The sequence below is a fragment of the Lampetra fluviatilis genome, chromosome 34 (assembly GCF_964198595.1).
Source record: "Lampetra fluviatilis chromosome 34, kcLamFluv1.1, whole genome shotgun sequence".
Lineage (NCBI taxonomy): Eukaryota > Metazoa > Chordata > Hyperoartia > Petromyzontiformes > Petromyzontidae > Lampetra > Lampetra fluviatilis.
The window spans coordinates 11,531,404-11,603,492 of NC_136308.1; the positions used below are offsets into that span (position 1 = coordinate 11,531,404).

Here is a 72,089-nt window from a genome sequence, read left to right on the forward strand (position 1 = left end):
ACTCGCCTTTTGCCCGTCCAGGGACGCGTGTGTTTCAGTAAATCTGAAACTTGCAAGCGAAAAGCAAATGTGATGCCACAGCACGGAGCGGCCTGACCGACGCTGCTCTTCCCTCACCACCACCCACACGGACACACGCGTCACCCACCCCCACGTCGAGCCTCGCGAGGGGAAGTCGCCTGGCCCACAGGTTTTCACCCAGGAGCCCTCCTCGTGGGGGGACCTTCTCCACGGCTTTCCCTGAGGCCAGGGAATTGGCGGGGCTTCCCCCAGGCTGAATTGACTTACACGGTCACGACGAGGCTACTCAGCCCCCGCGGTTAAGACAACACAGAGGGGTTAGCAGGCAGGTAGGGGGGCAGGAAACCAGGGCAGGCACTCTGATTGGTTAGGAGCTTAGCGGCAGTCCCTTTTATATGGAAATCGGGATGCGGACGGGCTAAGAGATCTGAAGCTGCGGGGCGGACGAGCAATCTGATTGGCCGGGAAGGCCATCGGATCAGCGACGACTTTTCTTTGATGTAAAGCACAATAAAAGGCGAGGGAAGGTAGAGATAGAGTCAGTTCGTGTCCGGCACAAGTCAGCGATCGGCCGACTCTCCAGCCACTCGAACGTCCGTGTGACGAGTCGCAGTGCCGCGAGGACTGGCCCGCAGGAGCTCCGTACGAATCGAACTGCGAATACGAGAGAGAGGTAGAGAACGGCGCGGTAATTCCGCGGGAAAAATTGGGTTAAGACCATCGTGAAGCGGTTAGTAACCCCACTGATTATGGCTTCGGGCTCCGGGATAGGTAGTATCAGGCACGCCGGGAATAAATCGTTAGTGACCTACAACAGTGTCGTGTGGTTTCTGCGAGTGTGGGGAGAGCGTGTAGTGCACGTTCGTCAGGACGCGGGGATTGGCGCGTGCCTAACGATATCGGGGCGACCATCGTGCACGAGTCTGACTCGCGCACTCGGTCGAGTACCGCGACCCGTGTAGCCGAGTTTGCGCGCGAATCCTGTCGCCAGCCTTCATCATTGCGTGGAAGAGCCAGGGGACGAGTAAACCATTTATTAGATTCCCCAGGGAGCCGTAATACTCGTGCTAAAACCAACCCCGAACACCCGCCCCACAGCCCTTTAAACAATCTCCATTACCCACCCTCGGCGGCAACGCGTGTGCGAGTGACGTCATTGCCCTTTGACCCCTGACCCCCGCGTTCCGCGCGTGTGATTGGTGCGCGTGGTTGTGAGAGCGGAGACGTCGCGTCTGAGTGGCTGCGCGTGCACGAGGTGTGGGCCGTGGCGTGCAGGGAGTCTCCTCCTAACGTTGGGAGGGGTGTGAGTGAGGAGCGAAGGATTATTTCCAGGCAGCCGAGCGCCAGCCCCGAGCCATGCCCCACAGACAGGACCCGCGGGCTCGAGGGGCCGCGGCGCGAGGAGTCGGAGAGCGGCAGCCCCCCGCCCCCCGCGAGCGAGGAGTTGAGCAGCAGCAGCGGCTCTCGCACGAGTGAGGAGTGAGGAGTCAGGAGGCAGCAGCCCCCCCGAGGTCAACCCCCCGCCGGGGGAGGACCCGGGGGTCAGCAGCCTCAACACAGACTGCGACGTGATAGACATCGCGTCCATCATTCGTGTGCAATTTGTAAGGGCGCGGTGACACAGACCTATTTCATTTATCGGTTATAATCCCTTGTTCATCACGACGTCCTTTTTACTTTGATGTCTCAACAGCGTCACGGAGATCGCGTGACGTGAGGGTTCTGCCTTTGTAGTGAGGGTTGTGAGTTGACGCAGAGGAGGGGGGAGGAGGCGCCTCGCCCCCCAGTGTGGAGTGACGTCACTAATTAATATTAATGGAGGGGGGGGGGTGTCCATTTGGAAGACGTCACCTCTTCATGATTATTAATGAGGGGGGCTGTTTGATGTGGAGTGACGTCGCCTGCTCATGATTATTAATGAGGGAGGGGTGGTCCATGTGGAGGACGTCACTTGCTCATGATTATATGATTATTAATGAGGGGGGCTGGCCGACGTGGAGTGACGCCACGTGTGGGACACAGACATTTTTGGCTCATTATAGTCGTAAATTATAGCGGCCACAAATTAATGATGCAAATGCCCCTTATCAAGGTGCGGGTCTTATGGAGGGCGCAACGGGACCTGGGGAACGGGCAAAGGCGTCTAGTAGAGGCGGCACTGGCGATCTCTGCCTCATTGCCGTCCGCGAGTCGCAGAGCAAAGAGAGATGTCGCGAACAACGCGGCCACCCTCCCCGTGCCCCCCGGGCGACAGCTCCTCCACTCGGGCGGGGCTCTGGGCGGGGCTCTGGGACGCCGAGGGGGTGTTGCGGCGTTCCGAGGAAGGGGTTACGCGCGCGAGACGGGATAAAGCGAAGCGCTTGATGTATCGCACCAATTACATTATCCAAACAGCCTGGCACGGCCTTGCCACGCAAGCTGTCGCGATGCACAGGGCTCGTCCCCACGGGATTGGGGGGGTGCGAGGAGGAGGAGGGTGCAGAGGGAAAGTGCCTGCAATTGACGGATCAATGCCTTTTGGAAATTGAGAGATTTTGAGCGCGGCCTGCGGGTTAAGAGGAGGTGGAGGTGGTGGTTGTGATATCGCGTGCCCGTGCGTGGATGTGTCTGTGTGTGTGTTCGCGTGCCTGTGTGTGGATGTGTCTGTGTGTGTGTTCACACGTGTGTGCGTGTGTGGTTGTTGTAAACGTTCACTTTTTCACTCCATATTTTCCGGAACGCTGCTAGGTCTCGGCTTGGAGGAGGCGTTTATCGGCGTAAGGCACTACCACTAATACCCGAGACCAGGTTTGTTTATAATTTTAAGTGAATGAAAACAATCGCTGGTCAAGCCGAGTTCGATGCGGCTATACCAGGGGTCGGCAACCTACGGCTCCGGAGCCGCATGCGGCTCTTTGCGGGCTGCTTCTTGACGATATGTACGTATGTACAGTATGTACTCAGATGCATTGCGGCTCTTGAAATACTGAATTTTGTACCGAATTTGAAAGAAATGGCTCTTCTTGTTATTTTGGTTGCCGACCCCTGGGCTATACCAATGATTCCCAGAATAGCGTCTCGGACTGTCTCGCCTGCAATGGAGCACTGCAATTACGTGTTTATATGTGCCAATACACGTGTGTGTGTGTAGTAACACGTGTGTCTAGTAACACGTGTGTGTGTGGTAACATGTGTGTGTGTAGTAACACTATGTGTGTGTAGTGACACGTGTGTGTGTAGTAACACGTGTGTGTGTAGTGACACGTGTGTGTGTGTAGTAACACGTGTGTGTGTGGTAACACGTGTGTGTAGTAACACTATGTGTGTGTAGTGACACGTGTGTGTAGTAACATGTGTGTGTGTAGTAACACGTGTGTGTAGTAACACTATGTGTGTGTGTAGTAACTTGTGTGTGTAGTAACATGTGTGTGTGTAGTAACACGTGTGTGTAGTAACACTATGTGTGTGTGTAGTAACTTGTGTGTGTGTAGTGACACGTGTGTATAGTAACACGTGTGTGTGTGTGTAGTAACACTATGTGTGTGTAGTGACACGTGTGTGTAGTAACATGTGTGTGTGTAGTAACACGTGTGTGTAGTAACACTATGTGTGTGTAGTAACACGTGTGTGTGTGTAGTAACACTATGTGTGTAGTAACTTGTGTGTGTAGTGACACGTGTGTGTGTGTAGTGACACGTGTGTGTGTGTAGTAACACTATGTGTGTGTAGTGACACGTGTGTGTAGTAACACTATGTGTGCGTAGTGACACATGTGGGTGTAGTGACACGTGTGTGTGTGTAGTGACACGTGTGTGTAGTGACACGTGTGTGTGTAGTGACACGTGTGTGTAGTGACACGTGTGTGTGTAGTAACACGTGTGTGTAGTGTCACGTGTGTGTAGTGACACGTGTGTGTGTGTAGTAACACGTGTGTGTAGTAACACGTGTGTGTGTGTTTAGAGCTCTCTCCGTGGGGAGTGGTGGCGCAGTGGTTAGCGCGCCGCGCTACGAACTCCAGCCACGAAATTCAAAAACATCAGCAGCAGCTCCGATCCAAAACCTTCAATCGTGGGTATCCACTAGGTCGACTCAACCTCAACATTAGTAACGCGGCGCCGTGTGTAGAACAACAACAACACCACCAATCAGCGCTGGGGAGAGACAAAGGCGACCGGCGGCGCGGTTTTTTTAAAACAAATTAGGGGGACACGCCACTCCCGCTCGTGCCCCTTGGCTTTCCCTTAATAGGTGCTCGCTAACAGCGCTGACGAGCGCTCGCCTCCAGGCTGCGCGAGGCGAGTCCGTGTCTGGGGGGGTGGGGGTGGAGCGCGGCTCTGCGTGAGAAAGCTCGACATCTGTTCGCAACGCAACCTCCTCCACTTATCGGATGACAACCTCGGCCCGAGCGCTCACCTCGCTCGCTCGCGCGCGCGCACACACAAAGGCAAAGGCGCCCGGTGGAGCAGAGGCAAAGAACTCCCTCCTGCCCGTGTAGCCTTCGCAGACTGTTGGGGCAAGTGCTGTCAGCGAGCAGCACCGACGTACCAGTGACGTGCGGTGAGGTCAATGGCTGTGGAGGCACTGGCTCGTGTCAGAGCGAGTCACACACTGAGGGGGGCGTGTCCTCACTGAGGGGGGCGTGTTAGACACGTCCCCCTCAGTGAGGCAGATGTGATGGCTGCCTCCCCTGGTGCTTTTTCATTGCAGTTTTATGACGAGACCAGCGAGCCTAAATATCTTAATACACATACGTGAAATAAGTTACCTGGAGTATGGAAGGCGAGGACATTAAATGAAGGAGTCTACAAACATTACATTGGTGACATACTGAGATCGTAACAGGCACACACTTATTGCCCGTGCTCAATCCAGTTACTGAGGGGTTGCGCAATCAGAGGGGAGGCTGAGCTCGTCGCTGCCTCACCTCTCGTCTCTTCCTGTATTTGCAGCGGAGCTCCGCAAATTTGGTGATTGTGACTATAAAAATGATTGGAATCGTACAGAAATTACATTTATAACAGATCAGTGGGAAAATCTTAATATTTATTTTATTTGATTATTCTTTTTTTAGTAACAGCTGTTGTCATTGGAGTGTAATAAAATACTTCGTCAGGCACTGCTGGTCTCCGTTGGTCTTTTATTTAGTTTCCTCGCACCCCGCTGGTCCTGACCGCGGACCAGCGTCTCCTCGCACGCGCCCCCGCGCACTCCTCCAATAGCTCCTCCACTCCCTCACTCCGCACACCGCTGGCCGACGGCGTGCCGAAGGTCCTTCAGCCACGTGGCCGATGGTGCGGATCCCCTCCGGCCACCCAACGTGGCCCAGCCTCTTAACTACAGCAACTGACCCCGATCCCTTCCGGGCTCCCACCTATATCTTTACCACGTGATCCTGACTCCTCCCCTTTCGGATCGTCAGATCCGGCGTTCCCATACTGCCCTGCTGGCTCCACCCCCGTTCACTTCGCCTCCAATTGGACCCGAGGTGAACGGCGGCCCCTCCCACACGCCCCCATACTGGGCTCCGCCCCCCAATACCCCGGGCCGTGTGATTGGGCCAGAGCCCAGCAGAAAACCCCGTTTACGCACGTCCCCGCACTACCCCCACCACTACCACCCCCCACTACACCCCCCACTACCACCCCCCACTACACCCCCACTAACCCTTCATTACCACCCCCCACTACCACCCCCCACAACCCGCACAACCCCCCACTACCTCCACTACCCCACAGCCAATCCACGTGTGACAGCGGCCACCACCACCACTACCACCACTACTACTACCACCACTACTACTACCACCACCACTACCACTACTAACACTACTACCACCACTACTACCACCACTACTACCACCACTACCACTACTAACACTACTAACACCACCACTTCTAACACAACAACTACTACCACCACTACTACTAACACCACGACTGCTACTAACACCACTACTACCACCACTACCACCACTACCACCACTACTACCACTACTACCACTACTAACACTACTAACGCCACCACTACTACTACCACCACTACTACCACCACTACTACTACTACCACTACTACCACCACTACCACTACTAACTACTAACACCACCACTACTACCACCACTAATACCACCAGTACTACTACTACCACCACCACTACCACCACTACTACCACCACTACTACTACCACCACTACTACTACCACCACTATACCACCACTACTATCACCACCACTACCAGCACTACTACTAATACCACTATTACCACCACCACTACCGCCACTTCCCTTACTATCACCACGACCACAACTACCACCACTTCTACCATTACCACCACCATCACCCCTACCATCACCCCTACCACCACCCCTACCACCACAACCAAACTCCTTCGAGGTGAGAGGTGTCGTTGAGACGGTGGCGAGGGTGGCAGGGGGGGTCCAAGTTGCTGTTCGCGAGTCGCATCGACGAAGGGCGGCACGGCGCACGAGCGGCTGCGTGCTCAGCGCCGCGCCCGGCCGCCTTTGTCTCCCTCGTGGTCATGTTTACTGCACACCGCACCAGGTACTCGATTAAGGCTGAGTCGACCTAGGGGAGGCGCAGGACCGGTGGTGGTGGGGATGGTGGTGGAGGTGGTGGGGGTGATGGCGAGGGTGGTGCTGGTGGTGGTGCTGGTGGGCGGGGCTTCGCGAGGGACCGTCTGGGTGACAGGGGCCCCGGCAGAGGGGAGTGTCCGAGGGGGTTCTGATTGACAGCTCCCCCCTCCCCCACCCCCCGGCGGAGATAGCGGCAGGGGTAAGAGATCGAGATGTGAGCGCAAATTATTGCATCTGCCACTCATGCCACGTGGCTGCATCAAGCAGCAGCAGCAGCATCAGCAGCAGGCCACAGACATTCACAGTGACAAAAAGCCCCCGTGTAGCCTTTGACAGACTGCTGGGGCAAGTGCTGTTAGCGAGTAGCAGCAGCGCCGACGAAGGCACTTGAAAGGTGGAATGATGCTGATGCTGCTACTGATGATGATTGAGAGGCGTATGTCGGTAGGAATGTTGATTTGACGCTTCTGCTGTTAATGCTGCTGCTGCTGCTGTTGATGCTGTTGCTGCTGTTGATGCTGCTTCTCCTGATGTCTGCGGGGGTTCCGAATGTTGCGTAGTTAAACCAAAAGCCACGTGCTGCAGAGCCAGACCCGGCGGGGACCCGGCGGGGTCGCATCACGAGCCAAGCGACAAACAAAAACCGTGACCCGCTCTGCAGATCAGACCACGTGCGCGCGCGCGAGATAATTAGCGGTAATTAGCGAATGCAAATCAGCTAATCAGACAACATTAAATTACTTTGAGGAATAACACAACCAGACGTGAGCACGTCTGGTCCAGGATCCTAACTTTGATTGAGACGTCAGCGCGATGCGCACGCTAACGAGACGACACGACGCTCGCCAAAGTGATCGGCGCCGCGTGGGCAGGAGGGGGGGGGGGCGGCTCGGGGTGGGGGGCCTGGGATTGGGGGGGGCTGGGGGGTTGGTGGCCCGGTCGAGGTTGTCGGGGCCGCACAGACGGGGTCGGCCACGGCACTCTCCCCGCCACGCGGCGTCGCCTGAGCGACATCGCGCCGCGTGCTGGGAATCTGAGCGCTTCTCTGCGTGCTCCGCCAACCCCCTCCGCTCCCCCCCTCCCCCCTTGCACTCCAAAACTCCGGATCACGGCTGCGTGCGTGAGAGACGAAGTAAAAAAAGTGGATATCAAATCATCATCATCAGGAGCCAAGGTATATCCGCTGCTGGATGAAGGTCTCCATCACTCTGCACGGTGTCTCTCAGCGTCTTGCGATGGAACAATGCACTCGACACGCGAGCTGCATGGATCGCTCCATCCCCATGGTGGTGGTAGGCCTCTCGCTGCCTCTCTCTCTCTCTGGCGAGCCCTCTCTCTGTGTGGCGTGCTCTCTCTCTCTCTCCTGTAGTTTCTTGTTATTTTCATTTCTTTTTTTTGTTCATCTTTTCTGTTTTTTTATTCTATTTTTCTTTTCTTTTCTCTCTTTTTTCTTGCTTATTTAAAAAAAAAATTCTATTTACTGTTTTACTTATTTATATTTAATGTTTTTGTTTCATTTTTTCTTCTTCTTTTTGTATGTTTTTTTCTTTTCTTTTTTAAAATCTATTTGATCTATTTCTGTTTTTTCCGTTCTTTTTTCTTTTCTATTTATTTTATTTTTTATTATTTTTACTCTCCCCTTTTTTTTTCTCTGTGTGCAGTGCTCTCTCTCCCTCTCTCTGGCGTGCTCTCTCTCCCTTTAGCTGCCACTCCGCTGTTAGGCTTGACCGCAGGCCCATCCATCAACCCGTCCAGCGACGCGTGCTGCCCGCGTCCACGTTACTTGAACAATCGATGCGACGTCTACGAGACGTGCGAGTCTCCTCCTCCTTCTGTCGCACGGTGTCATTCCAAGCAGCTGCTGCTGCTATCCGATCAGAGGAGTCTACGCGCGGATTGATTGAGATGGTGAGTGAATGAGAGAGTCGATGAATTGAGTGAGTGCATGAGTGAGTGAGAGGGAGAGTGATAGGGTGAGCGAGTGAGTGAGTGGGTGAGTGAGTGTGTGAGTGTGTGACATCATTACAACAGTCTGGACCACTGGACGGGTTCCGCAGGACTGGAAGGATGCCCTGGTGGTCCCCGTCTTTAAGAAGGGGGACCGCACAGACTGTAACAACTACAGGGGCATCTCACTCCTCAGTGTGCCGGGAAAGGTCCTGGCAAGGATTATTCAACATCGCCTTGCTAGGCACGCTGAGGAGAGGCTTGCGGAACCCGCAAGCCTCTTGCGGGTTCCGCAAGCCTCTGCACAGATGCCATATTTTCTGTCCGTCTGCTACAGCAGAGGTGTATGGAATTCCAACAAGACCGACATCTCTGCTTTATTGACCTCGTCAAGGCCTATGATACCATCAGTAGGCCTGGGCTCTGGGCTGTTCTTCGTGCTTTCGGAGTCCCTGACCCTCTGCTCACGATCATTTAGGACCTTCATGATGGTGAGCTGGCCCGGGTAAACTACGTGGCCGGGAGTCGGAGCCATTCCCTGTTCACCTTGGGGTGCGGCAGGGATGTCCTCTGGCTCCCACATTATTTAACATATATTTTGACCACGTAGTTCGTGAAGCCTTCAATAGCTGTACCGGGCGAATTTCCATTTGGTACAGCTATAATGGGAGGTTGATCGATGCCGGGGTGCGGTCAAGGAATGGTTCCCTATTGGTCAACCACGTTATGTATGCCGATGATTTGGCAATTGCTGCTCATTCAGAGGACGAGTTGGAGACGCTGCTGCTAAAACTGGTCCGTGCCACTAAGAGGTGGGGCCTTACCATCAGCCCCACCAAAACTAAGCACCTGCCTTGGTATTTTGTACCATCGGACACTCCACCCCCACAACTCCCAATCGGTTATGGGGCATTTGTGGAGAGAGTGGAGAGTGTCCTATACCTGGGTAGTGTGCTCATGACCGGCTCCGGTTTAACAGCAGAGGTTTCACTCCGAATCAGTCGAGCGGCAATGTATTTTCATCGGTTGCGTAACGTTGTGTGGAAGCTACCTGGTCTGTCACTCCGCACGAAAAGCTTCAGGTCTTCTCGGCCACGGCCATTCCCTCCCTTCTGTACGCTTGCGAAACGTGGACCCCCCTAATGGAACATCTTCGCCGGTTAGAAACATTTAGGCTGGCCTGCCTACGATCCATCCTGGGTTTAACCGGGCTGGATTGTGTGAGGAGCTCACAAATCCTTGAAAGATCTGGGCAAAGTCCAATCGGTGAGCTCCTCCGGCAGGCAAGGCTGCGTTGGCTGGGTCATGTAGCCCGCATGCCCAGCCACCGCATGCCTAAACAGCTATTGTTCGGCCGGATAGAGAGAGCTAAAAGGGCGCAGCACTGGCTAGAGAAGAGATGGAGTGATGTGGTACAGGAGGACGTGGAGCTGAGTGGACTTGCCGATGACTGGTACCAGCGGTGTCAAAATCGGCCTCTGTGGAAGAGGCTAGTGAAGGACTCTACTGGGCAGTTGGAGGCAGTCGCCCTCCAACAACAACAGAGGGCGGAGGAGCGACGCTCACAACAACGAGCGGAGTACCGGGTGGCTAAAGCACAGCAAGTTGGCACATTAGGGGGCACAGGTGGTGCATTAGCCAAGCCAGTCATCTCCGTCATCTCAGTCAGTCGACCCGTGGCACCTGCTGGGTTTGCCCCGTGACCTCCTGCCAGCGGGCGTTCGACACTTCACGTGGCCTCAAGGTGCACATGGCCTGGCACAGGCGTCATGGTGACGTCACCATGACGCCTGTGTGTTGTTGTTGAGTGGGTGAGTGAGTGTGTGAGTGTGTGGGTGAGTGAGTGGGTAAGTGAGTGTGTGGGTGAGTGCGTGGGTCAGTGAGTGTATGGGTAAGTGAGTTGGTGAGTGAGTGTGTGGGTGAGTGAGTGTATGGGTGAGTGAGTGGGTGAGTAGGTGTATAGGTGAGTGAGTGGCTGAGTGAGTGTGTGAGTGAGTGAGTGTGTGAGTGTGTGGGGTGAGTGTGGGTGGTCAACGTACATCACAGTATTGGCAATACTCTGTGCGCTCCCGTGAAAGTCGCAAGCGATCAAGTTGATGTCGTGTCACCAGCTGGTAGCTCAATAGGCACAAGGGTGGAGTGTCGTTTGTAAGAGCCACATGGGTCACCAACATTACAAAAGCACCATAATTAGCACGTGAGTGCGTGCGTGTGAGAGAGAGTGGAATATTGAGTGAGCAAAGGATGAGTGAGTGAGTGGGATAGAGAGAGTCGGTGAGTGTGCGAGCGAGTGAACGGATGAGGACGCAAGTGAGTGGGTGAGGCAGGGAAGGGAGGGACGGACGGATGGGGATGTTGGAGTGGGAGGGAGATGGCAGGCGGAGGGGAGTGGGTGGGGGGACGAGGAGGGGAGGGGGTGGGGGGGACGAGGAGGGGAGGGGGTGGGGGGACGAGGAGGGGAGGGGGTGGGGGGGCGAGGAGGGGAGGGGTGAGGGGGGACGAGGAGGGGAGGGGGTGAGGGGGGCGAGGAGGGGAGGGGGTGAGGGGGAGGTTAAACGCGTGAGTCTTGGAGGCCCCAGGCGGACCACATTTGATGTAAATTAAAAGGAAAAGGTGAAATCCGCGTGGAGCTCTGGGGAAATTAGGCGTGGTAAGTGCGCGCGGACAAAGATAAGTGCAAGGATCCCCAACGCATCGCCTTTGCCAGACCGCAGGGGCAAGTGCTGTTGGCGAGCACCTATTAAGGCCGCCAGGGGATCTCCGATACTTCTAAATCCTGCCGTGCCGGGAGATGGAATCGAACCGATGTCCTCACCGCTGTGCGTGTTGAGAGTGTGATGTGTGTGTTACTCGCTGTTGCGTTATGCATTTTATGAAGCGCACATAATACGATTAGGATTCATACCACGCTTAAACACAATTGCGTCTCGTCACACACTCACTCGATACACACACACACACACATATTTATATTTAACAGATACTCATAGTAACGTGGATATGAATCGTGGCTGGACCGGGGCGTGCTGTCTGTGGCGACCCCACGGGCCGATCGCGGAGGAAATTTTCGTAACAAACACAAAAAAAACTACGAAAGGCGCAAAGCGGCATGGCGAGAGGCTTGCTCGCAATGACACTGGCGGAGAGAGAGAGAGAGACACAGACAGAGACACAGACAGAGAGACACAGACACACAGAGACAGAGAGACACACAGAGACAGAGAGACACACACAGAGGCAGTGAGAGACAGACACAGACAGAGAGACACAGACACACAGAGACAGTGAGAGACAGACACACAGAGACAGAGAGACACAGACACACAGAGACAGAGAGACACAGACAGTGAGAGAGACACACAGACAGACACATAGAGACACAGACACACAAAGACAGAGAGACACAGACACACAGAGACAGTGAGAGACAGCAACAGTGAGAGAGACACAGAGACAGTGAGAGAGAGAGACAGAGACAGACACACAGAGACACAGACACACAGAGACAGTGGAGACGGTGGCGCACCAATACGTGGAGTGCAAGAGCCTGGACTTGTTGTTCAAGGTCCTGAGAAACATCCTCCTAAGGTTCAGCCTCCACTTCTCCCCGACGGTCCTCATCTTTGGATACCAAAAGGGCGACGGATCCCAACATCTTCAGGGGCTGGTCAACGTGCTCGCCGACTATGCCTTCCTCGCCATATACAGGGCGAGGAAGGTGGCCGTGGAGGGGAAACGTCCAGCCAGCAGCCTGGGCATCTTCCGCGCTCTGGTCGTAGCCAGGGTGTGGCTGGAGTTCCGCCATGCGCGGCTGACCCACGCCGTGCCGGCCTTCAAGGAGCAGTGGGCGCTGGAGGAGGCCGTGTGCTCGGTGGTAGATGACGTGGAGCTCTGCATGCTGATATGAGCTACCCGACGGAGGCCGTCGGACTGCGAGAAGGGCTGCGTGCAGAACGAGACTTTTTGACTTTGAAAGAACTTTTATTTCCGCCAGCAGCAAAAAGCACTGGAGGCGATTTCAATATGAAATACACAAAGTCACCAGCAACCAATGGAAATAAACGCTACAAATCGACGCGCTGTGGCACCAAATGCATCGTGCACAATAGAGAAAAGTGACGTGGTTGTGGTGTCATCGCGCACGCCACGGTGACGAGCGAGCGCTTCAGAAGGTGAACACGAGGGTGCCATCCACGCTGGTACAGAGAGGGGCTTGTCCGGCTCCCCAGCGTTTGAAGAAGACGCGCTGCACATCACCAATATGTGTGTGGTACATGGCGTGCTCCAGCCGGAGCCGCGCCTTAAGCAGGCCTCTGAACACTGGAAGCACAGAGCAGCCGTCAGTGTCACCCTCCAGCATCTTTTTTTCTCGTTCTGTACACCGCCATAACGAGAGAGAGCGAGAGAGTGAGCGAGAGGGGGGGGGGTACATAAAGCAAAGTAAAAAAAATACGAAATGATGAACGAAGCAAAGTGCCGACTACACCGAGCATCTTCTTGTTTCCACTGATCGTAAAAAAAGGAGAGAGAGTGAGAGACAGAGGGAGACACAGACACACAGAGACAGAGATACACACATACAGTGAGAGACAGAGACAGAGTGAGAGACAGAGAGAGACACAGACACACAGAGACAGTGAGCGACACAGAGACAGTGAGAGACAGAGAGAGACACAGAGAGGCAGAGAGAGAGACCGGTGGGCTGCAGGTGAAAGAGCGACATCGTCCGACGTGAGTGAGTGGGGGTCTTGGGCAGGACGCGCCAGAAGTTGGAGTGAGGAGGGCATTAGATCAGCTGGCACGCAGAGAGCTGCTTAGGGTTGGGTTCCGTCGCATCATCGCGAGATCGTGTAAAGTGGCGGCTTGCAGAGGAGGGTGGAGGAGGTGGAGGAGGTGGAGAAGGTGGTGGTGGAGGAGGTGGAGGAGGTGGAGGAGGTGGAGGAGGTGGTGGAGGTGGTGGAGGAGATGGTGGTGGTGGAGGTGGAGGATGTGGAGGAGGTGGAGGAGGTGGTGGAGGAGATGGTGGAGGTGGAGGATGTGGAGGAGGTGGAGGAGGTGGTGGAGTAGGTGGTGGTGGAGGAGGTGGAGGAGGTGGAGGCCTTAACCCAGCAGTGGGACCGATCGCGGCCGATCGGTGAAGATCGCGCGAGATCTGGACGTCTGATGGGGGGCGGGGGGGGGGGGTGGAAAAAAATGAAAAGATCTCCGTGGCTCATCGGATTCCTCCGGTGCGAATAAATATTCTGCTTCTGAGGTCTGGCTGCTCGCCGTGAATATTCACGAGCGGAGATGCAGGGGGCTCGGAGACTAAATCACCGGATGGGACGACACGCTCAGAGTTACGTCCCAATTACGCACCCTGCACCACCGCGCGTCGTGCGTTTAACATCGCACCGCGGGGGGGAGGGGAGGGGGGGCAGGGGAGGGGGCATTGCGGGGGAGGTGGAGGGATAGAAGAGATGGAGGGCAGCGAGGGTAGGGAGGTGAGGAGGTGAGCTGGCGGAGGAGGCGTTAATCACGGGCTCCTGTGCCGCCGCGTGTTATGGAGAGAGGCAGCGTGACGGCGCTCGGGGAGATGAGAGAGAGAGAGAGATAAAGAGATGGGTGGCGGGGGAGGGAGAGTGAGACGATAGGAGAGAGGGATTGGAGATGGGAGACGGGGGGAGGGATGGGACAGGGGAGATGGGAGAGAGCGAACGAGTGGATAGGTGAGAGGATGAATCGGAGAGGGTACGGGGAGGCTAAAGGAAGCGAGAGAGAGAGGGGGAGAGAGATCGCGCGCACACACAGGGAGAGAAGTATTATATTGAAAGACCCTGTCAGGAATTGTGCGCCGATTGAAATCGATGATGTGTATAATGGGGCTTATGAGCCGCCCCCAGCGAGACGTGAGACGCCACGACCATGGTGCCACTGAGTGATTAGGAGAAGAGGGAGGAGAGGGATAACAGCAGCAGCAGGGGGAGCAGCAGCAGGAGCAGCAGCAGCAGCAGGGGTAGCAGCAGCAGGGATAACAGCAGCAGCAGCAGGGATAGCAACAGCAGGGGCAGCAGCAGCAGGAGCAGCAGCAGCAGGGATAGCAGCGGCAGCAGCAGCAGGATCAGCAGCAGCAGGGATAGCGGCAGCAGCAGGAGGAGGGGGAGTCGGAGGGAGCGGCTTGGAGCAAGGGGGGGGGCACAGGAGCCGCGGCTTTTTGCGGAGCAGATGGGGGAAGGGGAGGGGGGTAATCGGACGCGGCAGAGCGGCGCCGTGGAGGACGTCGAGCGGCGAGATGAACTCTCACGGCCGTAAACTTCCATGGGACTCAGGAATGGCGTGGGCGACCGGGGGGGGGGGGGGGGGGTCGCGGCTGGAGGGGCGCCGCGCTCGGGGTATTTTAGGGGGCGGAGAGACCCCTGCGAGACGTCGCCTGACCCCTGCGAGATTAATCTCGCAGGGGTCAGGCGACGTCGGAGTTGGTGTTTAAAAATGTAAGAGCGGAAGAAGGGCATTTTTTTTGTGTTTGGTGTTGTAGCGCTTTAATTGCGTCACCTCTGGCCACGCGTGCCCGGCTCGGGCGGATTTATTAAAGCTCCGTGTCTCTGGGCGCGCTCTCGGGGAGGGAGAAGACTGACTTTTGAAGGAAGAGAGAGATGAGAGAGATGAGAGCTATGAGACGGAGATCGTGAGATGAGAGTGTGCACACGTGGCCAGCCCCCCCCCGCCTCACCGACTTCCCTCACAACAAAACACAGACAAAGACTCCCCGTATAGCCTTGATAGAGTGCTGAGGGGCAAGTGCTGTTAGCGAGTAGGAGCGCCGATGAAGGTCGGCAGGGCACAGGGAGGCCAGCACCACGCCCGGCACACAACAGAGACAGACACGAACAGACAAAAAGACAAAGATCCCCCGTATAGCCTTAATAGACTGTTGGGGCAAGTGCTGTTAGCGAGGAGCATCTATGAAGGCCGACACTAGGGGGTGGGTGTTGCGGTTGCACCCGATTGAAGAGCCGAATGGCTCACAGCGCTATACCAAATAAATGAAACTAAAACTAAACTAAAACACCACGCCCGGCCGCCTTTGTCTCCCTCGTGGTGATGTATATACACCGCATTGAGTCGACCTAAGGGAGGCCCAGGACCGGTTAAGATAATGATCACTGGTGTTTGCCGTGAGTGGGAATCGAACTCGTGTCACCGGGTTCGTAATGCACGTACAGACACACACACACTGACACACGCACAGATAGACACAGGCGTACAGACACACACACACACAGTCAGACCCCGCACAGACACACACACACAGATAGACACAGACACACACGTACAGAGACACACACACAGTCAGACCCCGCACAGACACACACGCACAGATAGACACAGACACACAGTCAGACCCCGCACAGACACACACACACACACAGATAGACACAGACACACACGTACAGAGACACACACACAGTCAGACCCCGCACAGACACACACGCACAGATAGACACAGACACACACGTACAGAGACACACACACACAGTCAGACCCCGCACAGACACACACGCACAGATAGACACAGACACACGTACAGAGACACACGTACAGAGACACAGACACGCAGTCAGACCCCGCACACACACACACACAAGATCCCCCGTGTAGCCTTAACAGACTGTAGGAGCAAGTGTTGTTTGCGAGCACCTATGAAGGTCGGAAGGGTACACGAGGGTGTGGGTGACCAGCACCACGTCCGACCGCCTTTGTTTCCCCAGTGGCGATGTTTACACGCCGCACCAGGTACTCATTTGAGGCTGAGTCGACCTAGGGGAGGCCCAGTACCGTTCAGATAATCGTCACTGGCGTTGACCGTGAGCGGGAATCGAACCCGGGTCGCCCCACACACACACACAGTCACACACGCACAGTCACACACAGTCACACACGCACACACACACACACAGTCACACACGCACAGTCACACACAGTCACACACGCACACAGTCACACACAGTCACACACACAGTCACACACAGTCACACAGAGGCAGGTCTTGCGCACTGACTCATCCCCAGGTCACCTTGATCTCGAGGTCACCCTGCTCCTCGTCCCTTCACCTCCATGTGCATGGCCCTCTCACCGTCTCCGACACACAAAGACTCCACAGACTGCCGGGGCAAGTCCCGTGAGCGAGTAGCACCCATGAAGGTCAACAAGGTCCACGAGGGAGTGGGTGGTCAACACCACGCCCGGCCGCCTTCGTCTCCCTCGTGGTGATGTTTGCAACACCGTACCAGGTACTCATCATTTGAGGCTGAATCAACCGGGGTGGAAGTCCAGGCCCGATTCGAATATTCGTCAACGATGTTGGCTGCGAGCGGAAATCGAAATCGGCTCGCCGGGTGTCCGTTAGCGCGGAGCGCTAACCACTGCGCCACCGCTCCGCACAGACACACTCCTCACGTTCCCATTGAGGAAGAACTGCCCATAAACTCAACACTGCCCATAGACTCAACACTACCCATAGACTCAACACTGCCCATAGACTCAACACTGCCCATAGACTCAACACTGCCCATAAACTCAACACTGTCCATAGACTCAACACTGCCCATAAACTCAACACTGCCCATAGACTCAACAATGCCCATAGACTCAACACTACCCATAGACTCAACACTGCCCATAGACTCAACACTGCCCATAAACTCAACACTGCCCATAGACTCAACACTGTCCATGAACTCAACACTGCCCATAGACTCAACACTACCCATAGACTCAACAATGCCCATAGACTCAACACTACCCATAGACTCAACACTGCCCATAGACTCAACACTGCCCATAAACTCAACACTGCCCATAGACTCAACACTGTCCATAGACTCAACACTGCCCATAAACTCAACACTGCCCATAGACTCAACAATGCCCATAGACTCAACACTACCCATAGACTCAACACTGCCCATAGACTCAACACTGCCCATAAACTCAACACTGCCCATAGACTCAACACTGTCCATGAACTCAACACTGCCCATAGACTCAACACTACCCATAGACTCAACACTGCCCATATAATCAACACTGCCCATAAACTCAACACTGCCCATAGACTCAACACTACCCATAGAATCAACACTGCCCATAAACTCAACACTGCCCATAGACTCAACACTACCCATAGAATCAACACTACCCATAAACTCAACACTGCCCATAGACTCAACACTACCCATAGACTCAACACTGCCCATAGACTCAACACTGCCCATAGACTCAACACTGCCCATAAACTCAACACTGTCCATAGACTCAACACTGCCCATAAACTCAACACTGCCCATAGACTCAACACTGCCCATAGACTCAACAATGCCCATAGACTCAACACTACCCATAGACTCAACACTGCCCATAGACTCAACACTGCCCATAGACTCAACACTGCCCATAAACTCAACACTGCCCATAGACTCAACACTGTCCATGAACTCAACACTGCCCATAGACTCAACACTGCCCATAGACTCAACACTACCCATAGACTCAACACTGCCCATAGACTCAACACTACCCATAGACTCAACACTGCCCATAGACTCAACACTGCCCATAGACTCAACACTGCCCATAGACTCAACACTGCCCATAGACTCAACACTGTCCATAAACTCAACACTGCCCATAGACTCAGCACTGCCCATAGACTCAACACTGCACCATAGGCTCAACACTGCCCATAGACTCAACACTGTCCATAGACTCAACACTGCCCATAGACTCAACACTGCCCATAGACTCAACACTGCCCATAGACTCAACACTCCCATAGACTCAACACTGCCCATAGACTCAACACTGCCCAAAGACTCAACACTGCCCATAAACTCAACACTGCCCATAGACTCAACACTGCCCATAAACTCAACACTGCCCATAGACTCAACACTGCCCATAGACTCAACACTGCCCATAGACTCAACACTGCCCATAGACTCAACACTGTCCATAGACTCAACACTGCCCATAGACTCAACACTGCCCATAGACTCAACACTGCACCATAGATTCAACACTGCCCATAGACTCAACACTGCCCATAGACTCAACACTCCCATAGACTCAACACTGCCCATAGACTCAACACTGCCCATAGACTCAACACTGCCCATAGACTCAACACTGCACCATAGACTCAACACTGCCCATAGACTCAACACTGTCCATAGACTCAACACTGCCCATAGACTCAACACTGTCCATAGACTCAACACTGCCCATAGACTCAACACTGCCCATAGACTCAACACTGTCCATAGACTCAACACTGCCCCTATACATTAAGCAGTCCCCCCCCCCTTAACCTCGCTCCGTTTCTCTCTCAAAGGCTCACTACCTCATTAGCTCTTCTCCATCGCCCTTCCCCTTCCCTCCCCCGCGCCCCTCCACTCCATCCCGCCCCTTCCGTGACCCCCCCCCCCCCCACGATGCCCCTCTGTTACGGCCACTCACTCCTCGGCCATTGCACTGGGCCCCCCTTTGTCGGCTAAATCGCTCCGTTTCTCACCATCGCTTGTTTCAACCACGCGAGCGAGCGCCTTGAGCTGCCAAGGCGCTGCCTGTTCGTCGCTTCGTTCGTTTCTCCCTTTCTCTGGCGACAGACTCCAGCACTACTACATTTTAAACTACTATACACTACACTATACACTACTACAATATACACTACTACACTATTACACTATACACTACACTATAAACTACTATACACTACTACACTATAAACTACTATACACTACTACAATATACACGACTATAGACAACACTATACACGACACTATACACTACACTATACACTACTACACGACACTATACACTACTATAGACTACACTATAAACTACTACACTACTATAGACTACACTATAAACTACTATACACTAAACTATACACTATTATAATACACTATACGCTACTAAACTACACTATACACAACTAAACTGTACACTACCACACACTACCACACTACTGTACTACACTGTACACTACGACACGACTATACACTATATACTACTACACTATACACTACACTATACACTACTAAACTACACTGCACACTACCACACACTACTATACACTACTGTACTACACTATACACTACGACACGACTATACACTACTCTATACACTACTATACTACACTATACACTACACTATAAACTACTACACTACACTATACACGAACATAGACTGCACTATACACTACTACACTATACACTACTACATTACACTATACACTACTACACTCTAAACTACTATACTACACTATAAACTACTATACTACACTATAAACTAAACTACTATACACTACACAATACACTACTAAACTACACTGCACACTACCACACACTACTATACACTACTGTACTACACTATACACTACTACACTACACTATAAACTACTATACACTACACTATACACTACTACACTACACTATATACTACTACACTACACTATACACTACTTGACACAAACTCTAGTTCTTCCTGGGGAATGTATCGGGGTTCCCAGGCCAGCCGAGCGACGTCGTCCCACCACGAGCGTGTCCTGGGCCTGCCCCGGGATCGTCGCCCAGCGTGACTTGCTGCTGCCCGCTAGAGTTCCAGTGGGAGTCGACCGGGGGGGGGGGGCATCTTCACCAGGTGCCAGAACCACCCCAAGTGTCTGTACGTGAATAGAAAGTCGATTACAGAGATGGTAGCAGCGCGTCTCTGAGCAAGCCGCTCGTGACCCCGCGGCGCCTGCGTTCGAGGACGCGTTCGGACCGACAGATCAAGTCGAGGTCTCGCCTGCTTTACGCCGCAATCGGGATCTGCCCCACGTGCCGCTCTCGCCCACGTGTGTCTCTGTGTGTCTGTGCCGCGGAGAGCAGTGGTGCAGCGGTGAGCGCTACGCTGCGCTTCGAACCCCGTGACCCGAGTTCGATTCCCGTTCATGGCCGCCAACACCAGCGACGATTTATTTGAACCGGTCCTGGGCCTCCCTTAGGCCGACTCAGCCTCAAATGAGTACCGTGTGCGATGTGAACGCCACCGGGGAGACAAAGGCGGCCGGGCGTGGTGTTGGCTACCCACCCCCTCGTGTGTCGTGCCGGCGTCCGTAGGTGCTCGCTAACAGCACTTGGCCTAACAGTCTGAATAATACTGGTCGCGAAAGCCGACGTGTTAAACAGTCTGTTAAAAGGCTATACGCTGGGATCTTTGTCTTTGTTTTGTTATATGAGCGTGTGGATGTAGGAGTTTGTGTGTACGTGTGTCATAATAGCAGCAATGTTCTCTCAATTCCTATATGCTTCTGATGTCGTTCCATTGGGCCAATGGGCCCAGATGGATCGATTTGGTGATAGGAGCGAGCCAGATTGTAAGCCGGTGGTCACACGCCCACATGGTACAAACACACTCACTCACACACTCAAACACACTCACTCACTCACACACTCAAACACACTCACTCACACACTCAAACACACTCACTCACACACTCAAACACACTCACTCACTCACACACTCAAACACACTCACTCACTCACACACTCAAACACACTCACTCAAACACACAAACACACTCACTCAAACACACTCACTCACTCACACACTCAAACACACTCACTCACACACTCAAACACACTCACTCACTCACACACTAAAACACACTCACTCACACACTCAAACACACTCACTCACACACACACTCAAACACACTCACTCACTCACACACTCAAACACACTCACTCAAACACACAAACACACTCACTCTCACACTCAAACACACTCACTCACTCAAACACACTCACTCACTCAAACGTACTCACTCGCACACTCAAACACACTCACTCGCACACTCAAACACACTCACTCACTCTCACACTCAAACACACTCACTCAAACAGACTCACTCACTCAAACATATTCACTCACTCAAACATACTCACTCACTCACTCAAACACACTCACTCACACACTCAAACACACTCACTCACACACTCAAACACACTCACTAACACACACACTCAAACACACTCACTCACACACTCAAACACACTCACTCAAACACACAAACACACTCACTCGCACACTCAAACACACTCACTCACTCTCACACTCAAACACACTCGCACACTCAAACACACTCACTCGCACACTCAAACACACTCACTCACTCTCACACTCAAACACACTCACTCAAACAGACTCACTCACTCAAACATATTCACTCACTCAAACATACTCACTCAAACACACTCACTCGCACACTCAAACACACTCACTCACTCGCACACTTAAACACACTCACTCACTCTCACACTCAAACACCCTCACTCACTCAAACACACTCCCTCGCTCGCACACTCAAACACACCCACTCGTATAGACACATACACACGCAACGCAAAACGTAAACTCAGAAACAAACATGCAAAAGGACACTGAAACACACGCACACACGCACGTGTCAATACAAATGTACCGGAACAAAGACAAAGATCCCCCCTCCCCCCTATGGACTTTTGCAGACTGTACGAGCAAGTGCTGTTAGCGAACGTCTGTGAAGGCCAGAACGGCACGCGAGGTGGTGGGTGGCCAGCACCACGCCCGGCCGCCTTTGTCTCCCCAGTGGCGATGTTCACGCCCCGCACGAGGATACTCGCCGGTGTTGCCCCGCGAGCGGGAACCGAACCCGGGCTGGGTGGCTCGGTTCGTAGTGCAGCGCGCTAACCGCTACACGGACGCTCTCCACACGCACGCACGCACACTCACACACATACACGCGACCTGCAATATTCACACGGACACAGACATTGACAGGCGTGTGTGTGGCCGCTGGGTGTTGCCTGGCAGGGGTCTGAGAGAAGCGCTCCCCCCCCCTTCCATTCATTCAACATTCATATCACGGTGTCACTGATGACGATCGCGAGCCAAGGCGGGGATGGTAAGGACACAACCGGTGGCACATGGAGGGTCTGCCCACGCTGCGCCACGTGTGCTGGTAACAGGATATTTCGAATACCTGTATGTGTACAAGTATGGATCGAGCATGAATCAAGCATGGATCGAGCATGGATCGAGCATGGATCAAGCTGTGGCATTGTGAATACACATTAAACAGGAATATATCGGTAAATTGATTCTTGTCACTTGATTTCTAGATTTAAAGAGATGATTTGTGGATCGAAAAAGGCCCATATTAGACTGCCCCTCGACGCCGATTGGCTTCCTCTCCACATTAACATAATTTATATTGATCCGGTCGCGGATGCATTACACTGCATGATGAAACAGCGCGTCCCTTGATGGATCCCCTCCTCGACGTTGGCACGGCAACGGGCGCACGCTTCACGCACAGGGCGGGGCCGAGGCCCATTGTGACGTAATTCGTGGACGGGGGAGGGGTGGGCGAGGATACAATGGAGCACTCGCGACCTTGAATGGACGTTGGACCTTGAACTTCTTTCGCACCCCACAGTAGACAACCGCGCTAATCGCAGGTGCGGGCACAGGACAACAAGAACCGCCAAGTCGCCACCACGCGGCGGAGACGTCACCACTGCGCTCGTGCCAGGCCGTGTGCACTCTAAGGCCACGTGTCCAACGTCTGCTGGCAGGAGGTTACGGGACAGACCCAGGCGCCATGGGTTGACTGAGATGGACAATAAACGAAACGCACACAAAGTTGAGCGTTGAGTTTGAAGGAGCCCGCGACACGTCCGTCGTTGTGGCCATGCCCGACACACGCACAGCACCACTGGCACCCCGCTGCCTTGAAGACGGTCACGTGTGCAGCGGCCCAACACTGGGCATGATGAGCTCTACAGTACAGGCTTGGGCGGAAGCCCCCCCCCCCCCCATGCCGGAGGAGTTGGAGGCAAGCCTGAGGTTATAGAGGAGGCTTGGTGTAACTGTTGTCGAAAGAGCTGCAGCAGAGGGGAAGATACATTTGGCTGCCATAAATTTCCACACGATGATATGGCCACTTCGTTAAGCTACCATTTGTGATAGCCAGCTCGCTTCTGAAACAGAGCTATCTAGCTCAGTGAGCCTTACCTGATAAAATTGAAAATTGTTTAGTTTATAGTTTAAATGTGTGGAGGACACGGGGAAGCTGAGTGTAGCTGTGTGGATGAGCTGTAGCCCAGGGGTAGAACAGGAGGCCAAGTTTGTGGAGGAGCTGCAGCTGAGGGGACACTTGGGGCTGAGTATCTGTGTGGAGGAGCTGTATAGCCCAGGGGTGGGAGACGAGACGGCTTCGTCAAACACAAGGACGATGCACGGCTTGTGCCACCTCAGATGACATGGCCCCATTGTGCCCACCCACCCCCGTCGGCTGACCACGACGACGACGTCGTGGTCGTCGTCGTTTCCACCCAAGTCATCGAAGTGGATTCGCGAGCACACGCAGCGGGTCCATGACCATCACTGCCGAGAGGAGCGAGCGGCGGCACGGGCAGGGTGACGTCGAGAAGCGGCGGCCGAGGAATTGGTGGAACGCGTCCGAGAGCACTTGCGCCGCTCCCGAGACGAGAACCGGTTCACGTGCAGGTGACGGACGGATTGCTGCCATCACGGCATCGAGAGGTGGCGGCGGTGGTGGCCTGGGGAAGGCTTTCATCCAGCGGTGGATGGATCGTGGCTGACGGTGGTGACCGTGCAACATCCCGTGAACGACGTGACCCAACCGGATAGTGCAACGGCGATCCGAAACAAATCCACGCGGCTTCTCCCGAAGCAGTCGAATGGATGTCAAACCTTGACATCATAAAATTGTAATCCGTTGAAACCCCCAAAAATGTTTACAACACCGCACCGGGTACTCATCATTTGAGGCTGAATCAACCGGGGGGGGGTGGGGGGGGGAAGTCCAGGCCTGATTCAAATATTCGTCAACGATGTTGGCTGAGAGCGGAAATCGAATTTGGGTCGCCGGGTGTCCGTTAGTGCGGCGCGCTAACCACTGCGCCACCGCTCCGCACAGACACACTCCTCGCGTTCCCATTGAGGAAGAGCCGCCGGTGCAAACTAACATCCAAACTCTTTTTTATTTGACCAGGTAAGGCCCCACTGGGCTATGCAGCTCTCTTCAGAAGCGACATGGCCACAAATGACAGCTCAATGAGGCGGCTTATCACGTGGAGATGTAGAGCAGCCAAAATCCCCGAATGGCCAAGCGGGCAGCCACAGCAGCATCACCGTTGCGCTAGACACGCGTTCATATTCCTCGCATCGAGCGAGGCGATTGTTATGAGAGCGCGGGGATGTTGAGACGACGGGAAGAGGCGTATTCTCAAGTGCCGCAGTGCGAGGGAAGAAGCGCCAAGGGGAGTGAGGCGAGCTGCAGGGGGGCGAGGAGACGGGTGAGCGGATGGGGAAGCGAGCGCGTTGTCTGTGCCGTGGTGGCGGTCCGTACGCAGTGTGGCTGAGACGACACGGCCAGTGTCTGGCAGACCGCGTCCTCGGCGTAGGATGCAGAATCGATGATTGAACGGCAACCGTGGCTCGTAGCGACAGAAGAGTGATCAGGATGCGACTGCCCGCCGGGGAGCTAACGAGTGAATCGCCGAGTGCTGGACCGCCACTCGACCCGACCGGTGCTTCACTCCGAACCCTCCTCTGGTGCGGCAGTGCCGCAGGAACCGAGTGCTGCACCCCAGATACGGCAGCGGGATTCCGACATCGGCTGAGCGTGTGTCGCGTCTCGGAGGCGGTAACTTCCGGGGAGATAAAGACGGCTTTGGCCATTCTGCCAAGTAGGGGGCTGTAGCCCCCCCGCATCTCCACACCCCCCTCTCCACGACGAGTGGTGCCTCCCACACTCACCGCGCCAGCCCCCCCCCCGTGCACTCACGAGCGATCTCGCAAACACGGCAATTCCATCGCTCTGCGTTGTTTATTCTTTTAAAGATTACCTTTAAAATTTAAACGCGTTGTTTGTCTTGTACGGGACTATTTTGCCCGCGCGTGTGCGCGAGCGTGTGTGTGTATGTGTGGACACAAGGAATGGACGGGTGTGGCTCTAGCATGCCGGGTGTGTGTGTGTGGGTGTGTGGGTGTGTGGGTGTGTAGGTGTGTGTGGGTGTGTGTGTGTGTGGGTGTGTGTGGGTGTGTGTGGGTGTGTGTGTGTGTGGGTGTGTGGGTGTGTGTGTGGGGAGCGGTAGTGTAGCGGTTAGCGCGCTGCGCTATGAACCCGGCGACACGAGTTCGAATCCCGCTCACGGCCAACACCAGTGACGATTATCTGAACCGGTCCCGGGCCTCCCCTAGGTCGACTCAGCCTCAAATGAGTACCTGGTGCGGTGTGTAAACATCGCCACTAGGGAGACAAAGGCGGTCGGGCGTGGTGCTGGCCACCCACCCCCTCGTGTACCGTTCCGGCCTTCATAGGTGCTCGCTAACAGCACTTGCCCCTACAGTCTTTTAAGGCTATACAGGGGATCTTTATCTTTGTCTTGTGGGTGTGTGTGTGGGTGTATGTGTAGAGGTGTAATTGTAAACATGTATGGGCACGGATGGGTAACAAACACAAGGGGCGTGGTTAGGGCCGTACACAGAGGAGGTGCTCACACCGACGTCCGCACCTGCATCCCCCACGGGCCCCTCCCGGGGGCCGAGTGCTATAAAAGGTGGTGAGCCGGAGGGCTCGAGGTCGAATGTTAGCTTTAACCAGCGAAGAGTGAAGACCAGCTAGCATAGGCCCCGGAGCTCCCCTGGCTCGCTGTCCTTGTCAGGACCGACCAGGGCAAGCCGGTGGCGTGGCCCCGAGAGCCCAGACTGATGTTCTTATAAGAGCCAGTCTGGAGACTCAGGGTGCCGGGATCCCAGCTTGACCAGGGCTGGGATAGGTAGCCTCCCCTAGCTCCGTAGTGGAGGACCCGGGCGTAGGTTAGCGGGGTTAGACGTTGTGTCTCCCTGTTAGACGAGTGAAGGGGACGATACCCCTTCAAGTGCTGTGTATTCCCGTTACTGTATACAAGTTGGTATTAATAAATAAGTGTGCCTCCAACCACGTCGTCCAAGCCTCCTGCAACTTACTACATATGTGTGTGTGTGTGGGTGTGTGTGTGTGTGGTGTGTGTGTGGTGTATGTGTGTGTGTGGGTGTGTGTGTGTGGGTGTGTGTGTGTGGGTGTGTGTGGGTGTGTGAGGGGGTGTGTGAGGGTGTGTGTGAGGGTGTGTGTGAGGGTGTGTGTGTGGTGTATGTGTGTGTGGGTGTGTGTGGTGTATGTGTGTGTGTGTGGGTGTGTGTGTGTGGGTGTGTGTGTGGGTGTGTGAGGGTGTGTGTGGGTGTGTGTGGGTGTGTGAGGGTGTGTGTGGGTGTGTGTGTGTGGGTGTGTGTGTGTGTGGCTCTAGCATGCCGGGTGTGTGGGTGTGGGGCGTGCTGCTGCTAGCCGCACCACGTCCTGTGCACAGCCTTAAACAGGCGCTCCATGTTAGCGAGTGCCTCACTAAGCAGCAATAACAACAACATTCATATCGCGCCGGAACGTGTCCAGCCATTGCAAGGGTCTTGCGCTCGTGCCGGGGGGTGCCGGGTTTGCCGCGCCGTGGCGTCACGTGAAGCAGGTTTGAGCTCCCTCGTGACGTCACGTGAAGCAGGTTTGAGCTCCCTCGTGGAGTCACGTGAAGCAGGTTTGAGCTCCCTCGTGGCGTCACGTGAAGCAGGTTTGAGCTCCCTCGTGACGTCACGTGAAGCAGGTTTGAGCTCCCTCGTGGTGTCACGTGAAGCAGGTTTGAGCTCCCCTCGTGGCGTCACGTGTTAAAGCAGGTTTGAGCTCCCTCGTGGTGTCACGTGAAGCAGGTTTGAGCTCCCTCGTGACGTCACGTGAAGCAGGTTTGAGCTCCCTCGTGACGTCACGTGAAGCAGGTTTGAGCTCCCTCGTGACGTCACGTGAAGCAGGTGTGAGCTCCCTCGTGACGTCACGTGAAGCAGGTGTGAGCTCCCTCGTGACGTCACGTGAAGCAGGTGTGAGCTCCCTCGTGACGTCACGTGAAGCAGGTTTGAGCTCCCTCGTGGCGTCACGTGAAGCAGGTGTGAGCTCCCTCGTGACGTCACGTGAAGCAGGTGTGAGCTCCCTCGTGGCGTCACGTGAAGCAGGTGTGAGCTCCCTCGTGACGTCACGTGAAGCAGGTTTGAGCTCCCTCGTGGCGTCACGTGAAGCAGGTGTGAGCTCCCTCGTGACGTCACGTGAAGCAGGTTTGAGCTCCCTCGTGACGTCACGTGAAGCAGGTGTGAGCTCCCTCGTGACGTCACGTGAAGCAGGTGTGAGCTCCCTCGTGACGTCACGTGAAGCAGGTGTGAGCTCCCTCGTGGTGTCACGTGAAGCAGGTGTGAGCTCCCTCGTGACGTCACGTGAAGCAGGTGTGAGCTCCCTCGTGACGTCACGTGAAGCAGGTGTGAGCTCCCTCGTGACGTCACGTGAAGCAGGTGTGAGCTCCCTCGTGGCGTCACGTGAAGCAGGTGTGAGCTCCCTCGTGGTGTCACGTGAAGTAGGTTCGCAGCTCCGCCGCCTCTCGCTCCATGTCGGGCAAACTTCGGAAGGGCGCCTCCTCCTCGCTCTCCACTCTGTCGTGGTGCTGCAGCTGTGTACACCACACACACATAACACACACACACGACACACACCACACACACACACGACACACACCACACACACACACGACACACACACACCACACACACACAAAGACACCCCGTTTAGACTGCAACAGATTGTTGTGGAGCAAAGTGCTGTTGAGCAAGTTAGCATCTATGAAGAGCGGAACGCAGCACAAAGGGGGTGGGTGGGTGTATGCCCGGCCGCCTTTGTCTCACAATGGACAATGTTTACTGCGCATCGCACCAGGTACTCATTTGAGGCTGAGTCGACCCAGGGCAGTCCCAGGAGCGGTTCAGATAATCGTCACCGGCGTCGGCCGCGAGTGGAAATTGAACTCGGGTCGCCCGGGCTTCGTAGCGCGGGGGAGAGAGCTGTTAGCGAGCAATTATTGTGGCCAGCAGGGCGCACGAAGGGGTGGCGTGGTTGGCACTAATGCCCAGGCCACCTTTGTGTTTTATGCTCTGGTCTACCCCCGGCTGTGTTGTGCTGCCCTTCATAGCTGGTGGTCGTGTGGTGGGGAGGTGGTGGAGCAGTGTGGTGGTGTACAACCACCCTGGCGTGGGAGAGGGTGAAGTGGCCACACCCGTCCGTCTCTCCCAGCCGTGATGTTGAGACGACATGTTTTGTTAAAGGCAGGGTCAGACGCCACCTGCCACTGATGCGAGCCGTACAGGAAATTAAATGAATTGAGATTGATTTAATTTCACCCTCACCACATCCCACGACACACCCTCACCATGTCCCCGTCACATCCCACGACACACGCTCATCACGCCGTACAATTTTGCTCCGATTTCTCAATTCGCTTCGTTGCCGTACTTATTTCAAATGTGGCTGCTCTCGTCATTGCGTTGAGCCAGGTCGCTCCTCATTCAAACGAGATTCCATCCCGCTCCTCCCAGGGTCCTCCACTCCGGTTACACAAAACTCGTAGTAGAAGTAGTTGTAGGCTTTCGCGACCAATATTATCCGTAAGTTTTTTTTCGGGCGAGATCGCGTAAATACAACCGTGTCGTTAACACCCCCAACACCCGACACATCCAATAGGCAAGGCTTGTCACGTGAACAAAACGTGGCATTTAGTTACTTACTTCAGCACAGCAGTAGCTGGGGGTGGGTCAACGGACACATTCATAATTCACGCGATCTAACCACGAAAAAAAACCTTTGTCACAAATAAAAACCCTCCGAGCGTGGCGGAGTTAGTGGAGTGAGTGCGGTGACTAGCGTTGGGCGCCCCGTGCCTCGGTGTAGACGTCGTCGTTGCGCGAGAAGTCCCCGGCGTGGCGCGGCAGGAGGTGCACGTGGACGTGCTGACGAGACAAGAAAACACGAGGGGCTGTCAGGCGGGGGCATCTCACAGACCCGGCTCGCCGGCCGACGCGGCAAACTTTCCGACATCTCGCCGGGCAACGGGGCCTTCGGTGGTGGGTTAGAGGGGGACGTTGAGGCGGGACGGAAAGCGGCGATGCCTTAGGAGGAGGAGGGCTGTTTTTAGGAGAAATAGATGGAGTGATGGGAGGGGATGGATGGAGAGAGATGTAGGGAAGAGGGAGGGAGAAATACAGAGATAGGGGGATGGACAGACAGGAAGTAGATCGCAGCATTGCCGCGACGCGGCGATGCGACAATATTCTGTACGTGGGCCATGACAAATTATTCAGTCATTTTTACTGTCGCTCATTTAATAAAATAAAACACTTATTCAGAAGCAGTAAGTGAAGTTCTACGTATCTATAATTCACTACATCAGTGAATCATAACATGTTGTCCGGAGTAACGGATGGCACAGCAGTTGCAAGACGTCATAATTTAGCAGCTACTTTAATTAGCGCTCGTGCAGCTGACAGCACGTGCGTCAGGAGCACTACGGACCACCGACTTGCATTGACTAAGAGACTCGCGGCAGGGATTTCATTTCAGTGAATTGCAAATTGGATAACTTTCAAACGATCTTCCCTCGCCCCGAAAGTTCATCGGGAGTTCGAAAACGATACAAATCTACGTATTGTCAGCGATCGCTGCCTGCTGATCCGCGGATGACAGCGGGATAAAATCGTAAATCAATGAATGTTTGAACGTTGAACGTCTTTTGCACCGTACGTAGCCAACCGTGGAGATGTTAAACATCGCGGCGAGTCTGCTGCGTGACACGGCTCAACGCAGAAGTGCCTCCGTCGGATCTGAAATGTCCCGCACGTGTAAAACGTCAAGAGGAGCATTACCGAGACTCCCGACATAATAAATGCTCGGAGCTTAGGCGCGATGAATAATGTATCCGTGTTCGTATTGTTATGGAGTGTGTGTTGCTGTTTGTGCGGGAGATGCTCAATGCCATTCACCTTCACAGTCTGCCCGGCCTCCGGGCCATCCTGGAGTGGGGGGGGGGGGAGAGAGACGCACGCACAAACACACCCGTTACAGACACAAGCAGCACACACACAAGCGTTACAGACACAACCGTTACAGACACAAGCAGCACACACACAAGCGTTGCAGACACAACCGTTACAGACACAAGCGTTATAGACACAAGCAGCACACACACAAGCGTTACAGACACAACCAGCACACACACAAGCGTTACAGACACAAGCTTTACAGACACAAGCAGCACACACACAAGCGTTACACACACAGGCGTTACAGACACAACCGTTACAGACACAGGCGTTACAGACACAAGCAGCACACACACAAGCAGCACACACACAAGCGTAACAGACACAACCGTTACAGACACAGGCGTTACAGACACAAGCAGCACACACACAAGCAGCACACACACAAGCGTTACAGACACAGGCGTTACAGACACAACCATTACAGACACAAGCGTTACAGACACGGGCGGCACACGCACAAGCGACACGGTCACAAGCGACACGACATAAGCGGCACGGACACACACGCACAAGCGGCACAGACACACACGCACAAGCGGCACAGACACACACGCACAAGCGGCACAGACACACACGCACAAGCGGCACAAGCAGCACAACACAAGCGGAATGGACACAAGTGGCACACCGTGCCAATGTCGCGCATCATCAACACGGCCATCAACGGAGGCAAGGGAACGATGACGGTTGTTGTTGTTGTTGTTGTTTACGCTTTAGTACATGTGCCGCATTTGTGCGAGAATTCTTAAAGGCGCACGGCTACTGTAAACGGAGGCGCCTGCGTGTTTCATAGATGCAGTCGGCGGCAGTTTTGCAGTAAGGGGGGGTGGGGGGCAACGTTGCTGTGTGTGCCATCATCCCAATTGAATAATCTGCAGGTGATTTTAACAAAACAAAAGAAACGTAGCCAAGTTGGACCATGACGCCCGGCGCACAATGGCCTCTTTTCGAACGACGTCACGGGATCCCGTAACGTCCACTGTAACCATATACGGTGGACAAACCTGCGGTATTAACCAGCGTGGACCAGCGGGGTTCAAAGCACAAGCCTATGCCATCATCATAACTGGTCATCATCGAAAATATCCTTTATAGTTGCAATGCACAATTAGCAAACAAAGATGTACAATGTGCCACTTACATAAATCGTATGTCACGAGGTGTTTTTAGTTATGAACCAAAAATGAGTTTCCAACACACATTTAAACAAATGTAGCTGGGCGGTGGTGGCTATGCACGTGGGCTCCCTGTGACCCAGCGCTGTGGAGGCAGCAGCGAGGGTTGGCGGACCACCGCAGTGATGTTGTTGTGAAACTCCCTTCCCACGCGCGTCGAGGAGATGCCGTATCCTGGCACAGCGGGGTAAGGCAGTACAGCCCGTTCTACTATAACGCGCGTTGTTTTCTTCACGCGATCAAGTGAATGGAACTACTTTGTGCTCGAGGAATAAGCGGTTGTACAGCTGCCTCGGCGAAGCATCACACAAGGCGGGGTGCTGCTGGATGCTTCTAGATGTTGCCCACGCGCCCTCAGTCTTTGATCGGCCTGCGTACGCACCTCGCGCGTTATCACGGACTCTGCTTTACCCCATTTTATATATTAGAACGCGATTCTTCCACGGTTGTTCTTCGGGAAAGCAACAATTACCACGTTAGAAGAGAATGCACAGCTAGAGCTGTAGACTGTACCCGTTTCATCTGAATGGGATGCAGCATTGTCCCCTCGGTATTCCTCCGCGTAGAAGCCCTCCCCAAACCGAACTTGGGCTACTGTGGGCGCCAGCTCGCCCGCCTCGCCGCTCCCGTCTGTGGCTCTCCGCGGCGATTTGCCCGAAGCGATTTGCGCAAACGTCGCCGCTCTATTTTGAACTCAACATTATTATCTTTTTTGTTGTTAGTTGAGCATCGACATTCCCGGGAAACAAAAGTGAATTAAGTTTCGTACAATTTTTTTTTATAACATTGCAATGGTGAGTGAGGTAGTAGCCGAGGCGACGGTGTCGTTGACCCGTTGACAGTGATGCCTGATGGGACACACGGAGCTTTTCGTCGCCATCACTCGGCAGAAGGCGCTGGAGGACGATGACCCCGTCGGAGCCAAAATGAGAATACAGGTAGTCCCCGAGTTACGGTCTTACGATATTTCGATCTTACGATGGCGATACGACAAAATTGTAATAACATTTTTAATTTCGCGCGGCAGTCAAACGCAGCAGCGTACGAGGCACGATACATTCAATGCATGTTAAAAGTTTTCATAGCAGATAGGATTGTTTCCTGAAAAAACTTTCTATTAAATTGCAGTTCATATAGGTAGGTTAAGAATTTACCTTGTTTTTTTTACTTTACATTTTACTGTGCAATACAGTATTGTAATTAATAAATACGTACAGTAAAGAGTTTATACAGCACGCTACTGTAAATTGCTGTTTTGCTAAATTATCACCATTCTTTAAGACTCCTGGGTAGGCTAGGCCATCTTCGACTTACGATATTTTTGACTTACGATGGGGTCGTCGTAACGCATCTCCATCGTAAGTAGAGGACTGCCTGTATTTATTTATACTTTTTATACTGCACGATGAGCTATAAAGCTCTTTTTCACAGATGTCTAGTCAGGGCATGGGGTAAGAACGTTACAACAACAAACAGTACAAAAAACACGATAGTACAGGAAAGGTAAAAAAAATAAGAATCGCCCAAAAACATCGAAATAAAACTAAAGCATCCCTATCCTACCAGGCAAAGACCATTGAGGTGGTAACTTATTTTTCAGACGCAACCTGGCCACAAATGAAAGCTCAAAGTTGCTCATCATGTCAACATTTATAGCAGTAAAATAATCTAAATAATCTGAATGCATGTTTCTGAATGTGGGGGGAAATCCCGGAGGACCCAGAGGAAAAATCCACACAACTACAGGGAAAGAGAGCGAGACGCAAACTCCATACATTTTCAGCAGGCGTTAGTGTCGGGATCGAACCCACGACCTCCTGTATACCAGGCGAGGACGATGACATCACACCACCTCGGTCGCGCATCGGGCGCTGGCGAAGGTTACCTGCACGGCAAGGGTGAGCGACGGTGCTCCGTAGTGCTTGCCGATGGCCCCCGCCACCCGCTGCGCCGTTACAAAGAGGTCGCTCACCTCGTCGGGTCGGAGGTCGCACAGGCGCTCCGCGGGGCGCAAGGGGCACACGAGCACGTCTGGCGCCGCCGTCGTCGTCAAGGAAACAAGGACACACACGGCGCGATGGGACAACGTGGCGACCGAGCACACGAGGGTTGCCCCGATGTCGATTTTCCGCGCTGACGCCACTGCCGGCAGAAGGTCCTCCAATAGAGCGGGAGGCATAGAGAGGTCCTCTCTGGAGCTGACCAGGCGTCTTTGGTGGAGGTGAGAGTAGCCGCACTTCATGCCACTACTAACCTAACGGGCAACCGTTCTTTCTATTGAACTCTGAATCACGATTGTTAACCTTAAACATTTTGTTTGAAAAAAAGCTATAGAAGGCGATTGACGTGGACCTTACACTGTACGTGCAGATCGCGGCGTACGGCCACTTGTAATCCTCACGCCCTCTTCCAGGCTGAGCATTCCTGCTCTTCGCCTGGCTCCTAGAGACACTCGCAGGAGCGCGCGCCACGTGGCGATGTGAACTCGCTCGCCTTGTATGCAGGAGGTCGTGGGTTCGATACCGACCCCGATGCCTGCTTTATTTTTGGAGTTTGCGGTGTCTCTCTCTGTGGTTGCGTGGATTTTACTCCGGGTCCTCCGGTTATTCCCTCCACATCTAGAAACGTGCGTTCAGAGTATTTGGCTGCTATAAACTTTCACACAATGAGCCACTTCATTGAGCTATCATTTGTGGCAAGGTCGCTTCTGAAAAAAGCTACATAGCTTAGTCGGCCTTACCTTGTAAAATAGAAAATAGTTTAAGTTGAGTTTTGAGTCGTGCTCTTGGGAGAGCTCGCGGGGAAAAACTCTGAAGAGGCGGCACAGAAAAGCGCACTCGGACGTCGGGGTGACAGCATCTCACAGCAACGTGGGTCACGACCCTCACTCTGCGATGACCTCGGAGGAGAGGGGAGGGGGGTGGAGGTGGTGGGGGTGGTGGGGGTGGTGGTCCTCCCCTCCTTCGTTCGGCCGATCCGCATTTCCCTGGGAATAGGGCCAGGGGGCACGTGAATAAATCAAAACGTTCGGCCGTGTTCATTTAAATTATTTCGCGAGGATGCACAAGCCAAGGTGTGGGATCTAATAATGGCGCGGGACCGAGCGAGGCGGTGACGCCGGGCTGCATGCCATTATCGGTCACACAAACACGACACCTTCAAGGGGCATTACATAAAAAATACATAACACGCGCACGCATACACACACACAAAACGTGTGTTTATGATAAATGACGTTTTACACGCGCGGGACATTTCAGGTCACGACGGCAAAAAATCATTACGCGGCTGCGGTGGCGGGAACGGGCGTGATTCATAAAGGAGATGTCCCAAAGATGATTTGAGAAAGTGATCGGCGTACTCGACATGCCCAGGATGAATACGTCCGTAATGAACGCATCGCCAAATAATGGGCCGTGTTCAAAAACGTACTTTGTTATCGTGCAAAATGGAAAGAGGTGCAGCCCTGCCAAGATCTTGCTCGTGCGCCACTGTTGGCAGAAGGGTTCCCACCGGAGCCAGCCTGAGAGAGCCGTATAGCATGTATTGCCGTATGGTCCACCCTAAATCGCATCCACTGCGCAAACCGTGGCTGCAAGATACGGATACCTGATGCACAAATGGAAAATTTAAAACTCTTCAGTCGTAGTGTGCGACCGCGGTCATCCAGAACACAGTAGTACAACGTATAACGACGCAATGCCCCGATTCACAAATACGAAAGAGGCATTACGGTGATACTACTCCACTGTTCCTGAGGCGGTTGTCTGCTGGCTTGACCACCTGAATGTGAAATTGTAGTCGTCGCTCTGCATCGACACCTCGCCACACACGGCCTGCCGATCGACTACCCCCGGTGTGACCCATTCGTGCAGCTGCTGTGTGGACAGACGCTGTGGAGATGAGCAGGGTGGGGGCAGGGGGGGTAAAAGAAACCGGCCCCATTGTTCTAACCACCACCGTCGCGCCTAGATATAGCGAGTTGAATCGGCGACCGTTGGATCGCAAGTCCAGCCTGTGATCCGTTACGCCGTCACGGCCGCCACACATCTTTAACGTTATAGATGTTTAAATAATAAATAACATAAAGCAAGCATGTGTGGAAATTGCATGGGGGGGGGGGTGCTTTCTGTGCAAATGGCCCAATTTTCAGAAGATTCCTCAAGAAAACGCATTTGCGGCACGCACAACTGGGGGATAGGGGCTCCGACTGAGGCCTCCCACCGTGAGCAGCCGATGTCGCTCCGTCGAAACGGACCTCCCACCTCCGCGTTTTGCACAAATTCCATCCCCCACAACTCCCACCCCCAAGGACACAAATTCCCAAGAAAAGTCCCGGATGGTTTATCTTTCCACCTTGTATGTCCGCCGGCGGTTATTACGGACGAAATAATGGACCTCCTTCCAGAGTAGTTATTTTCGAAGACTCACCAGGAAAAATAAGTTCCACAAAAGCGAGCTTTGTTTGCGATGTGGCGTGCGGCGCTCTTCCGGCGCGTCTGGCTCGTTCCCCTTCTGGAACACCCAGATCTCGTGTATTTGCCGTAATGATCACCCCTCGGCGCAATCACGGGTTTAAGAGGTGGCCCTCTGCGCTCGCCGAGCAGCACAACAACGGCACCCTGGGAACGGTTCGGCAAAATGGGGTTTCTCACATTGGAGGTCGTAAACGCAGCCTCCTGCCAGCTTTTACTCCAAGCGAACATACATCTATTCGCGGTGTCCTCACGCACACGCACGCTTGGATAATATACAAATGCTTCTCAGCGTTATGTCTAATTTGTTACACACAGAGAATGTTTATCCGTTACATTTTATTACATTGTTCAACTGTTTTTAATTTGAACTTAGAGAGCCCGATTGCTGGTGCGATGTTTAACTCTGGAACCTGGTTGCCGGGGTGATATTAATTTCCAGAACATGATTGCTGGTATGAGGTTTAACTGTTTATAACAGTTGATCTCGAACCTGTTTTGCTCATACAATTTTATTCAGGTAACTCACCTCTTAAATAACGAATTGCCAAGTCAAAATGGCCTTACTGCAGCATGCTCAATATGCTACTTGCACAATATATTCCAATATCTTAATCAGCGAACAAAATCTCATCTTTAAACAGCATACTGTATGCACGCGCATAGTGAGATTCAAGGCTGTTACGGGCACAATGTAATCATAAACTAATAACTCTTATTCAGAAACTTCACCGCGGTAATGCATTACCGGTAATAGATTACCTTCCAACGTATATGCGCGTGCATTCATACATTACATCATAGCTGACAAAGCAACGGCAATTTTCCTAATTGTATATACGCTACGGGCATATGCAATGTGTTGTCTCAGTGAGGCTGTCACCTGCTTGAAGGATTCATAGGATTAATGAGCGCACGCACGGCTGGGATACTTCACTTATATCCAAATGAGATGGCGGGTACATGCGTATGTGGTTTGTCGAGAGCGATGGTGGAGCGGTGGTGGAGCGGTTAGCGCAGTGCGTTACGAATCCGGCGGCCCGAATTCAATCCTCGCTCACGGCTAACACCGGTCCTGGTCTTCCCCTAGGTCGAATCTGCCTCAAATGAGTACTTGGTGCAGTGTGTAAACATCGCCACTGGGGAGACAAAGGCGGCCGGGCGTGGTGCTGGCCACCCACCCACCCCCTCGTGTGCCGTTCCGGCCTTCATAGGTGCTCGCTAAAAGCACTTTCCCCTACAGTCTGTTCAGGCTACACGGGGCATCGGTCTTAGTTTTTTGGTGTGTAGCGTAAGGGTGCGGTACGACACGTTCCCAACTTAATATAGAAGGAAAGAGCACATCCCATTGGAATTGCAACTACTTATCGTCCACGGCGAGTAGAGCGGGCGCTCAATGTTCTAGAGATTGATTTATTCCATGCCCTGTCGTACTCCAAATCGCTAATCCATGCGTTCCTCTTTTTCTCAGCACGATTCCAAGCATGCATCTCTCCCGTGCTAATTTTTTTGCACCCTTCTCAGCTTTTGTTCCATTTTCTTTGTCAACAGCATGCAGGTTTCTGAACGTGTGTCACATAGTGTCATTGTCATGATCGTCATCACTGATGACGACAGATAATTATTAAATGAAAGACGAGCCACGGTGTTGGTGTGGCCATGCAACCCAAACTGTGCACCATACATTAAACCACTGTGATTTGCGCTTCTTCGGAGAAGCAGCAAAACGACACGAACTCCCTTTCCTGAGGAACCTCTCGTCATGGCCAGCAGACCTTCACTTTGGCATTTGGCAGCTCCTCAACATATTTCCACACGCAGGAATAGAATAGAAACAGCCGTGACCGATCCACTGCTGGAGTGAAGGCATTCCCCAAGCCGCCCGCCATCTCTCACGATCCGGCCATGGAATACACGGGGAATGTATGATGATTGAAAAAGCTAGAGGGCAGTTTAACACGTAGTAGACTTGTTTTGTTTGGTTAGATCGCGTGAATATAAGCTAGGGGCACCGATAAAAACACTCAAGAACACGAACAAAATTAAGAGAAATATCTAATGAAGAAAAGTGGGCTTGGGGTGGGACACATGGCTATGATGGGTGATGGTCGAGACCGATGCCGGAGTGGCCGGCCAAGGGAGGGAACGCGCACCAAGAGGAACATCTACCGCAATGCCGGGCCGACGAAACGAGCTCCCGCGCAGGTGCCCGGCAGTCTGTCGCATCGCGAGGGGGTCATGAGAGAGACGCCGATGGCTTCGGCGCGCTCTACAAAAGAGGGCACCAAAAGTCGCCGCCAGCGTTCGTTCTCGTCTCACACAGGGGCGCCCAACGTCACATCTCGTGTTGCATTTGGAAGCCATCAGGATCCCGGTTCGTGTTCAATATATGAGCAGCTCCACAAGAGAGAATAACCCCGGGGTGTGTGTTCGAAACCACCCAATTGATACGTATGGGGCGTGATTTTGAAGGTGATTATCTAGAGCTTTGTAAGAATATGGCTCATTTATGGAACAATTCGATGGTTTGACAAGTGCACGAAACCGAATGCACCAGCGCCACCATCCCAACTTGGATGAAAGAAGACAGTCAGAGTACGTCCAACACCACGGTATTTTATAAGCATTTCTCCCTTAACGAGACAGGCGGGCAAATGATTTTTATCTAAATTGCAGTCCTGAATGGTTGACATACCACGGCATGTAAAAACAAGACACATCATGAATACACTATCGACGGTAACCCATGCGCGTTTATAAATTGTCGACCTGCCAATAAGTTTGATGGTGCCCTGTGGAGTTTGTTCATCACATGTCAAGTTAACTGATATTTAAATTTTCAAAGATGGATTTTCTTCCAAATTAAGGGAAAATCCAACTGTTGTCGACTGGGCCAAGATGATCAATTTGGCGCACTTGAGAACCCAGTTTAAACTACGGTTGGGATCTGAAACTCGCGATTCGAACTCAGGATTTCGGCGGCACTGGCTCAGTCTCCGAGACCTCAGTCACCCGGCCACCTCCTGTGCTGCTTGTTTTAACCAGATGTATTTTAAAAATGAGGCAATTGATCTTGACAGGGTAATTCCACGAGCATGTCACGTACATTACAGTAGGAGGAAGTACACAGATTGTAATATTGTCAAAGCGTTACTTGTGTTTAAGTTCACCTCAAATATATCAACACAATCATAATTTTTGTATTCTTAAAATGATTACGTTACCATACTATTTTGCTGTAACGAATGCAACATGTTGATGGAATTGCCTCTCAGCGGGCTTTCACGTGGCTCTGAATACAAGTTGGATTTACAGAGCGTCTAAGTGCGTCCACATCTCTACATGAAGCAAGGAAGCAGTGCACGCGTTTATTTGAAATAAAGAGGCCATCAGTCATAGGCAGAAAAAAACGAAGGTCTTAAGCCTGGAGTTGAACCAAGTGAGTGGGTCAACACAAATGGTTTGGGAAAGGGAGATCCAGAGTGAAGGTTGACTGGGGCTTTCGACAGAAGATGTCAGTTGCGGGAGAAAAGTGGATTGGAGTGAGATGAGCGGGGAGACGTAGGAGAGTACGATATTTATATTGATCTAGGATTGCATTGGGAGCCTGTGGAGGGGTCGGGTTAGGGTTACGTGGTCTCGATTACAGAATGAGCCCTGGAAGCGGAATTTTGGTTCATCTAGAGTTTGCAGATGAGGGATTTGGGGGAGGCGGTTGCGGATAGTGCCGCTATAAATAAACATCCCACTAACTCGCTTCTCATTTCCCTATTTTCGCAGGACAAACAAATCCAAACAAAAACCACCATCCCTGCTTCTCTGGGCTCGTAAGTGGTGGTGCGCGCTCGCTCGCGTGCGGGGGGGAGAATGATAGCAGGATACGGCCCGGAAGCACGGGCTTGCGATTGACGATGGCGAAGGAGAGCTCGCTCCGCAAGAATACCACGGTGGCGCTCACCACGTGCTGCCCGAACCTCAGCGTGGCCATGGCAGACTGTGAAGGAAAACAAACAAAAAAAATAATGACAAGCTAGAAAAGATCTTGCATACCGCACGGATTCTGTCGTGCGTTCCACCGTAAGTTTATTCCTCGACAGCATTTTGTAATTAACGATAATAACGAGGCGTTTCAACCAGCGTAATGAGCGTGACACGTGCCGACTGACGCAAGATCACTTTGCACGTCGTGCGCCTTGTGACATCACATCGGCGAGGCTAATCTTTTAAGCGTTTTTTCCCCACCAAGTTTTTGCACAAACCAGATGCATTTTGCCCGTTTTTTTTACCAGCATAAGCGACGAATAACAACTAAAACTTTACAGGAAGGATTGTTTGGAACTTTAGTTGGAAATCATAGTTGAAAGGGAATTGCAATGAGGCAACACGAAGGTCAAACTTTGTGCCACACATAGAGCAGGGGGCAACACCGTGCGGGTCATAACAAGGCCAAGAGATGTGCAGCTTCTAGGGACAAAGGGTACATCTCAATAATCTGCAGCTCTTCGTGACAAACAAGCACGTGTACGAGAAGCACTCGGCCCACGTTCATTAGGGGCCGTCCATAAATGACGTCACGCACCTAGGGGGGCAGGGTCAGACATTTGTGACGATGTGTGACGAGGGGGGGTTTGAGAAATGTGACGTCTCATCAAAATGCGCAACTTTAAATAGACAACACGTTCTACTTAATTAAATATACTTTTTAATAAATGTGTTCTCCTACATCAGAGTGCAGCGCCACATTAAATACGCACTACAATGACAATAGTTTAAAGCGATTTGAAGCATGTTTTATTTAAAAAACGGAAATATGGTTTTGGGGGGGGGGGGGCAGAGCTTTGTGACGTCATATTTGAGGGGGGGGTCTGACTTTTGTGACGCCGTGTGACGAGGGGAGGGTAAAAAATTCGTCCAAAATCGCGTGACGTCATTTATGGACGGCCCCTTAAGCAAAAACCATCAACAGTTCCTGAAGAACTGCATTATGGTCCTCCTATCTTAGGTCACCATCAAATACATTTTAGCAAATGTGACCGACTGACATGAGCAGTGAGACACAGAGATAACTGTGTAACGGTTTCATAACAATCAGGATTCATCGGCAGTCGCTAATGCCCACTGCTGCCTGCCAGTCACATTTGCTCAAACTGGATGGTGACCGAGGACACGGGGAACCAACAATGCAGTGGCTTCAGTAACCGGTGATGGTTTTTGTTCACGTCTCTGTGCGTCGTTTGAAACTCTGCACCGATGTCTGTTACGATGCGTTTTCCTCGTCACTTACAGAATCAATCATTATTTGACCTCTCCACTACTCGTGCTGAACGTTAGGGCATGCGACTGTGGAGAGCGGTGGCGCAGCGGTTAGCGCGCCGCGCTACGAACCCGGCGCCCCGACTTCGACTCCTGCTGGGCCTCCCCTAGGTCGACTCAGCCTCAAACGAGTACCCGGTGCGGTGTGTACACATCACCACTGGGGAGACAAAGGCGGCCGGACGTGGTGCTGGCCACCCACCCCCTCGTGTGCTGTGCCGGCCTTCATAGCATCGGCGTTGCTCGCCAACAGCGCTTGCCCCAACAGTCTGAGGCGACAACGCGGGGGGTGTTTGTCTTTGTGCTCGGTGCTTCAGCGCGGGCGGGTGGCCAGCAGATGGCAGCGGGGGTGGTCGTGAAAGCCGTCCCGTGCGGGACCCATTGAGCTCTCCCCTCGTGCACGAGGTGGGGGTGTCGCGGTTGTTCTTCCCACACGAAGCCGAAGCTTCCATTGCTCATGCACCGAAATGTATCCCGGCACCCTCCTGACGACCAGGATCGAGAACTCCGCGAGGAACCCCTTTGTTCAACGTTCAGTGAGAAATGATGCCTCGGATGTACAGAGCACGACAAGAGAATATGCATATACTTACATGCAGATCGATAGACTTGCAGACTTACAGAGACCCACGGGCTAGCTTCGAGGTCCATGTAGTCACATGTTCATGGCCTCATAGAGACCCACATATACTCTTTGGTTTTTTCGGTAAAGTCACGTAGGTGAAAATAAAATACTAAATTAAATCACGACGTTTCGGAAGCAACACAAGTTTCCGTCATCAAGTAGGACAACCACAGCAAAATTTAATATATTCTTTTGCTGTGGTTATTTTTTTTGCTGTGGTTGTCCTACCTGATGACGGAAACGTGTGTTGCTTCCGAAACGTAGTGATTTAATTTAGTTTAAATTTTTACCTACGTGACTTTACCGAAAAAACCAAAGAGTGTGAATCCTTGCAGTCGCGAAAACTTCAAATCTCGACCCACAGATGTTACCCAGAGCTTAATTTCACCCGGATCTGTCCAGATATTTCCACTGCCGGCACACATCCAGTATGCATTTCGTCGCTACGACTACTACTAGCTATATGTTAGCCTATACCATCTTACACAGTAGTTAAGATTAATGTTATTATTTTAATGTTTGTTAAAAAGCCCGCGCGGTTCATTCGCACCTGAGCTGAGGCCCGCAACTGACCGGAGAACCTCCTCGGTCTCGCCTAAAACTCTACCCAAGAGGTGCGGGGGGAGCGGGCACCGCGGCCAGGCGAGACAGGCGTCACGCAGGGATCCTGATCGGCAGCCCCGTACCGCCGCACACTTCTCGTTCCGCTCGAGGGGAGATTCGAGTCTGCCCCGAGGGAGGAATCTGGCGCCTGGGAAACTCACGGGGGGCGAGGCCCAGCGGAGAGGAGCGACGCGGAGACGTGGAGGCCTCGCCGGTTCCTCTTATATTTCCCACTTCATATAAGTGACGAGCGTCCCGAGTCAAATCTCTGATTGGCGGAATCCGGTCACGCGGGGATGCGGCGCGACCAATGGGAGGCGAGCGGTGCCTATCTGCGCTGGGTGAACTCAAAGCGGCGCGTCCGCCCTCGCGTGGTTCACCGATGAGCGGCGTGAAGGTGAAGCCGACCTCGGCGCGATCAGCGCATCGATTGGCTCTCTCACTCTCTCAGCAGCGCATTGATTGGCTCTCTCACCCTCTCTGACAACACGAGATCAGTGCACTGATTGGCTCTCTCACTTTCTCACAGCTCGCGATCAGCGCACTGATTGGCTCTCTCGGCACGTGATCAGTTCTCCCGCCAAAATCAGCAGCACCTTCAGAATCATAATATTTATTTATGAGCTAATAAAGCTCTTTTTTTCACAGATGTCTAGTCTTTGGGTGAAGGAACGATTTCATGTGAAAATCAGGCAGCGGAGCCACTTAATCGTTGCTTTAACTAATTTGTTTACACTGCACGGAGATATTACTTATGTATCCCGTGGCTGAGTCATATGCATGACTTGTCTTCAGGAGGGCCCTGCTGCCGCTACTTTGCGTGTTTATTTGACGATGCTTTTCGCATACAATCAACGGCGAGTCGTGTTTATTACTATTATCGTAATTATACAAAGTATGGGAGGTAACCCGGAGAAAACCTACACGCCTTTCGCGAGGGGGCAACGCTCTATCCCCATACGGATGGAACAGATGGCGATGAGTCCCCTTGCTGTACCGCCTTCCGGCGCCCACGGGAAGGGAGTTTGACGACATCAGTGCGGTGATCCACAACCCTCGCTGCCGCCTCCACTGTGCTGGATTGCAGGCAGCCGCGTGCATAGCCACCGACATAACAGGAGATGTTGACTACCTCGCCTGGTACGCAGGAGGTCGTGCGTTCGATCCCGACCCTGACGCCTGCTGCTGCTGTATATTTGGAGTTTGCGGTGTCTCTCTCTCTCTCCAGGTCCTCCGGTTTTCCCTCCACATTTAGAATCAACATCACGTTTAGAGTATTTCGCCACTATACATTTCCACGTTATAAGCCACTTCGTTGAGCTATCATTTGTGACCAGGTCGCTTCTGATAAACAGCTGTATAGCTCAGTGGGCCTGACCTGGTAAAATAAAAGTAAAATAGTTTAATCACCCATGGCCCGTGCACTCTCTATCATTCACTCGTTCGCGTTTTAACTTGTTAACTTTAACATGTTATGAGTCAGTAAACAAAACGCTGTTTCTCAATTTTGTTCAATCAAAGAAAGGGCTTCTTCCACTTTCTATTCATCCAAACTCATGCACACGTGCACCCTGCACAAGACCTTCAGCCCCCACACGGAATGTTTCAGTTCACTTCAGCGCCGCATCATTCACTCAGATTGACACCCATTCTCTCATCCTCCGCTGATTCCGCATTCATTCATTCACCAATCAGAAACGCCAATCGGCATTCGCTAATTTTTCATTCGTCAGCAAGCCAGAGAAGCCGTGCGGACAAAACCCCACCACGCGATACACAAGGTTGGTGTCTCTCCAGCACCGCTGCCTTCTGGCCACCAGCCTCACGCCTACAACACCTGGCACGCTCTGGCGCGGTGGTCACCCATCCCAAGTCCTCACCAGCCTCACGCCTACAACACCTGGCACGCTCTGGCGCGGTGGTCACCCATCCCAAGTCCTCACCAGCCTCACGCCTACAACACCTGGCACGCTCTGGCGCGGTGGTCACCCATCCCAAGTCCTCACCAGCCTCATGCCTACAACACCTGGCACGCTCCGGCACGGTGGTCACCCATCCCAAGTTCTCACCAGCCTCATGCCTACAACACCTGGCACGCTCCGGCACGGTGGTCACCCATCCCAAGTTCTCACCAGCCTCATGCCTACAACACCTGGCATGCTCCGGCGCGGTGGTCACCCATCCCAAGTCCTCACCAGCCTCATGCCCTGCTTGGATGGCTGATCCCTGCGCAGAGCACAGGCGCGATCGGCGCTGCGGGCAGCAGAGGGCAGTGCAGGGAGACCCACTCCCAATCTCCTGGCCCACAGCCTTCCCAGCCTCACGTAACACCTTCAATCCGCATGCGACCAGCGCGGTGAAGTATGGTCAACGAAACCCTCATGGGCACCACAAGGCACGGGACGGCCTTCATTTTCAATCGACAGTGGATTGACACAAGTGGGATGTACATTTATTTGCACATCCAACATCAACAACTGATTGAGGCGTCCACGTAGTGATCGTGCAAATATGTTGGGGGCACGACGTGAGGGAACTTTCCCCACGAGGTCGATCTGAGCATGGAGGAATGCTATCTTGGATTTACATTGAGCGACCATACGGAGGAGCATGTGAATTAGGGAACATACAATGCAGGCTGAAGAAGCGATTATAACTGTGAAGAAACACGAGTCTGGTAGTAGATGGTCAAGAAGTGATGGAGTGGAAGTCGAGGAATGTCGCGAGTCTGGGTGGTCGTTCACGGAGGAGAGGGAACGATGGGTGTCACCGTGGCGAGACGTTAACTACCTCGCCTGGTATGCAGGAGGTTGTTAGTTTGATCCCAACCATGATGCCTGTATATTCGTACATTGCATTTCTCTTGTCTCGTGGCCGCGTGGATTTTTCTCCGGGTCCTCCGGGTATTCCCTCCAGATTTTAGAATCAACACCACGCGTTTAGAGTATTTGGCTGCAATACATTTCCACATGATAAGCCACTTCGTTGATCTATCATTTGTGGCCAGGTCGCTTCTGAAAAAGAGCGACGTAGCTCAATGGGCCTTACCTGCTAAAATGCAAATGTATTATAATAGAGATTTTTTTTGGGTTAGTTCGCGTAAATATATAAATGTGTCCTTAAAACCCGCTATCACCCGACAGCCAACTAGTAAGGGTTGTCACGTAAACAGAACATGCCGATTCGTCACGAGTACAGCACACCAGTGTGTTGGAAAGCCAAGCCACAACATTTACAATCTGAGTACGACGTTTCGCCAGTAATTACAACTAGCTTCATCAGGCGACAGCCAGATTTGTGGAGAAGTCCACCTGTTTTGTTCCTTACATAGAGGCGTAGATGTGGTGACCACACATATTTACGCGCTCTAACCCAAAAAAAAACCTCTTATGGATGATATTGTTCGCGAAAAGCCTACGTGTCAAGTAGATTATAGTTTAGTTTTTGAAATCAGCTCGTTTGTAGGTGCTCTGTGGAAGGTTACATCGCAGAAACGTGACAGATGGTAACGGCTTCGGAAGTCCTTCATCTAGCAGCGGATTGCCCGTGGCTGACAAGGACACGTGACTTACATTCTCCTGAGTGTGGACATATCATTAGCCAAAGTCGCTAACACGACCAGCGTAACACATTAGGCATGAGCAAAGTGTAACCCATAGATCATGCAATACACGACACCTGATGAGCCAAATCTTGGCAAACACTCCGCTCTTATCTAAAAAGGCAGCGCAAATAATAATAATTACGATGATCTCATCCATATTAATAAAAAAAAATACCAGGTAAGGCCCACTCTTTTTTTGAAGCGACCTGGCCACAAATGACAGCTCAACGAAGTGGCTTATCACGTGGAAATGTATAGCAGCCACATACTCGAAACGCATGATGTTTCGAAATGTGGAGGGGAAAACCGGAGGACCCGGAGATGTTAACCACCTCGCCTGGTCTGCAGGAGGTCGTGGGTTCAATCTCGACCCTGACGCCTTCTGCTGTATATTTGGAGTTTGTGTCTCTCTCCCCGTGGTCGCGTTTAGGGTATTTGGCTGCTATACATTTCAGAGCAATCACTTGTAATGGCCAGACCTCTTCTGAAAACGAACTGCATATAGCCTTACCTAGTAAAATAAAAATCGTTAAGTTTATGTATGTTGAACTTTTCTCGCAACCATACGTAGCTAACCGTGCTAATCGGAGGTGCTGTGTCGAGTCTATGGGCAGTGTTGCGCCTATGGGTGTTAGTCTATGAGCAGTACGCAATGTACGTTGAACTTCTTTCGCACCGTACGCAGCCATCCGTGCTGATCGGAGGCGCCGCTTGTGAGATACAGCCCTTGAGAGCTGATGCTGTCTTGTGTGCACCGTCACACTCCATCAGACGAACACCCGCTTGTCGGCACGTGCGCGAGTCTGCCAGCCACAAGGACTCACTCGAGTCGTAGTCGTCGTGGCGAGCCACAGGAAGGTGGACGCGGTCGAGGGAGGACGCGCAACGCGGAGATGGAGCGACGTATGTGCGCTCGCGTGCGAGGGCACAGCAAAGATTGTTGCATCGCAGTACCGTGAGAGAGAAAGGCCTTAATCCAGCGGTGGATAGATCTTGGCCGATGGTGATGATGATGGAGGCTTGACTCGTGACTGTTTAGAACGGGGGACTTGTGGGATCCATGATGAGCTAATGCGTGACCTTTAGCCAAGGTCAAAATAACCTTGACTGCGAAATTGTCACCGTGCAAATGTGAAGGGTTTTTTCTCTTCTTATTTCCAAAATAAATAAATAAATGCACTTTCTAAACTCGCTCCCCGTTCGTCTAATTTAAGGTTGAAAGTTTGGAACAGTTGAGCAAAAATATGAAGAAAGATTGGGGTAACTTGGTAGGAATAAATTGAGAATTTGGTGGCGATCGGGGGTGAGGGGGGAGGGACGTGAGGGGGGGTTGAGGGGGGGGGCGTTGAGGAGGGGGTGGGGCGTTGAGTGGGGGGGGGGGCGTTGAGGGGGGGGGGGCGTTGTGGGGGGACTTTTCAGATGCCAATAAAGAACTTCAATGACGTCACCGTGGCCTCCGAGGGATGTGTCCGTGCGCGACAGCGCGAATGTCAGGTTTTGAATGGGGCCGATGGGTTGTGGTGGTGGTGGTGGTCGTGATTTTGGTGGTGGCGGTTGTGGTCGTGATGGAGGTATTGGTGATGGTTGTGGTGGTATCGGTGATGATGATGTTGGTGATTGGTGTCTGTCAATGACATGAACCACATCACACCAATCATGAAGCACACGTCAACCACGCGTTGCCACATCAACTACACACCAACCACAACAACTACACACCAACCACCCCAACCACTACACCAACCACATCAACTACACACCAACCACAACAACCACTACACCAACCACATCAACCACATACCAACCACCCCAACCACTACACCAACCACATCAACTACACACCAACCACCCCAACTACTACACCAACCACAACAACCACTACACCAACCACCCCAACCACTACACCAACCACATCAACTACACACCAACCACAACAACCACTACACCAACCACATCAACCACACACCAACCACAACAACCACTACACCAACCACATCAACCACTACACCAACCACCCCAACTACACACCAACCACAACAACCACTACACCAACCACATCAACTACACACCAACCACTACGCAAACCACATCAACTACACACCAACCACCCCAACCACTACACCAACCACATCAACTACACACCAACCACTACGCAAACCACATCACAAACCACATCAACTACACACCAACCACAACAACCACTACACCAACCACATCAACTACACACCAACCACAACAACCACTACACCAACCACATCAACTACACCAACCACCCCAACCACTACACCAACCACATCAACTACACACCAACCACCCCAACCACTACACCAACCACATCAACTACACACCAACCACCCCAACCACTACACCAACCACATCAACTACACACCAACCACAACAACCACTACACCAACCACATCAACTACACACCAACCACAACAACCACTACACCAACCACATCAACTACACCAACCACCCCAACCACTACACCAACCACATCAACTACACACCAACCACCCCAACCACTACACCAACCACATCAACTACACACCAACCACCCCAACCACTACACCAACCACATCAACTACACACCAACCACAACAACCACTACACCAACCACATCAACTACACACCAACCACCCCAACCACTACACCAACCACATCAACTACACACCAACCACCCCAACCACTACACCAACCACAATAACCACACACCAACCACCCCAACCACTACACCAACCACATCAACTACACACCAACCACACACCAACCACCCCAACCACTACACCAACCACAATAACCACACACCAACCACCCCAACCACTACACCAACCACATCAACTACACACCAACCACACACCAACCACCCCAACCACTACACCAACCACAATAACCACACACCAACCACCCCAACCACTACCCCAACCACAATAACCACACACCAACCACCCCAACCACTACACCAACCACAATAACCACACACCAACCACACACCAACCACACACCAACCACCCCAACCACTACACCAACCACAATAACCACACACCAACCACCCCAACCACTACACCAAGCACAATAACCACACACCAACCACACACCAACCACCCCAACCACTACACCAAGCACAATAACCACACACCAACCACTCCAACCACTACACCAACCACAATAACCACACACCAACCACACACCAACCACCCCAACCACAATAACCACACACCAACCACCTCAACCACTACACCAACCACAATAACCACACACCAACCACCCCAACCACTACACCAAGCACAATAACCACACACCAACCACACACCAACCACCCCAACCACTACACCAAGCACAATAACCACACACCAACCACACACCAACCACTCCAACCACTACACCAAGCACACCAACCACACAACAACCACTACACCAACTACACAACAACCACTACACCAACCACACCAACCACACACCAGCCACCCCATCCACCCCAACCACATTAACCAAGCACCAGCCACACACCAGGCACCAGACGCACGTAGGAGGGAGGGGGAGAGGGAGGGGGGAAGAGATTGCGTAGCGCAGAAGGACACGGGGAGCAAAGGGAAGAGCGGACGGGGTCACGGGAGAGACACAGAGAGAATGAGAGAGAAGGGGGGCGAGGGGGGGGTGTGGAATTGAACGCAGCCGTCGCTGCTGCTCCGCGTCAAGCGAAACGCGAGAGGCGCAGCTCCCTCGGCGCCCCCCCCCCCGTCTCTCCGTCTCAGCTCGCACAGTGAAGCATCGCTCTCCCTCTCTCCTGCCTCTCTTCTGCCCACATCCCACATCACCCCCTCCCCCCCCATCACCTCCAGTCACCCCGCCGCCCCTCCCCCCCAACTCCACCACATCCTCCGCGACGTCGATTTTGTCTCTGCGCGCGCGCTGCTCCGTGCGTTGCCGTGCGCTGCTCACCCTCTCGTGCGGGAGAGGGAGGGGAGGGAGGGAGCTGAGAGAGCTGAGTGAGGGAGGGAGCTGAGGGAGGGAGGGAGCTGAGGGAGGGAGGGAGCTGAGAGAGGGAGGGAGCTGAGAGAGGGAGGAGGGAGTTGAGGTGGGGGGGAGGAGGGGGAGGGAGAGGAGAGAGAGAGGGAGAGGTGGAGAAGGGGGGCGGAGAGCGGAGAGGCGAGAGAGAGAGGAGAGAGAGCAGGGGGAGCCGCACTTGCCAGCTCTTCTCGCCGCGTCCGACGTTCGCTCGCCGCCTCGTCCCAGCCGAGGAGTTGCTTGCGCGCGGCGTGTTGCTGGCGCGTGCTGGGTGGGGGTTTCTTTGCGTTGCTGATTTCAATTCGAATTCATCATCCCGACTCCGCCGGTCGATCTTTCGTGTCCGTGGTGGTGGCGGCTCGCTTTTCTCCCCCCCCCCACCATCACCCCCTCTTCGCTCGTCTCGTCAAAACCCTCCTTCCTTTTGCTGGTCATTGTCCGCGGCACAATAGCGAGGGACACAGAGAGCGGAGTGATCGGTGTGACTGATTGATTAATTAGAGGAAGAGGGGAAGGAGGAGGAGGGAGGGAGGAGGGAGGGGAGAACGCGGATGGAAGGAATCCGCTAATCGCTGAAGGACGACGCTCCGAACACGTAGCAGGCTCGCGGAGACGACATCTCAACGGAGACGGAGCGAGAGAGCGAGGGGACGCGGGGAGACGCAGAGACTGAGAGACAGACAGCATCGACATCGCGACCCGACCCCGCACGGCCGCGTCCGATCCCTCTCGTGTATAGACTCGACCCGGAGTCGAACTTTGAAGGTTGTGACGAGCGGAGTTGCCCGGTCGTCTCGGCGGCGTGAGACCCGCTCCTCGGCCATGCGGCGGCTGGGCTGTGCTCACGGGCGGGCCCCTGGGTCGGGGACTCGAGCGGGACGCGGGCCGCTTCGGAGCGGGGGCCGCCTCCTATCGACGGCCGCGGTGCTCTGTCTCCTCGCGGGCCTCTTCTGCACTCCGGCCGGTACGAGTCTCACGCTCGCCTACTCACTCACTCACCCACTCACTCACCTATTGACCCATTCACCCACTCACTCACTCACCAACTGATTCACTCCCCTGCTGACCCGCCTACTGACCCACTCACTCACTTACTGACCCACTCACTCACCTACTGACCCACTCACTCACCTACTGACCCACTCGCTCGCCTACTGACCCACTCGCTCACCTACTGATCCACTTACTGGCCCGCTCACTCACCTACTGACTCGCCTACTGACCCACTCTCTCACCTACTTACCTACTCACTCACTAACTCATTTACTACTCACCGCCTCGCTCCCTTACCAAGCAATCTACTCACTTTCTCTCACCCATCCACTCACTCACCAACCTCGATATTCGCTCACCAACCACTCCACTCGCACAGTCACCTGTACGCCAGCTCGCTGCATCCTCCCATCCCACCGCTCGCTCCCCGATCCGCTCACTCACCAACTCACTGCCACTCACCCATCTACTCACTCACCGACCGATATGCAACGAGAAACCCATCCACGCGCTCACTCACTCCCTCGCCCCTCCACTCACCCGACTCTCTCTCACACCAATGCACTAACTCACCAAAGCACTCACTCGCTCACCCACCCATCCCGCCCGCGATACAAGCGCTCGCGTCCCGAGAACGAGTGAGCGGAGGGGAGAACCGGCGCTGATGTCGCTGGTGGTTGTGTTGGTGGTTGTGGTGGTGGTGGTTGTTTCCGGGATCACGATAAGCCAGTCCCCCTCCCCCCATTCATCCCTTCGATCGGGATCCCCCGAAGGCGTCCAACGGGGAGATGGGGGAGCAGCGACTCGAGCTTCATCTTGCCTCGCGCACGGCGCGTGAGTGAGCCGCTTGGGTGAGTGCGCGAGTGAGTGGATTTGGAGAGTGATTGCATAGGTGAGTGAGATGGTGGGTGAGTGGGTCGATGGGTGAGTGGGAGGCTTGATGAGTGAACGAGCTGGCGAGCTGGCGAATTAGCGAGTGAGTGGAGTAGTTGGTGAGCGAGTGGACGGGTTGGTGAGCGAGTGGAGTGGTTGGTGTGCGAGTGGACGGGTTGGTGAGCGAGTGGACGGGTTGGTGAGTGAGTGGAGTGGTTGGTGAGTGAGTGGAGTGTTTGGTGAGTGAGTGGAGTAGTTGGCGAGTGAGTGGAGTGTTTGGTGAGTGAGTGGACGGGTTGGTGAGTGAGTGGGGTGTTTGGTGAGTGAGTGGACGGGTTGGTGAGCGAGTGGAGTGTTTGGTGAGTGAGTGGAGTGTTTGGTGAGTGAGTGGACGGGTTGGTGAGCGAGTGGACCGGTTGGTGAGCGAGTGGAGTGTTTGGTGAGTGAGTGGAGTATTTGGTGAGTGAGTGGACGGGTTGGTGAGCGAGTGGAGTGTTTGGTGAGTGAGTGGAGTGTTTGGTGAGCGAGTGGACGGGTTGGCGAGTGAGTGGAGTGAGTGGAGTGTTTGGTGAGTGAGTGGAGTGTCTGGTGAGTGAGTGGAGTGTCTGGTGAGTGAGTGGACGGGTTGGTGAGTGAGTGGAGTGGTTAGTGAGTGAGTGGACGGGTTGGTGAGCGAGTGGACGGGTTGGCGAGTGAGTGGAGTGTTCGCGTCGCAGTAGACAACGAGCGAAGGCGCTTTAATCGCCTCGCTCGCCCCGAGCCCCTCTCTCTCTTTCTCTCTCGCTCTCTTCGCGGCTCCTTCTCTTGCCAGCGCTTCTTCTAGCGGCGATCTCTCCTTCGCGACCTCTCTTCTCGAATCTCTGACGAGGCTGGCGACTCGAGCCGCGCAGCGACAGCGCGCAGGGGGGAGCAGCGGTCTGACGCTGCTGGAGCGTGGCTCTGCGAGCCGCTCCGAGCGTGGCTCTGCGAGCCGCTCCGAGAGTGGCTCTGCGAGCCGCTCCGAGCGTGGCTCTGCGAGCCGCTCCGAGTGTGGCTCTGCGAGCCGCTCCGAGCGTGGCTCTGCGAGCCGCTCCGAGCGTGGCTCTGCGAGCCGCTCCGAGCGTGGCTCTGCGAGCCGCTCCGAGCGTGGCTCTGCGAGCCGCTCCGAGCGTGGCTCTGCGAGCCGCTCCGAGAGTGGCTCTGCGAGCCGCTCCGAGTGTGGCTCTGCGAGCCGCTCCGAGTGTGGCTCTGCGAGCCACCTCGCTTGCACTGTCGAGAGGAGAGTCCGGTCTGGGGTGAATGGACGCGCGGCTGCATTAACCGGGGCGGGCGCTGGAAATTCGAACCGCGGCGTTCTCGCTCGGCTCCGTCACTGGCATTTGCTGCCTGACTCGCACTCCACATCGAACATCCCTCCTGAACACGGGGCTGGCTCGAGACTCAGCGAGGACTTTCCCTCGATAAGTGAACGACGCCCGCGCTAATCTCTCGTTCTCCTTTCAATAGCAACCCCACCCCCTCCAACCATCATCCTCGCCACTCATCAACAGCAACAATCGTCATCGCATTCATCGTCGCGATCAATCTCCCACGTCATCGGTTATTTCGCGAAAGCCTCTCAGCCATATCTGCGCTCAAATCACCACACGTGTCCGCCCTCCTTGGCGATGATGTCCGCGACAGTGCTGTTTGTTGCTCGCCGCTTGACACGTGCTGTGGGCTCGTGTTGGGCAATCCGTTTGTTAGTATATATATACAATTTTTTTATCACGATCCACCGCCACCATCAATAATCGCGGTCATCATCAGCAGCCTGGCGACCCGCAATCCGCGCCGTCTCCCATCGTCCATAGCGACTCTCCGCCGTTATTGTGAGGATGATGAGGATGATGAGGAGGAGGATGAAGATGAGGAGGAGGATGAAGATGAGGAGGAGGATGAGGAGGATGATGATGAGGAGGAGGAGGATGAAGATGAGGAGGAGGATGAAGATGAGGAGGAGGATGAGGAGGACGAGAGGGACGTGGCCGTTGTGTTCCGTCGTCACGCGAGCGCGAACGTGGGGGAGCGGGGGGGGGTGTTAGGGGGGCGAGATCAGGGAAAGGGCGCCCGGCGCAATTGCTGAAGTGGGGAAAGGGGCCGATAGAGGAAGCCAGAGAGCACAGAGAGAGCACACAGAGAGAGCACACAGAGAGCACACAGAGAGAGCACACAGAGAGCACACAGAGAGAGCACAGAGAGCACACAGAGAGAGCACAGAGAGAGCACACAGAGAGCACACAGAGAGCACACAGAGAGAGCACACAGAGAGCACACAGAGAGAGCACACAGAGAGAGCACACAGAGAGAGCACACAGAGAGCGCACAGAGAGAGCACAGAGAGAGCACACAGAGAGAGCACACAGAGAGAGCACACAGAGAGCACACAGAGAGCACACAGAGAGCACACAGAGAGAGCACACAGAGAGCACACAGAGAGAGCACACAGAGAGCACACAGAGAGAGCACATAGAGAGCACACAGAGAGAGCACACAGAGAGCACACAGAGAGAGCACACAGAGAGAGCACACAGAGAGCACACAGAGAGAGCACACAGAGAGCACACAGAGAGAGCACACAGAGAGCACACAGAGAGAGCACACAGAGAGAGCACACAGAGAGCACACAGAGAGAGCACACAGAGAGAGCACACAGAGAGAGCACACAGAGAGCACACAGAGAGAGCACACAGAGAGCACACAGAGAGAGCACACAGAGAGCACACAGAGAGCACACAGAGAGCACACAGAGAGAGCACACAGAGAGAGCACACAGAGAGCACACAGAGAGAGCACACAGAGAGAGCACACAGAGAGCACACAGAGAGCACACAGAGAGCACACAGAGAGAGCACACAGAGAGCACACAGAGAGCACACAGAGAGCACACAGAGAGAGCACACAGAGAGCACACAGAGAGCACACAGAGAGCACACAGAGAGCACACAGAGAGAGCACAGAGAGAGAGCACAGAGAGAGCACACAGAGAGCACACAGAGAGAGCACATAGAGAGAGAGCACACAGAGAGCACACAGAGAGAGAACACGTGGGCAGGAGTGGGGGCTGATAAGCGCAGCGGGCCGCGTCTAACAGAGGGAGAGGGGTGGCCGTGTGCGAGCCAGCGAGCCCGCGTGGACACGGCGGCGTGCTTGTGAATGTGTGTGTGTGTACGTGCGTGTGTGTACGTGTGTGCGTGCGTGTGTGTGCGTGCGTGTGTGTACGTGTGTGTGCGTGTGTGTGTGTGCGTATATGTGCGTGTGTGCGTGCGTGTATGTGCGTGCGAGTGTGAGTGTGTGTATGTGCGAGTGTGTGTGTGTGTACGTGCGTGTGAGTGTGTGTATGTGCGTGCGAGTGTGTGTGTACGTGCGTGTGAGTGTGTATGTGCGTGTGTGTGTGTACGTGCGTGTGAGTGTGTGTATGTGCGTGCGAGTGTGTGTGTACGTGCGTGTGAGTGTGTGTATGTGCGTGTGTGTGTGTGTGTACGTGCGTGTGAGTGTGTATGTGCGTGTGTGTGTGTACGTGCGTGTGAGTGTGTATGTGCGTGTGTGTGTGTACGTGCGTGTGAGTGTGTGTATGTGCGTGCGAGTGTGTGTGTACGTGCGTGTGAGTGTGTGTATGTGCGTGTGTGTGTGTGTGTACGTGCGTGTGAGTGTGTATGTGCGTGTGTGTGTGTACGTGCGTGTGAGTGTGTATGTGCGGGGAGACAAAGGCGGCATGGTGCTGGTCACTCACCCCCTCGTGTACCATCCCGGCCTTTATAGGTGCTCCCTAACAGCACTTGCCCCAACAGACTGTTAAGGCTACACGGGGAATCTTTGTTTTTTTTGTATGCGAAGGATGAGTGGGGAGCGGTGGCGCATTGGTTAGCGCAAAGCGCTGCGAGCTCAGCCACCCGAGTTCGATTCGCGCTCACGGCCAACACCAGTGACGAATATCTGAACCGAACCTGGGCCTCCCCTAGGTCGACTCAGCCTCAAATAAATACCTGTTTGCGATGTGTAAACACCTCCTCGAGTGTCGTTCCGGCCTCCATACGCGCCGCTGGCTAGCACCGCTCGCCCCAACAGTCTGCTGCTGGGTGCGTCTCACTCTCCTGCAGAGAGAGGTCTCTCATCATCACCGGGAGAACGCGGCGACTCCCGATTATCCACGGGCGGATTATCCGGATTGCGAGTTTCCTTATTTACTTATTCATCAAGGAGAGCCACGCTGCGTCGTATGACTCTTACGCCCCCCCCCCCAGAGGTTTCCTGCCGCATTTGGATTTTTCATTTTAAGATTTATTTTTAAAGGCGACTACTGACGAGTTGTGTTTATTATTATTATTATCATCATACACGTGTGGGAGGAGACCGTAGCACCTGGAGAAAACCCCCAAGCATTGCGCGAGGGTGCAACACTCTATTCCCCGTACAGATGGAAACGCACGGCGATGGGTGTGTGTAGGTGCGGGTGTGACCGTGTTGTGTGTGTGTAGGTGCGGGTGTGACCGTGGTGTGTGTAGGTGCGGGTGTTGCCGTGTGGGGTGTGTGTAGGTGCGGGTGTTGCCGTGTGGGGTGTGTGTAGGTGCGGGTGTGACCGTGGTGTGTGTAGGTGCGGGTGTGACCGTGTTGGGTGTGTGTAGGTGCGGGTGTTGCCGTGTGGGGTGTGTGTAGGTGCGGGTGTTGCCGTGTGGGGTGTGTGTAGGTGCGGGTGTTGCCGTGTGGGGTGTGTGTAGGTGCGGGTGTTGCCGTGTGGGGTGTGTGTAGGTGCGGGTGTTGCCGTGTGGGGTGTGTGTAGGTGCGGGTGTTGCCGTGTGGGGTTTATTGGAGGGAGCGAAGGCGCCGTCGTTCTCCGTCTTGTCCGCAAGAGCGAGGAGCTGTCCCGTCAGCACCCAGCGGTGCCTTAAAATCGTGAACCTGGTGCGGTGTGTAAACGTCACCACTGGGGAGACAAATGCGACCGGGCGTGGTGCTGGCCTCCCGTCCCCTCGTGTGCCGCTCTTCGTATTCGCTGCTCTGAATACAACTCCTCGCGGATCTCGTCAACGAGCGTAAACCATCGTCACGCAAACCTCCGGCCAGCCTCACAGCGGCGTCTCTTGGCTCACCATCGCACACAGAAGTGCGTCTGAAAGCGCGCGGCGCTTTCAGACGCACTTCTGCGGCCGTCTGGAACGCCTCTTCCCTCCGATGTTACGGAAGCCACTGGGAGCTATGCACTTTGAAACAAATATTGAAAAGTAATTTCATTAAAACTGCTTGCTTTTTGCGTTTAGTTCGTCGTCCCACGTACGGTGCGAAATAAGTTCAGCGTTGCGAACACTGCGAGACTGCTCAACGCGAGCACAGCATCGCAGAACAATATCTAATTACTACGGCCGCTCGCAGGCACCAAATGTAAAATTGTTTGAGCGTGGGCTTGGAACTTGAATATTGTAGCGGCTTGGCTAATTGGCGCTCATTAACGCGACGCACGCGCGTGATGAATGCTCTCCGTGTGTGTGCAACAGCAGCTCTAAGGATATCAGACACGTGCGGTGCATTGCGGTGCACTCGTACCATGTACACACGCGTGTGCCTGCGTGTGACTGCGTGTGACTGCGTGTGACTGCGTGTGCCTGTGTACACACGCGTGTGACTGTGTACACACGCGTGTGACTGCGTGTGCCTGCGTGTGACTGTGTACACACGCGTGTGACTGCGTGTGACTGCGTGTGACTGCGTGCGCGCACGCGTGGGTTCGACTCGGCCTCAAATGAGCACCTGGTGCGGTGTTGTGAACATCGCCACTGGGGAGACAAAGGCGACCGGGTGTGGTGCTGGCCACCCACCCCCTCGTGTGCTGTGCCAGGCTTCACAGGTGCTCGCTAACAGCACTTGCCGCAGCAGTCTGTTAAAGCTATACGGGTGGTCTTTGTCTTTATTCGCTAACAGCACTGGGCCGACAGCCTGTTCGAGGCTGTACGGGGGATCTTTGTGTTTGGTGGCGCTGCGCTACTAACCCAAGCAACCCGAGTTCCATTCAACAACACGGTCAATAACAGTGGCGAATGGTCGAACCGGACCCGGACCTCTGTGCCCTAGGTCGACTCAGCCTTAAAAATGAGTACCTGGTGCAATGTCTAAACCTCACCACTGGGGAGACAAAGGCGGACGGGCGTGGTGCTCGACATCCACCCCCTCGTGTGCCACAGTGCCGGCCTCCATCGGTGCTACTCGCTAGCAGCACTTGCCCCATACGTCCGTTAAGGCTATACGGGGGATTTTTGTTTGTGTGTGTATCAGTGTATTGTACTGCATTGACAAGAGGATCGTCATCATTTCCACGATCGATAAATGCAATAATCATCTTCATTGATGTCGTGATCGATATTGTAATGCTCCGCCATCATTATCATTACCAGTCAGCGCCCATGATCAAAGCGTTCGGGATGCGCCCGATCTCACCAGACTGGGAATAAGCTAAGCGGGGGTTGAGCCTGGACAGTGCTCGGATGAGCGACCACCGTATACACCGTATGTATACAAACCACCGTATACACCGTATGTATACAAACCACCGTATACACCGTATGTATACAAAACGTATGTACACAAGACGCAGGCGCGACCCTGGCGGCGAAGTACGGCCATGGTCAAATACCCGTCATGACCAGCAAGACACGTGGTGGTAGTGGTGGTGGGGCGGAGCGGGGGGGGGGTGAGACTCATTCAGCAGTGGATAGATAATATCGGGCAGTGCACGTGCGGACATTCACCGAGTGTTTACACAGCACGCGTTTGTTGGCAGGGAGCGACTGAACACAAACAGCAAACCCTCAAATCGATTTCACAGCCACTCAGCTCGCTGGCCCTTACACAACACGATTACTAGTATTATGTTAATGGGGTGCCAGCTGAGGAATGGAACGCGGAAAAGGAAATCCACTCATGGGAGATGGAGCAATGACGTCAACCAATGTATTATCATCACCATCACCACCACCCTCCTTAATCCAAGAAAGCATCACTGAGCTTCGAGACTCTCTTGCAGAATCAGAATATCGATGTATTTTTCCGGAGGAATCCGATGAGCTACAAACCTCTTTTTTAACCCAGAGATGTCAGAGCAAGTTCACAGATGTTCAGTGGGTCCTGCCTAACGTCGTTGTCAGTAGGGGGAGGTGCTGCTGCTGCTGTTGCTTGATGCAATTACCAATTGTTCGCTGCGCGTGCGGGGTGATTTCTCAGCGCGGGGACATTTGGCCAATGCGCGCCGGTCACTCCGCGTGCGTTTCAGTTTCATTTATTAGGTAGAGCCCTGTGAGCCATCCGGCTCTTGCCTCGGGTGCAACCGCAACAAACAAAAACATGAACAAGAAACATCTTAAAGGGACTACACGCAACAGAAAAATCCAGGAAAAATCCAGGAAAAAACCAGGAAAAAACCGAGCGTGTGTGGGTTTGGCATTTGGAATCAGCTCGTGTGCAGGGGGCCCGTGAGAGATTCATATTCCAGTAGACTCCGTTTAAGCCATCGGAGCGGCACAAGAAAGCGGGTGCCACTGAGAATGGCGGCCAAGAGAATTGGCACGGAGGGCCGAGCCACAGTCTACGAAGCTCAAGTCCGCAGTGTCACCGAGTCTCACGCCTCTTCTCCGTGGCGGACGAACGCCCGACCAACTCACCTCGACCCTTGCGGTCAACATCCAGAGGAAGGTGCCGCCGGCACACGACTCGCCATCCCCAGCCTGCATCGCCGTCGGTAAGTCGCTGCTGTCCACAGGCCCTGGCACAAAATGCACACCAACCAATGCCCCCCCCTCCCACAGACCTTCAGGTTACGCTTCCACCGCCCATATGAAAGACGCAGTGCCACCCGATGAAGACAGCCCTGCCAAGGCACGGCCTATGCCCCCCCCCCTCCCCCATTTGCCAGAACATTGCTCCTTGTCAGAAGCTCCCTGGACAGAACCTCCCCTTCTTCATTCTCCTCTCCGGATATCAAACTGCATCCCTGATGAACACATTGTCGGCGAAATCACTGGTTCTGGTCTTCAGACCGCACCCCCTGTCGGTACTGCGTCTTTGAGCTGCAGTGATTATGTCGATTAGATGTACTAATGTGGGATATGGCTGTTTTTCACAATTGCACTCAATCAAAAAAGATGAGAACTCAGGACACACCAGGATGGGAGTGTCACTTGCGAGAGTAATAACTTGTCAACACAATTACAAAAGCAAAACTGAGTCAATTAAAGCAACGGCAATGTAACGATTAGAAATCGGGACGAGAACAACTCCTTCCTTCGAGAAATGGAACATATTGCACAAGACACACATCGTGTTTAGGCTGATAGTAGCACTGTGACACATTCATTTACAGAAGTATTGCACAAAGATGTCGGGTGACGATTGTAGTGAATGTGCGAACGGGCACGGATTTATGTCAATGGCAATCGCAAAGGGAAGTTTTCACACAGAGTCCCAACATTGGCGGTCATATGGGGAGACCTTCATCCAGCAGTGGATTGGCCATGGCCCATGGCGATGATGAAATCAAGGGGGTAATTAGAACGACGATGATTGTTATTTTGAGTCTCATAATCCGGTAGCACCGTCGTTCCCGTGAGCTTAAGAGCCAATTACGAACCCAGCGAGCGCGTGCACACATCAGCGATCACGGACAACTCGGGGAACACGAGGAAATGAGAGCGCGCGAGAGTCTTGGGGAGAGAGAGCAAAGGGGAGATGGGGAGAGCAGTGGGGGGCGTGGAGAGAGAGGGAGGGAGGAAGCCTCGTGTCTCAGAGGCAAGCGAGGGAGAGGCGAGGTGGAAATGGCGAGAACAGAGCACACGGCCACGTGTGACAAGCACTCGGCCTTTGCGCTTTGCGCACGGAAAATACATCCGCAGCAGCAGCAGCTGAAGAAGAAGAAGGCGAACTGCGCGTTGTTCCTCTCGGCGCAGGTGGCCACCGTTGGCGTCCATTGACAGCAGCGGCGGTGCCGCCATAGACAACCTGCGGCCCCGTTTCGTCCTCGCTGGGACTCATCGGCACAGGGGAGCCACCGATGCTCGCTGCCGCAAAGGCGTTTCGCGGAGTTCTGGATTCCGTCACGGTGGGGTGTTCTCGTCACTAAATGGTTCGACTAATAGGATCGGAGCGGATCCTTGCGGGCAAATCTTGTGGTTGCTCGCCTTAAGCGCTCTATTGGTAGGCGTCATGAGACGCGGGGGAGGGGGGGAGGGGGCGGGGCGTGGGGGGGGGGGCTGGAGATGATTTCCTGCTGTGCATCTCTCAGTGGTGTTTGTCGGATTGTTCCCGCGTGCTGTTCAGCACGACGTCCGACGTTTCGCTCCGCGCGCTGGGAGCCGTTCCCGAGTGTGAGTTCCCGAGTGTGAGTTCCCGAGTGTGAGTTCCCGAGTGTGAGTTCCCGAGTGTGAGTTCCCGAGTGTGAGTTCCCGAGTGTGAGTTCCCGAAGAAGAAAGTTATTTAAAGAAAGAAAAGTCATCACGCACCACGCATGGATTCTAATTAGTGACGAATGACGAAACATCTAAAGCTCGCGCGGCGAGGTGACGTCACGCCACTGTGACGCGCGACGTCGCGATGTGACGTCACACTTGAAGTCGTCATCGGAAAGGGGGAGGCAACGGAGCAAAATGGACGAATATCGATCGTCGTTTTTTTTTATTTCTCTCGTCCGACGAGTCGTGACAATTCGTCGAATTGTGAGGTTGCGGTGGTAGAATTGGGGGGCGAGGGGGGGTCAAAGGGGGAGGAGGAGGGGGGCAGTGGGGAGTGGTGGGGAGGGGAGATCCCACATCAGGTTGAGCAACTTCGTCTCTCGTCGTTGATCTCAGTCGCCCCCGGGACAACAGCGGCGCGGCAGGCGGTCGCACGCACAACGCGCGGCCACCTCGCTGTGGAACGAGGCGCGGGTTGAAATCGGATCGCTTATTCATTGGTTGACTTGACACTCAGCCAGACACCCAGCCAACCAGCCAGACACCCACCCAGACACTCAGACACCCAGCCAGACGCCCAGCCAGACACTCAGACATTCAGACAGCCAGACACCCAACCAGCCAGAGAGTCAGACACCCAGACAGCCAGACACTCAGCCAACCAGAGAGTCAGACACTCAGACATTCAAACACTCAGACACCCAGCCAGACACTCAGACACCCAGCCAGACACTCAGACATTCAAACACACAGACGCTTAGACACTCAGACAGGCATGGTGTCGCTGGTGGTAGCGGTAGTGTCGTGGTCAGCGCGCTGCGCTACGAACCTGACAGCCCGAGTTCGATTCCCGCTCACGGTCAAACACCAATGACGATGATCTGAATCGGTCCTAGGCCTCCCCTAGGTCGACTCAGCCTCAAATTAGTATTCGGTGCGGTGTGTAAACATCGCCACTGGGGAGACAAAGGCGGCCCAGCGTGGTCTTGACCACCCACCCCCTCGTCAGCCGTGCCGGCCTTCACAGGTGCTACTTGCTCACAGCACTTGCCCCAACAGTCTGTGCAGGCTATACGGGGGATCTTTGCCTTTGGTGTCCCTGGTGGCCGCGTCGTCACAACCCGGCCTCCACACTCTCCGCCACGGATTTCATCATCCGGGCCCAGAAGCGACGTTGCCGCGCCCGCCACACCGCGTCCACCCTTCTCTATCTTCGAGTCGTCACACGCCGCGTCCACCCTTCTCTATCCCCGAGTCGTCACACGCCGCGTCCACCCTTCTCTATCTCCGAGTCGTCACACGCCGCGTCCACCCTTCTCTATCTCCGAGTCGTCACACGCCGCATCCACCCTTCTCTATCCCCGAGTCGTCACACGCCACGTCCACCAGTCTCTGTCCCCGAGTCGTCACACGCCGCGTCCACCAGTCTCTATCCCCGAGTCGTCACACGCCGCGTCCACCAGTCTCTATCTCCGAGTCGTCACACGCCGCGTCCACCCTTCTCTATCCCCGACTCGTCACACGCCGCGTCCACCAGTCTCTATCCCCGAGTCGTCACACGCCGCGTCCACCAGTCTCTATCTCCGAGTCGTCACACACCGCGTCCACCCTTCTCTATCCCCGAGTCGTCACACGCCGCGTCCACCCTTCTCTATCTCCGAGTCGTCACACGCCGCGTCCACCCTTCTCTATCTCCGAGTCGTCACACACCGCATCCACCCTTCTCTATCCCCGAGTCGTCACATGCCGCGTCCACCAGTCTCTATCCCCGAGTCGTCACACGCCGCGTCCACCAGTCTCTATCCCCGAGTCGTCACACGCCGCGTCCACCAGTCTCTATCCCCGAGTCGTCACACGCCGCGTCCACCAGTCTCTATCTCCGAGTCGTCACACGCCGCGTCCACCCTTCTCTATCCCCGACTCGTCACACGCCGCGTCCACCAGTCTCTATCCCCGAGTCGTCACACGCCGCGTCCACCCTTCTCTATCCACGAGTCGTCACACGCCGCGTCCACCAGTCTCTATCTCCGAGCCGTCACACGCCGCGTCCACCCTTCTCTATCCCCGACTCGTCACACGCCGCGTCCACCAGTCTCTATCCCCGAGTCGTCACACGCCGCGTCCACCAGTCTCTATCCCCGAGTCGTCACACGCCGCGTCCACCCTTCTCTATCCCCGAGTCGTCACACGCCGCGTCCACCAGTCTCTATCTCCGAGTCGTCACACGCCGCGTCCACCCTTCTCTATCCCCGACTCATCACACGCCGCGTCCACCAGTCTCTATCCCCGAGTCGTCACACGCCGCGTCCACCCTTCTCTATCCCCGAGTCGTCACACGCCGCGTCCACCAGTCTCTATCTCCGAGTCGTCACACGCCGCGTCCACCCTTCTCTATCCCCGAGTCGTCACACGCCGCGTCCACCAGTCTCTATCCCCGAGTCGTCACACGCCGCGTCCACCCTTCTCTATCCACGAGTCGTCACACGCCGCGTCCACCCTTCTCTATCCCCGAGTCGTCACACGCCGCGTCCACCAGTCTCTATCCCCGAGTCGTCACACGCCGCGTCCACCCTTCTCTATCCACGAGTCGTCACACGCCGCGTCCACCCTTCTCTATCTCTGAGTCGTCACACACCGCATCCACCCTTCTCTATCCCCGAGTCGTCACACGCCGCGTCCACCCTTCTCTATCCCCGAGTCGTCACACGCCGCGTCCACCCTTCTCTATCTCCGAGTCGTCACACGCCGCGTCCACCAGTCTCTATCCCCGAGTCGTCACACGCCGCGTCCACCCTTCTCTATCCCCGAGTCGTCACACGCCGCGTCCACCAGTCTCTATCCCCGAGTCGTCACACGCCGCGTCCACCCTTCTCTATCCACGAGTCGTCACACGCCGCGTCCACCCTTCTCTATCCCCGACTCGTCACACGCCGCGTCCACCAGTCTCTATCCCCGAGTCGTCACACGCCGCGTCCACCAGTCTCTATCCCCGAGTCGTCACACGCCGCGTCCACCCTTCTCTATCCACGAGTCGTCACACGCCGCGTCCACCAGTCTCTATCCCCGAGTCGTCACACGCCGCGTCCACCCTTCTCTATCCCCGAGTCGTCACACGCCGCGTCCACCAGTCTCTATCTCCGAGTCGTCACACGCCGCGTCCACCCTTCTCTTTCCACGAGTCGTCACACGCCGCGTCCACCCTTCTCTATCTCCGAGTCGTCACACGCCGCGTCCACCCTTCTCTATCCACGAGTCGTCACACGCCGCGTCCACCCTTCTCTATCTCCGAGTCGTCACACGCCGCGTCCACCCTTTTCTATCCACGAGTCGTCACACGCCGCGTCCACCAGTCTCTATCTCTGAGTCGTCACACGCCGCGTCCACCCTTCTCTATCCACGAGTCGTCACACGCCGCGTCCACCAGTCTCTATCTCCGAGCCGTCACACGCCGCGTCCACCCTTCTCTATCCCCGACTCGTCACACGCCGCGTCCACCAGTCTCTATCCCCGAGTCGTCACACGCCGCGTCCACCAGTCTCTATCCCCGAGTCGTCACACGCCGCGTCCACCCTTCTCTATCCCCGAGTCGTCACACGCCGCGTCCACCAGTCTCTATCTCCGAGTCGTCACACGCCGCGTCCACCCTTCTCTATCCCCGACTCATCACACGCCGCGTCCACCAGTCTCTATCCCCGAGTCGTCACACGCCGCGTCCACCCTTCTCTATCCCCGAGTCGTCACACGCCGCGTCCACCAGTCTCTATCTCCGAGTCGTCACACGCCGCGTCCACCCTTCTCTATCCCCGAGTCGTCACACGCCGCGTCCACCAGTCTCTATCCCCGAGTCGTCACACGCCGCGTCCACCCTTCTCTATCCACGAGTCGTCACACGCCGCGTCCACCCTTCTCTATCCCCGAGTCGTCACACGCCGCGTCCACCAGTCTCTATCCCCGAGTCGTCACACGCCGCGTCCACCCTTCTCTATCCACGAGTCGTCACACGCCGCGTCCACCCTTCTCTATCTCTGAGTCGTCACACACCGCATCCACCCTTCTCTATCCCCGAGTCGTCACACGCCGCGTCCACCCTTCTCTATCCCCGAGTCGTCACACGCCGCGTCCACCCTTCTCTATCTCCGAGTCGTCACACGCCGCGTCCACCAGTCTCTATCCCCGAGTCGTCACACGCCGCGTCCACCCTTCTCTATCCCCGAGTCGTCACACGCCGCGTCCACCAGTCTCTATCCCCGAGTCGTCACACGCCGCGTCCACCCTTCTCTATCCACGAGTCGTCACACGCCGCGTCCACCAGTCTCTATCTCCGAGCCGTCACACGCCGCGTCCACCCTTCTCTATCCCCGACTCGTCACACGCCGCGTCCACCAGTCTCTATCCCCGAGTCGTCACACGCCGCGTCCACCAGTCTCTATCCCCGAGTCGTCACACGCCGCGTCCACCCTTCTCTATCCACGAGTCGTCACACGCCGCGTCCACCAGTCTCTATCCCCGAGTCGTCACACGCCGCGTCCACCCTTCTCTATCCCCGAGTCGTCACACGCCGCGTCCACCAGTCTCTATCTCCGAGTCGTCACACGCCGCGTCCACCCTTCTCTTTCCACGAGTCGTCACACGCCGCGTCCACCCTTCTCTATCTCCGAGTCGTCACACGCCGCGTCCACCCTTCTCTATCCACGAGTCGTCACACGCCGCGTCCACCCTTCTCTATCTCCGAGTCGTCACACGCCGCGTCCACCCTTTTCTATCCACGAGTCGTCACACGCCGCGTCCACCAGTCTCTATCTCTGAGTCGTCACACGCCGCGTCCACCCTTCTCTATCCACGAGTCGTCACACGCCGCGTCCACCAGTCTCTATCTCCGAGTCGTCACACACCGCGTCCACCCTTCTCTATCCCCGAGTCGTCACACGCCGCGTCCACCCTTCTCTATCCCCGAGTCGTCACACGCCGCGTCCACCAGTCTCTATCCCCGAGTCGTCACACGCCGCGTCCACCCTTCTCTATCCACGAGTCGTCACACGCCGCGTCCACCCTTCTCTATCTCTGAGTCGTCACACACCGCATCCACCCTTCTCTATCCCCGAGTCGTCACACGCCGCGTCCACCCTTCTCTATCCCCGAGTCGTCACACGCCGCGTCCACCCTTCTCTATCTCCGAGTCGTCACACGCCGCGTCCACCAGTCTCTATCCCCGAGTCGTCACACGCCGCGTCCACCCTTCTCTATCCCCGAGTCGTCACACGCCGCGTCCACCAGTCTCTATCCCCGAGTCGTCACACGCCGCGTCCACCCTTCTCTATCCACGAGTCGTCACACGCCGCGTCCACCAGTCTCTATCTCCGAGCCGTCACACGCCGCGTCCACCCTTCTCTATCCCCGACTCGTCACACGCCGCGTCCACCAGTCTCTATCCCCGAGTCGTCACACGCCGCGTCCACCAGTCTCTATCCCCGAGTCGTCACACGCCGCGTCCACCCTTCTCTATCCACGAGTCGTCACACGCCGCGTCCACCAGTCTCTATCCCCGAGTCGTCACACGCCGCGTCCACCCTTCTCTATCCCCGAGTCGTCACACGCCGCGTCCACCAGTCTCTATCCCCGAGTCGTCACACGCCGCGTCCACCCTTCTCTTTCCACGAGTCGTCACACGCCGCGTCCACCCTTCTCTATCTCCGAGTCGTCACACGCCGCGTCCACCCTTCTCTATCCACGAGTCGTCACACGCCGCGTCCACCCTTCTCTATCTCCGAGTCGTCACACGCCGCGTCCACCCTTTTCTATCCACGAGTCGTCACACGCCGCGTCCACCAGTCTCTATCTCCGAGTCGTCACACGCCGCGTCCACCCTTCTCTATCCACGAGTCGTCACACGCCGCGTCCACCCTTCTCTATCTCCGAGTCGTCACACGCCGCGTCCACCCTTCTCTATCCACGAGTCGTCACACGCCGCGTCCACCCTTCTCTATCTCCGAGTCGTCACACGCCGCGTCCACCCTTCTCTATCCACGAGTCGTCACACGCCGCGTCCACCCTTCTCTCTCCACGAGTCGTCACACGCCGCGTCCACCCTTCTCTATCCACGAGTCGTCACACGCCGCGTCCACCCTTCTCTATCCCCGAGTCGTCACACGCCGCGTCCACCCTTCTCTATCCCCGAGTCGTCACACGCCGCGTCCACCAGTCTCTATCCCCGAGTCGTCACACGCCGCGTCCACCCTTCTCTATCCCCGAGTCGTCACACACCGCGTCCACCCTTCTCTATCCCCGAGTCGTCACACACCGCGTCCACCCTTCTCTATCCACGAGTCGTCACACGCCGCGTCCACCCTTCTCTATCCCCGAGTCGTCACACACCGCGTCCACCCTTCTCTATCCCCGAGTCGTCACACGCCGCGTCCACCAGTCTCTATCCACGAGTCGTCACACACCGCGTCCACCCTTCTCTATCCCCGAGTCGTCACACGCCGCGTCCACCCTTCTCTATCCCCGAGTCGTCACACGCCGCGTCCACCCTTCTCTATCTCCGAGTCGTCACACACCGCGTCCACCAGTCTGTATCTCCGAGTCGTTACACGCCGCGTCCACCCTTCTCTATCCCCGAGTTGTCACACGCCGCGTCCACCAGTCTCTATCTCCGAGTCGTTACACGCCGCGTCCACCAGTCTCTATCCCCGAGTCGTCACACGCCGCGTCCACCCTTCTCTATCCCCGAGTCGTCACACGCCGCGTCCACCCTTCTCTATCCCCGAGTCGTCACACGCCTCGTCCACCAGTCTCTATCCCCGAGTCGTCACACGCCGCGTCCACCCTTCTCTATCCCCGAGTCGTCACACACCGCGTCCACCCTTCTCTATCCCCGAGTCGTCACACACCGCGTCCACCCTTCTCTATCCACGAGTCGTCACACGCCGCGTCCACCCTTCTCTATCCCCGAGTCGTCACACACCGCGTCCACCCTTCTCTATCCCCGAGTCGTCACACGCCGCGTCCACCAGTCTCTATCCACGAGTCGTCACACACCGCGTCCACCCTTCTCTATCCCCGAGTCGTCACACGCCGCGTCCACCCTTCTCTATCCCCGAGTCGTCACACGCCGCGTCCACCCTTCTCTATCTCCGAGTCGTCACACACCGCGTCCACCAGTCTGTATCTCTGAGTCGTTACACGCCCCGTCCACCCTTCTCTATCCCCGAGTCGTCACACGCCGCGTCCACCAGTCTCTATCTCCGAGTCGTTACACGCCGCGTCCACCCTTCTCTATCCACGAGTCGTCACACGCCGCGTCCACCCTTCTCTATCCCCGAGTCGTCACACGCCGCGTCCACCCTTCTCTATCCCCGAGTCGTCACACGCCGCGTCCACCCTTCTCTATCTCCGAGTCGTCACACACCGCGTCCACCAGTCTCTATCTCCGAGTCGTTACACGCCGCGTCCACCCTTCTCTATCCCCGAGTCGTCACACGCCGCGTCCACCCTTCTCTATCCACGAGTCGTCACACACCGCATCCACCCTTCTCTATCCACGAGTCGTCACACACCGCGTCCACCAGTCTCTATCTCCGAGTCGTCACACGCCGCGTCCACCCTTCTCTATCCACGAGTCGTCACACGCCGCGTCCACCCTTCTCTATCCCCGAGTCGTCACACGCCGCGTCCACCTGTCTCTATCCACGAGTCGTCACACGCCGCGTCCACCAGTCTCTATCTCCGAGTCGTCACACACCGCGTCCACCAGTCTCTATCTCCGAGTCGTCACACGCCGCGTCCACCAGTCTCTATCCCCGAGTCGTCACACGCCGCGTCCACCCTTCTCTATCCACGAGTCGTCACACGCCGCGTCCACCCTTCTCTATCCCCGAGTCGTCACACGCCGCATCCACCCTTCTCTATCCACGAGTCGTCACACGCCGCGTCCACCAGTCTCTATCCCCGATGTCCCGAGGCGACTCGTCACGTGCCACGTATCCATTCAGCGCCTCTCCCTTAAATGTTTGAGTCGTTACACACCGCGCGTGTCTGATGATCGCTAAACAGTAGCCCCGACGTATGATTGTCGAGTTGTACATCGTTGGTTTTGTGTTGTTGTTAATATTCGTACAAAGTTACGGTTGCTGCTCTTTTTGTTGATCCACTGCTGGATGAGAACCCAACTTCCGGCAGGCATTGCGGGCGTGGGCGCCGCTGAATCTTCACGCTGACTAATTCTGTCTCTCGGAATAAGTTACAAGAAAATATGATACGAAGAAGAAACCTACGACTTGCGAGTGTAGCTGGTGGACCAATGCTCAGTCCAGGCTTCGTATCTCACGAATGTCGTTGCAGCGTAGAATGAACTCACCCAGCTCACGGTGTGGCTGATTATCCCAATGGATACGCGCGACTCACTGGGTGTCAGAGGGAGGGAGCTTGCGGAAAGTGTCGCGAGAATTATTCTCAAACAAGCGGCATGACCCCGATTCCCGAATCCACTCTACGTGACTCTCCTGATCTCTCTGTGGATGGGTTCGATCCCGACCCTGACGCCTGCTGCTGTATATTTGGAGTTTTCGGTGTCTGTCTCTCTCCCCGTGGTCGCGTGGATTTTAATCGGGTTTCTCCGGTTTTTCCCCTCCGCATGCAGAATCAACATCACGCGTCTCGAGTGTTTTGCTGCTCTAAATGTCCACGTGGTGATGACGCCACTTCGTTGAGGTCACTTCTGAAAAATAGTTCTCTCGCTCACTGGGCCTTACCTGCATGGTCAAATAAACTAACTATAATAGTTAGTTTAAATAGAATAACTGTGCTTAACCTATTATACTAGTGCTATGCGGACAGGATTGAGAGCGGGTAATTAAGCTACCCGTCCCGGTGTTTCAACTGCCGCGACTGGAGATCGCACTGGCGACAATGGCCGTGCAAGTCCAGGGCTCCCACCACAAACCACGAACGAGCCGCAATGCCGCGCTGGTCTCGTCGCGGTGCGTGAACCATCACCACGTGATCTCCCGTGGTCTTCCTCGCAGCAGCAGCAGCAGCGGCTCCTGGCTGCTGCCATAGAACACAGATGGTGGCGGTCACCGCATCGCGCGGCGCTTTCAGACGCGCTTCTGCGGCCGTCTGGAACGCCTCTTACTGCCGATGTAAAGAAGCCACTGCGAGCTATGACACTTTGAACTGATCATCATCTCGACTGACGAACTCATTTCTTTAGAACAGTTTTTGTGTTGACTTTGTTGTCTTTCCCCCGCACCTCCGATGAGCACGGTTGGATACGTACGGTGCAAAAGAAATTCAACATACATAGACTCACACAGAGACACATAGACTCACACAGAGACTCAGACTCACACAGAGACACAGACTCACACAGAGACCCATAGACTCACACAGAGACACAGACTCACACAGAGACACATAGACTCACACAGGGACTCAGACTCACACAGAGACACATAGACTCATACAGAGATCCATAGACTCACACAGAGACACAGACTCACACAGAGACCCATAGACTCACACAGAGACACAGACTCACACAGAGACCCATAGACTCACACAGAGACACAGACTCACACAGAGACACATAGACTCACACAGAGACACATAGACTCACACAGAGACCCATAGACTCACACAGAGACCCATAGACTCACACAGAGACACAGACTCACACAGAGACCCATAGACTCACACAGAGACCCATAGACTCACACAGAGACACATAGACTCACACAGAGACACATAGACTCACACAGAGACCCATAGACTCACACAGAGACACATAGACTCACACAGAGATCCATAGACTCACACAGAGATCCATAGACTCACACAGAGACCCATAGACTCACACAGAGACACATAGACTCACACAGAGACACATAGACTCACACAGAGACACATAGACTCACACAGAGACACATAGACTCACACAGAGATCCATAGACTCACACAGAGATCCATAGACTCACACAGAGACCCATAGACTCACACAGAGACACATAGACTCACACAGAGACACATAGACTCACACAGAGATCCAGACTCACACAGAGACACATAGACTCACACAGAGATCCATAGTCTCACACAGAGACACATAGACTCACACAGAGACACATAGACTCACACAGAGATCCATAGACTTTTATTAAAGGTCGTTGAAGCGACTTCTGGAATCCGGTCTTTATTCGTCTTTCATTACAGCACTCCTTCACGCCGCTAACAGACAGCGTGAGAGAGACAGCGTGATGGAGACAGCGTGATGGAGACAGCGTGATGGAGACAGCGTGAGAGAGACAGCGTGAGAGAGACAGCGTGAGAGAGACAGCGTGAGAGAGACAGCGTGAGAGAGACAGCGTGAGAGAGACAGCGTGAGAGAGACAGCGTGAGAGAGACAGCGT

At 54.5% G+C, this 72,089-nt stretch overlaps 2 protein-coding genes across 8 annotated transcripts in view; one reads left to right on the forward strand and one right to left on the reverse strand.

Annotated features, from left to right (window-relative positions):
- Window positions 1-27,574: 27,574 nt before the first annotated feature.
- FHIT (fragile histidine triad diadenosine triphosphatase) lies at window positions 27,575-47,548 on the reverse strand. 5 transcript variants are annotated; one of them, XM_078872529.1, is made up of 7 exons: window positions 42,918-43,210; window positions 41,731-41,797; window positions 40,098-40,209; window positions 33,626-33,771; window positions 30,503-30,532; window positions 29,405-29,473; window positions 27,575-28,143 (listed from the first exon to the last, which is right to left on the reverse strand). In XM_078872529.1, exons 2-7 carry the CDS (start codon window positions 41,755-41,757, stop codon window positions 28,042-28,044), a joined length of 486 nt encoding a protein of 161 aa, XP_078728655.1. In that variant the 5' UTR covers window positions 41,758-41,797; window positions 42,918-43,210; the 3' UTR covers window positions 27,575-28,041. The 5 variants fall into 5 exon arrangements, with proteins under 5 accessions (XP_078728655.1, XP_078728659.1, XP_078728657.1 ...); XM_078872533.1 differs by lacking the exons at window positions 41,731-41,797; window positions 42,918-43,210 and adding an exon at window positions 47,315-47,548 and having other exon boundaries at window positions 27,579-28,143; XM_078872531.1 differs by lacking the exons at window positions 41,731-41,797; window positions 42,918-43,210 and adding an exon at window positions 47,037-47,098 and having other exon boundaries at window positions 27,579-28,143.
- A 3,354-nt stretch (window positions 47,549-50,902) lies between these two features.
- LOC144944398 (receptor-type tyrosine-protein phosphatase gamma-like) overlaps window positions 50,903-72,089 on the forward strand; it is a 509,515-nt gene continuing 488,328 nt past the window's right edge. For all 3 annotated transcript variants that reach the window (XR_013639578.1, XM_078872535.1, XM_078872536.1), the window contains exon 1: window positions 50,903-51,332. Coding sequence is in view for 2 of the 3 variants with exons in the window: in XM_078872535.1 (XP_078728661.1) it covers window positions 51,191-51,332 (142 nt within the window). In the remaining variant the exon portion in view is untranslated. The remainder of the gene's footprint in view (window positions 51,333-72,089) is intronic.

Bases quoted from the DNA above. Each gene is read 5' to 3' on its own strand.
- FHIT (XM_078872529.1), bottom strand. From the start codon at position 41,757: ATGAAGGCCGGCACAGCACACGAGGGG. The intron at 33,772-40,097 runs GTATCCTGCTAT...CGGCGGCGCCAG, and splicing joins CAAGCCCGTGCTTCCGGGCC to ACGTGCTCGTGTGCCCCTTG. The intron at 30,533-33,625 runs GTAACCTTCGCC...CCCCCACTCCAG, and splicing joins CGCTCACCCTTGCCGTGCAG to GATGGCCCGGAGGCCGGGCA.